This window comes from Rhamphochromis longiceps, linkage group LG2 (assembly GCF_057381845.1).
Source record: "Rhamphochromis longiceps isolate RC_006_pf linkage group LG2, R_longiceps_female_GT1.1, whole genome shotgun sequence".
NCBI classification, from domain to species: Eukaryota; Metazoa; Chordata; class Actinopteri; order Cichliformes; family Cichlidae; genus Rhamphochromis; species Rhamphochromis longiceps.
The window spans coordinates 2,598,476-2,670,564 of record NC_140558.1 but is presented as its reverse complement, the minus strand read 5'-3'; the positions used below and the strand labels follow the sequence as shown (position 1 = coordinate 2,670,564).

General features: G+C 42.7%; 1 protein-coding gene across 1 annotated transcript; it reads left to right on the top strand.

The window, feature by feature from the left end:
- The first annotated feature begins 37,629 nt into the window (after positions 1-37,629).
- Positions 37,630-49,379, top strand: dnd1 (DND microRNA-mediated repression inhibitor 1). The gene is made up of 5 exons (XM_085414615.1): positions 37,630-37,767; positions 40,900-41,005; positions 41,497-41,822; positions 43,291-43,423; positions 48,662-49,379. The coding sequence occupies exons 1-5, from the start codon at positions 37,747-37,749 to the stop codon at positions 49,216-49,218; spliced, it is 1,143 nt and encodes a 380-aa protein (XP_085270741.1). The 5' UTR covers positions 37,630-37,746; the 3' UTR covers positions 49,219-49,379.
- The last annotated feature ends 22,710 nt before the right edge of the window (positions 49,380-72,089 follow it).

Here is a 72,089-nt window from a genome sequence, read left to right as displayed (position 1 = left end):
TTCAGATAGGTTTAATTCAATTCAGTTGTATTTATATATTGCCAAATCACAACCACAGTTGCTTCAAGGTACTTTATATTGGTAGGTAAAAACCCTACAATAATACAAGGCAAACAGAGCAAACCCCATCAATCCCCCAACAATCATATGACCCCTTTTGAGCAAGTGCTCTGGTGACAGTGGGAAGGAAAAACTCCCTTTTAACAGGAAGAAATCTCCAGCAAACCCTGGTTCAGGTCCATCTGGTCCAGCCCTAACTGTATGCTTTAGGGAAAAGGAACATTTTAAGCCTAATCTCAAACGTAGAGAGGGTGTCTGTCTCCTAAATCCAAACTGGCAGCTGGTTATGGAGACCAGTGTTTCCCAACCTTTTGGAGCCACATCATATATTTAACATTAGAAAAATTACACGGCACACAACCAAACAAAAATGTTACAAAAAGAATATTGATCATTTTCCCCACACACCAGGTATAGTGGAATTGGCTCAATTTGATTTCTCACAGCACACCTGATCATATCTCATGGCACACCGAGGCACAGTGGTTGGGAAACACTGTTGTAGAAGACAAGCCGGAAAGCTGAAGGCTCTGCCTCCCATTCTACTTTTAAATACTCTAGGAAGAACAAGTAAGCCCACAGTCTGAGAGCGAAGTGCTCTAATGGGGTGATATGGTGCTATAAGGTCATTAAGACAAGATGGGGGCTGATCATTCAAGACCTTGCATGTGAGGAGCAGGATTTTAAATTTGATTCTGGATTTAACCAAATTACGGGAAACCATTCTGGGAGAAATCTGCTCTCTCTTTCTAGTCCCTGTCAGTACTTTTGCAGCATCGCTCTGTTGTTTTTGATGTTGGGATGTTTTCTAATTTTGGAGATATTATGCAAATGAAAGAAAGCTGTAATACAAATTGTTTAATATGTGCACTGAAGGACATATCCTGGTCAAAAATGACTTGAAGCTTTCTCAGAATTTTACTGCAGGACAAGGTGATTTCATCCAGAGTAAGCTTTTGGATAAAAACCATATTTCTACGATTTTTTAGGTATGAGTACAGTAACTTATCTGAATTTAGAAGTAGAAAATTAGAGGTCATCCAGGTCTTTAAGTCCTGGTCGGAGAGTGCCAGGTGCAACCTTCTGGCAGCAAAGACGGGTCTGCAGTTTAACTAACTGGTGTGTGTTACCTGGCTTCATGGACAAATAAAGTTGGGTAGACAGGGCATATCAGTGAAAATGTATGCTATGTCTACCCACACTGCATAATCAATGCATACCCTGTTTATATTATACATACCCTGCATGTATAATATAAAGAGAATTGGTCCTAGCGTGGAAACCTGTGGATCTCCATAAATGACTCTAACTGTCACGGCTCAGGGCAGCGGCCGTGTGAAGAGTGGAAAGGAGGACTCAAACGCAGCGCTTCCTTAGATGTGAAGGTGATTTATTGACAATACTGAACATAAAGTGGAGATGGCAAACAGAACTAAGGACGAACTAAACTGGGATAAACTACACAAAGGAGTGGCAAACCTGAACATGAAGGGAGAACAGCAGAGAGAGCACGCAGGGGATTTCACAGGGTATGAACACAGACGACGCGACGAGGAGCAGAGGAAATCACACACTATAAGTACACAGAGAGACACTGGGAAATCACACACAGGTGGGGGAAACAGCTGGACCTGATTAACCTGACGAGACAGGGGAACACTAACACCAGGGACCAATAGAGGGAGCACAAACCCAGAACCCAGTATCTAAAATCCCAAACACAAACCATCCCAAAACAGCCACGAATAATAATGAAAGTAATAACAATAAAGAACATAAACACAAAGTCACTCAGTCATGGCCACAGGACCATGACACTAACGTAAATGGAGACACCTCCTAACACACTAACTGGAGTCTATTTAGATAGATACATTTCAAACCACTGCAGTGCAGTACCTTCAATACTTCAATACGGGTTGATGTAGCTCAGGTGGTAGAGCAGGTCGCTTACTACTGCTTGGGCAAGATGCTAAGGTGGCTCTCATATCTAACCATAGGAGTATGAATACCGCTTAGATAGAAAGCACTTACATAGAAAGAGCATAGAAAGAAGTGCTTGTCCAAATAGGTGTGAAAGGGTGTGAAAGAAATCTCCGTCCCGGGTTTCTCCGTGGATCGGGTTTCCTCCGAGGCGTGGAAACAAAACAAGGAGCCAAAACAAAAAAAGAAAGAAACAACGGAGCCTGGAAAGCAACAGAAGAAAACACAGGAACAAAGTCCAAAACAACAGCACCAAGGCCCAGGCATAGTCCAAAAGCAAACAAACAAAAGAGCTCACGAAAAGCGCAGAGGCCCAGGCAATAGTCTCAAAAAAGTTCAGGGGGGCCGGCCCGGAGGCTAACGGCACAACAGTCCAAACCCGGGCAGGTCAGGGGGGCAGCCCGGAGGCTGATGGTCCAAGAGCCCAGAAAACAGGTCAGGAGGCCGGCCGGGTGGGAGGCACCGACGGCGACGTAGTTCAGGGGGCCGTCCATGACAGCAATGACGTCCAGTCATCGGCCGGACAGGACGTGCAGGACGAGCAGGCCGGACGGGACGAGCAGGACGTGCAGGCCGGACAGGACGTGCAGGACGAGCAGGCCGGACGGGACGAGCAGGACGTGCAGGACGAGCAGGCCGGACAAGATGTGCAGGACGTGCAGGCCGGACAGGACGTGCAGGCCGGACAGGACGTGCAGGAACAGACAGCATGGAGACCTCAGGAGCAGACGAAGCTGAACACTCGGAGGCCGGACCAGGCGGAGCTGCAGAGGCTGAGGCCGGACCAGGCGGTGGAGCCGGTGGTGGCTGAACGGGCTCCTCGGGCCCTCCAGCTGACGAGGCATGAGGCTGAACGGGCTCCTCGGGCCCCCCAGCTGACGAGGCGTGAGGCTGAACGGGCTCCTCGGGCCCTCCAGCGGAGACAGGTGGCTGACCGGGCCCCTCGGACCCTCCAGCGGAGACAGGTGGCTGACCGGGCCCCTCGGACCCTCCAGCAGAGACAGGTGGCTGAACTGGCCCCTCGGATCTTCCAGCAGGAAGAGACGGCTGAAGCGGTTCCTCGGAGCTTCCAGCGGAAACAGGTGGCTGAGCAAACAACTGAGGCGGTAACTGAGCAGGTGACTGAGCCGATAGGTGAGCTAATGTCTGAGCTATGTATCGACTGTTGTAAAGATGGTAGTAATGGTGGGTGAGGTGGTGGATGAGCACTAAGCTGAGCTATGTCTTCCGAGCCTACGGAAAACTGCTGGACGGGCTCACCTGAGCCTCCAGCGAGGTCAGAAACATGTGCAGGTACCTGCCGGACACCAGCCACTCCCACCCGAGGAGAAGGTACGGGTGCAGGAGCTAACTGGTTCCCGGTCATCCTCACCCTGGGAGCCGGGACAGGCACAGTCAACGGCTGGGCAGCTGCAGTCCCCACCCGAGGAGCTGGTACGGGTGCAGCGACAGGCAGAGGCTCAGCCAGCCTAGACACCTGAGCAGGGACCAGCTGGACCTCAGCCTCCCTCACCTGAAGCACTGAAACAGGTGCAGGGGAATGCTGGGCCTGAGCTGCCCTGGGAGCAGGAACACAATGGTGTGAAGGAGCAGGCTCAGCAAACACAGACTCCTCTAAAACGTTTTTTAACTTCCTACCACCACCACGTCTAACAGTCTTAATAGTCTCAGTCTTAGCAGTGTTCATATGATTGTTTTTTTTCCGGCTCCGAGGAACGACAGCAATCACAACTCACCACCGGGCGTTGCTCCGCAGAAAAAGAGTGGTGACGGTGTGAGCGTCGCCTCCTCCGGGAAGTGGGAGGTGGCGAACTGGGCTGCAAATCCTCCAAAGGACCGGGCTGCGATGAGGAAGCAGAGAGTTTGTGAAGCTCAGAACGTGGCAGACCCAAAAACAGAGCGAAGGACTGCAGCGGAGTGAGTCTAACGTCCGGTGTCACATAATCTCTCTTCCTCCGCCGCTTAACTCTCTTGTCGGACTGGTAATCCAGGGGTGAAGGCGGAGGTGTAGCGACTGGAGAGAAGGAGCACGTGCTCAACCTGATCGCCCGAGGCATAGACGCTGGCTCGGCCGTAGCCATGGCAGTTTGGAGGCTGCGGGGCCCTCCCAAAGCCAAACGTGACCCATAAAAGGGTGACTGGAGCTCCTGGGCATGCTCAGCTTCCTCCCTCACGATCTCCTTGAGGAAGGCAGAAACTGCGGGTCGCTGATACCACACGGAGTCTGCTAGGTCCATGTTCTGGTCGCGATCTTCTGTTAGGTGTGGCTGTGTGCAGACAGGAATAGGACCCAAGGTGCAGACTCCGGAGACAGAACTTAAACCAAAACAGCTTTAATGCTGAACTCAAACATAACATAACTGGGGAAAAAAGGTCCAAAATAAACTAACACCGGCAGATTGATAAAACACACAGCAAAATAAACGGTAGATCGCGACACAGACACTAAGAAACACAGGGCTTAAATACACAGAGGGAGCAATCAGGAAATGAGTAACAGGAGGGAAACACAGCTGGGGCAAATCAGAACTGACGAGACCAAAGAAGCGTAAACTGAACACACTGAGAAAAGACGGAGACCTTCAAAGTAAAACAGGAAACACATAACACAGACTGAACAAAGACACAGACTCACATGCAGGCACTACAAAGGGAACAGAGACGTGGGAACAGGGCAGACACAAACACTGACTGAACACGGGGATATAGGAACTTAAGATACACATAGACGCGAACTAGACAAGGGGATGCAGGTGATAGGGGAGACAGAGCAACTAAAGAAGACAGAGACCTAAGCCATAAGACAGAACTCAAAGAAACCAAAAACTAGACAGTATAAATAATATCATAAACTCAAAAACCCTGGGTCGACGACCCAGGCATCCTAACAGTCTTTACCCTATAAGATTCAAAATTATTCAAAGTAACACTCAAGTATGCCGTTCAGCAGGTTAGTTACAGCGTCGGGAGTAGCTTGGGAGAACAAGGAAACACAGACTGCTTCAGGTTGCTTTCCCAAAATCAACTCAAAGGTTTATTCATCAGACAACAGTTTATATAGAGGAAAAAGGTTCGTGTGTCAGCAGATTCTCAGTTCAAACCAGTACAGACCAAATAAGGAAACGTCTTCCTGCCCTCTGAGCAAAGAAGTATCCTTTGTATAGTTTATCAGTTCAGCTACAATTTATGATTATCCCAGCAAAATACACTCCTAGACATAGAATACAGAGTTCTTTCATTAGTGAATTCTGAAACAAACCACCTGGCCTTTAACGAGCCTTTTTCTAAGAGATAAAGAAAAAGGGAGGATGGGAATAAGGAAGTGATCTCTGTGGTATTTTCGACCTTGGTACCAGCCTGTGATTCTTACACATTAATTCTTGGGTCACAGAGAAAGAGAAAAACAACTATTAAATGGGCCTTATTGAGTAACAGTTTTCCTGTATAATATCACAATAAAACAATATCCTGTAAATGCTACCATGGTATCAAAATATCACAACAGGGTGAATGAGGCAAATTGCATTAAACAGCTTTGAGTTCTCCGATAGAGTAGAAAAGCTCTATATAAGAACCAGTTTATTTACCATTTCAACAGTCAACAGTATCGAACGCTGGACAAGCACAGAGATGAGTCCACGACCAGAGGACATTAGAAGATCATTTGATCACGGAGCTGGACTCTCTTAGGGTGGTGTCAGAGAGGCGAATGTTGTCCAGGATAAAGACAGTGTTGGATAATACCTCCCACCCACTCCATCACGTGCTGGCTAGCCATGGAGATGACCAAAAAGCACCACTGTACTGTACGGCCATCTCCCTGTACAACTCATCCACCTAACACACTGTAAACTGTAATTCTTTCATATTCAGACATTTATTAGTAAGTGACTTATATGTATATATTGTTCTATTTCATACTTCTTGTATTGTCTGATTTTCTTACTGTTTGTATTGGAGCACTGTAACCAACATAATTTCCCCTGGGGATCAATAAAGTATCTGATTCTGATTATTTAAGTGATGGTTTAATTAATGCCAGCTTGAAGGCCTGTGGTACATGGCTGTAACAGAACACGATGTCAGTGTGTGATACCCCAGGAAGGCTTCCAGTCCAGACGGAGTACCTAGCAAGCTACTAAGAGCATGCACACACCAGCTCACCCTCATCTTCAACCTCTCACTGGATCAGGCAGCCATCCCATCCTGTCTAAAATCAGCCACAATCATCCCAGTGCCGAAGACGTCTCCCATCAGTAGCCTGAATGATTACCGCCCTGTGGCCCTCACACCAGTAATCATGAAATGCTTCGAGAGACTATTCCTCCAGCACATCAAGGACTACCTCCCCCGAGACCTTGACCCCCACCAGTTTGTATATCGCATGAACAGATCCACACAAGACGCCATCGCCATAGCCCTCCACTCTGTGCTGAGCCATCTGGAATAGTGGCAAAGCTACGTCCGAATGCTCTTTGTGGACTACAGCTCAGCCATCAGCACAATCATTCCGGGCATCCTCATCACCAAACTGGTCACTTTTGGCCTCCCCCCTCTCACATGTGCCTGGATAAAGGACTTTCTCACAAACCAGCCCCAGACTGTAAGACTCGGCCCTCATCTCTCCTCCACTTGCACACTGTGCACGGCTCCCCACACGGCTGTGTGCTGAGCTCCTCCTGTATCCTCTCTACACCCACGACTGCAGTTCGACCCACAACAATAATCTCATCATCAAGTTTACTCATGATACCACGGTACTCGGACTCATCTCAAAGGGAGACGAGGAAGACTACAGAGAGGAGGTCCTGAAGTTGGCAGCCTGGTGTTCAGAGAACAACCTGGTGCTGAACACTAACAAAACCGAAGAGGTGATTGTTGACTTCAGGAGGCACAGCAGAATCAAGAACACTTTCTTCCCAAAAGCCATGACCACCCTGAACTCATACACATATGATACATATATTTTTTCTGTTTGTTCATATGTATATAGTGATACAGAAGCACTGTGAAGAGATTACTACTCAAGGTTAAAGGAATGTTTGGCTCAACGGAGCTCTGACCTTTTCTTAAGCTGTCTACAGTGCTGAAGAGAGTTGTTCTTGTTTTCTTCAATCAGAGATGAATAGTAAGATAATAATAAGTAACCTTTGATTGTGTTATGGCCAATGGTGACAAGTCCAAACACAGGGTTAAATAAACGTGGCCCTGCTAAGATGCACCTGGGAGCCTCTCCGCCCGTCTTTGCTGCCAGAAGGTTGCACCTGGCGCTCTCCGTTGCCCAAAGTTGTGAAAAACCCTTCCTTGACGGATACAGTAGCCGACCGCTGAGAGCAAACCTGACAAAGTTGGCAGGGGGATTAAATGTTTTTGCTCTGCAGTCGGTTTGATGTCTGTAGTTTTGCGGACTCTTGGAGTTGCTCTGACCATAAAACTGTGAAAGGGACCCAATTAAAATGATGGATGCTGGGAATAGCGCCTGGAAAGTTATGGAGTAGTAGCACAAGTGTTGGAGATTAAGAAAGGATCAAAGCGCAAGCAGGATTGATAACTGATTGGGGAAAGTATTGACAAACATATTGCATGGATAATTGAGATAATATTGACATTTGTAGAGTTGAGAAAATACTTATTAGTTTAAAATTAATACCGTCCAAGTAAAAAACAAGGAATGGAAAGTTACCCAGCAGCAGGAGGAGGGTCAGATATGCCCCGACCGGCACTTTCCTGTCTGTCATTTTGTGTGTCTCTGCTGTTTGTGCTTAAAGGCTCTACACCCCGGGGTTCACTTTGCTATGCTTGCTTGCTATGTGTTGTCTCACTGTGTTTGTACTGTTTTTGCTGTTCATATGACACCAGGCACCTGCAGAGGAGCTTGAGCACCCGCCCGTTTAAACGTCTCTGCAAGGCCCTGTATGACACTGTATAATAAACTCTGTTTTAAGAATCCTACTCTTTTCCAGGATCTCTTTGAGTGATTTGATTTGGATTGGATCTGAAAAGCTGGACCTCCACATAAGGTTATCATATTGGCTTCTTGACAGAAGCTCATATCAAGAAACCCCTGAGTAAATGTGGTGATCCCAGCTGAACATTTGTCAAAGCTGGGAAGGCTCCTAAAAAAAGCTCTGCACGATCCAGGAGAGAAGGACAACTGCTGCCCAAGTGAAAACCTTGAGAGAAAATCAGTCTCAGCTCTTCCGATACTCCTGACACATGAGGAAACACTAAACATGGTGTCTCTGTGACTTTCAAACCCCAAAACACGCTGTGCCAAAAACTGGTACAGCTCAAGGATCAAGTCCCCTGTCATTGTTTATTTACAATGAGGGAATGGAAAGTGACTAGTGGGTAAGCAAAGGCGAGGTTATGCAGACATAGGAGCGCTGCCAAAGAAGAAACAGAATTAACAGATGTCCAGTAGAGATACTGTGCTGGCAAAGAGAGATGGAATTTACAAAGTCAGTCGTACTTGATTTGCATGCAACAGAAGGGGTGGAGGGAGTGTGTGGCTGGCTGGTGGCGCACTAAAAATCCATGAGAGTTCCAAGAAGAGAGTGTGCAGGCTGGTGAGGAGGGGAAATCCTTCCTTTGACAAGCTGGATGAAGAAAGAAGCAGCCTTGGTTGGGAGTTGCCAGATGCTCCTGATGAGGGATTTTCCAATTGCCATGATTTCATTGCCAACAATGATCTGACAAAGAACCACTGCAGCCCAGCACTCAACTGTAAAAAGCAGGTTTAGAAAGGATGAAATCATGGGGGACACCACCTGAGGCGAGCCCAGTAAGGGAAGCCAGCCAACCATTCCACCTGAGACTATAGAAAAACCAAAGAATATCAGACCGTAACCCAACCCGCTGCACCACAAGCAGAGATGCATCTCTGTTATAAGTAACACGGTAGAAGATCTGCTAGAGGGTTTGTGTGTGTGAGCACCCGTGTGTACACCTGTGAGCATGAGCACGCTTGTATTTAAAAAAGGTTCCTTCATGTAATGATCTGCTAGAGGGTGTGCGAGCCATAGCCTGTCCATGAAGCAGCTATGAAGGAGATTAGGCTCCAGACATCCAGAGACCCCCAGAGCACAAGAGTCCAAGGAAGACCAGCGGAGGGGCAGCTGTGCCACCCTCCCGGAAAGAGCTGAGGAGAGCCCCAGATGAGGGTCACCAAGCAGCCACGGAGCAGAAGCCAGAGGAGGTTGCAGTAACGTGCCCGTGAGCTCCGCCGGTAGCCAGATGTGCCAGAGTGGACCGAACCCCAGGCCCAGAGGTTGAGGGCACCCCCCCCCCCCCGAAGGGGCCCGATGGAGCCACATGCTGGATTGAGTAAACATGACAAGCATAAACCATAAAAACAGAAATATCAGTACATACCCACATAAAACAAAATTCTGGAGTTTCCAGATGGTTCTTCAATTATAACTTGGAAACTTCCAACAACTGAGTCTATCCACCTTAAATCAGAAAATCATAAGAAAACATTTTTCTGCTCATTAATATTTTGTGGTCCAAATTTTGAACATAGAATATATGATAATTACTGTTAATTTAAGTTTCATATATCAAACGTGGTTTTAGATATTCAGTTTTTTCTACACAGTTCATCCACTTTCATGCCATTCTTCCTTACACACTGTTTGAACATGACTATCACAAAAACTGTTAAAGATAATATTTGCTTGGAATTTTCACCAGACTTTCTTTCTTGTGAAAATTAATCGAGATGTGTAATTTGGGACAGACACATCCAAAACTGTGAAGTCCAGTATTTAAGCATACAATAATATAAACTTGACATTGAAAAAGAAAGCTTACACATTTACAAAAAAGAGAGAGATCAGTGATATGTGTTTAGTCTTGACCACTGTTAAGCTAAGCTCACTGGAGACTTCATACCTTCAGAGTTAGAGAGAAATCTCACCGATTGTAGGGAGACAGGACTCAATGCAGTCATACACTGCAATCCAAACAATGTGCCAAGAGGCATAAACCTGCACAAAACCACACACCTGGATCCACCATTTAAAATGCATGGATCTGATGTAATGCTCTTAATATCAAACTACTGCTTAAATATTTTTAATAGAGCATTAGTAATAGTGTTTCACACTATTATGTCCACTTTGGTAGAACGTGGTAAAGTTGTGATCCACACAGGGTCTCAGGGCTTCATGGAAGTTGTGGAACTACATAAAAACTACAGCTGATGTAGGGGAGACCGGGGATAGTTGTAACGTGGGTCAGTTGTAACACTTCCAATTTCTCCAATCAGGGCTAAGTTTCAAACGATGTGACTCATCCTGTGCATGCCCAATTCAGTTCTGCTATCACATGTGAAAAATCAGCACATTTCGTCAAACACAGACAATTTAACACGAAAAAAAGTAAGTTTTTCTACTTTATTTCAATTTCTAATAGCATTATCTGCTTTGCACTTAAACTCATCAAACTTAAATTATGTTATTTGTATGCCTATGGGGATATATTCTGTGTAGGTCTTTAGTGCTAATGTTTAGCCGTTGGCTGTAATGTTAGCTAGTTCATGGCTATAGGAGTCTGGGTTAGTTGTAACAATAATGCAGATGTTACAACTTACCACACTATTACTTTAACTTATATTAAACAAGTTGGGGCAACGACATCAGCAGAGAGAGGTTCACTGGTCACCTTTGTATATGCGGTTAATGCCATTGGCAACACAATTCCTCCACTGTTTGTGTTCTCACACATACACATTCTCACACTGTGTCAGAGATGGACCAGTAGGAAGTACTGGTAGTGGAAATAAATCAGGATGGGTGCAAGAAACAGATTTCCTCATCTTTCTGAAGCACTCTGCAAACCACACCAAGGTAAGCCAGGATAAAAAGTAATGGAATTGCGGTGCTGGTGAACAACTAAATTTTTTCAGCTTCATTGTTATGTTTAAAATCGGTGCAAGAGTTGTAGGTTATAATGCCCACTGAGCCAATGAGGCCAAACTCAAGGAAGACCAACCAAAATTAATGAAATATTCAGTTGCAGAAAATTCCATAATTTGTCTTCTTTGGGGGGTTGGAATATGTTCAAAAGCTAGATTTCTGCATTCTGTCACACACACACATAACTACATAAATGGCTCTAAGTGCATTCATGTGTTGAATAAACAAAGATTACATGTTAATGTTTTGTTAGTACCCTTATTTCATTGTGTTACATTTCACCCCAGGATATGTTACAACTAACCCAGACTATGGGGTTAATTGTAACATTTCACTCTTTGTTTGAGACCATACCATGCAATGGGTAATTGTGCTGCAGAGAAAATAGCTGCACTATTTAATAGCCGAGACATGTAAATACTTTACATTACATTTTGAATCCACTACCTTAAAAGAGCTTCAATTTAAAGACAGAAATGTCAAAAATGTTACAACTACCCCCGGTCTCCCCTACTGAAGCAAACACTAAGTGGTCAGTGTTCATTTCAACACACCTGCTCTATCTGTTTTCTATTGCTGCTGTGGTAAGAGAAAGGGACAAAATGATCAGAATAATATCTGGCTGTTTCATGCTGATATTGCTACTAAATCTCAGAAAACAATTTAACAGATTTCTCCTCCTCCCTCCCTCCCACTCCCACTCAGCCACGTCTTATATCTCACACCTACACATCTAATTTTCTCTCATATTTTTTGGTTCTACCCAGCCATCCACCAGTGTCAGCTCCACCAGTGTCTCCCTCTGATTCCCAGGTTGCCCCCCCCCCCCCCCCCACCCCTTTCCATCTTCCTCTTGTTACCGTTTTATGGGCTTGTTAGTTCCACTTGAGATGTCAAATGGCAAACAATCTAAAGCCAGCGAGCTGCTACTTTGCTGCCCTTGTAGAACTGCACAAACAGGATATGAGCTGAAACACTCACCCAGCCCACCCCTTCCAGCTTCCTAAATTCTCATATGAAATTTGTTTTCTTAATGCACACATTATAACAACAAACACACATGTATGACAGAGAGAGAGACAGTTGACTCCAACACTACTTTTCTTTTGTCAAACATCTGCTGCTACTGTGTTTTATTGCTTCCACAGGTGTTGTGAGTGACTGTTTCAACGCTACTATCAGAACCCTCACCACCATGTGTATTTGTTTTCTGTGGTGGTGGGGGTGGGGAGGGGGGTGTAGGGTGAACAAACATGTCCTTGTGAGTCAGCGACTGCAGAGCTAATATTGACCAGCAGCACTCATGGCAACATGCAGGAGGTCAGATTATGCACGGTAGCAACGGCCATGGAGCACAAAAACCCAATGACATGTCTTATCACCTGGTGAATTAGCCACCGTCTGTCAGACTGATCACCCACACAACACCCCAGAGGGAGGTGGAGACTGGGGTGAATACAAGTTTTAAATATAGATGCTGCAGCTGGCAGGAGAGACATATATGTGGCTTCTGTTGTGTGTCAAACGTTGTTTATTTCCATTTGGGGAGGGTCAGAGATAGCAAGACTTAGAAAAGAGGACTTTCATGTCATATGACATCATCATCTAGCCATTCAAGATAAAAAAATAAGTAAATAAATAACCATTTCTACATTGAAGCTCCCTGCACCTGGGACACAACTTTCTGCCATTTTAAATGGTTAATAAGTGGGCCACACTTAATGAGCAGTAGCACCAAATTCTGTATTTGCTCCTTGGTGAATGCCATCACATGTGCAAAAGTGCTCTGACGTTTTCAGAGACGTCGGCTGCCCCACCAGCTCGATAGCAGACCGGGAGGTAAAGGCTCGCTAGAGTGAAAACAGGGGCCTCCCGGCACTAGTGATGGGAAGTTTAGCTCTTGGCACTTTGGGAGCTAGTGCCACGGCTCCCAAAGAAGAGCTTGCTCTTTTGACTCCCAAATGGCTCTTAATTTATTATCATTTATCGTCTCATATTTTAGCTTTACTTGGCAAATATGAATGCTGTGTGTGTTGATAAACCCTTTTTATGAGAAGCCTTATAACTGCCTGTGTATTTGTTCTGTTACAAAAGCAGGCATTCTTGCTTTTATTTAATTTTTTAATCAAACTTTTAATTTTAATTCAACACAAAAACAAAAAACACTCATCGGAGGAATCAGGGGAGGAGAGCTGGTTTTCTTGAACTGCTTTATTGGCTTCAGAGAGAAACAGATCTGCAGGAGCTTCATTCCTGGGCTGCTGGCGGGTAGATTCGCCTGAGACTGATCTCCATGTCCGCTTGTGTTTACCACCCGGGCTGTCATCTGAAAGTCTGTAAAGCCAGTGCTCATCCCAGCAGGAACTCTGATTTGCTGTGCAACCTGCTCCTCAGTCTGGGTTCTGTTCTAGGCCCTTCACATTGAGACACCTTTCCCAGTGGGTCTCAACGTTAAAATGGTGATAATTAATGCTCACTCAATTGCAAACAAGTCTTATATATTTGAAATGACTTGTTCTGTACAGAGAAGCTGGATTTTGCAGACTGTTCTTTTCTCTCAACACCTCAGATTTCTGGAGGAGAAGACAAGTTGGGCAAGATCATCACTGTTGGGGACGTCAACATTCATGCAGAGGACCGTTCTGATTATGTTGAGCTCCTTGTCTTTTTATGACCACTGTCTCAATCGGTTGCTCCGTACGAAACATTGCTCTGTCTGTTATAGCTCTTTACTGTCATTGCACAGTCATAGTACAATGAAATTAGAAACTGTCCCGCGTCGGCACTACATACAGCACAGCACAACACAACACACACAAAATACACGCACACACACAAAATGAGCACAAGTGAAACCCTGAAAATAAGTAGGTTGGAAATAGTAGTTTCATGTATCGACATGGACATTGTTACATTTTCTACATCATTTCATCTTTCCAGTGGAACAGAAGCATTTAAATCTAACATCCAACCCACTTTCATAACTACTTATCTAGTTTAGGGTCATGGTTAGAGCCTTTGTCAGGAGTATCAGCGATCACTGGCATGATAAGGTAAACAGCTAGTGGAACACCTATACTCCTTTATTGTAGGTGGAGTTAAAAACAACTGGCAAATCATCCCTAAACAGAATTTGCACTGTCCCATAGCATGATGTAGTAAAAAGTAATTGTCCCCACAGTTTGATGTTGATGTGGTTGAAGAAGAACTTCATTCACATCAAAATGCAGAGTGTGTTAAAGGTTTTGTTATTCACAACGAGTCCCTTCAGTGGATTTACTGAGTTCATTAATGTTGCTAATGGAATAGAGCAAGACGTGTCTCAGTAAGAGACAAATAACTCGGTGCACGGATGACTAAACGAAGGAAGGAAGATCTCTGAAATCAAGCAGGCAAAGGCGAAGATGAGAATGAAGAAATATGAAACAAATATAGTTTGTTATGGTGAAACCATAAAGACACATTCTTACAATATACCATATGTTTACCTTTACTGATTAATAAGCTTAAGTAAAACACAAGGGGAGCAGGTATATGTTTTTGTTCAAATGACAGCAGAAGAAATTGATAAATCATTAACGAGGAGGAACACTGAGGTGTGCACATGGCTCCTGATGCTTAATTGTATTTTAAAAGATTTAACATAACAGTACATTACAAAGAAACAAAAGTGGAGTGGAGGACTGGTTGTGTAAAGCGCTTTGGGGTCCTTAGGGACTAGAAAAGCGTTATATAAATACAGGCCATTTACCATTTATATTTACCATTTAATAAACTCAACGTTTGATTGCACTTTTCTGGGGCTTCCGTGGTTTGCTCTACACTGTTTTGGATGCCCTCACATAATATTTTAAAATGTAAAATTAAAGCAGTGGTGTTTTTGTTTGTTTGTCTTTATTTTATTTTTTTTTCACAGGCCTGTGTATTCCTCAGGCCAGTAAAATTCTGACCCGTTAAGAATTTAAATGTCCAGCAGGAATAACCACATTTACTCAGGGTCTTTTGATGTGATGTTCTTCTCCTTCCCTGGCTGCTGTGCCTGTGGGGATGGTGTTTTAGTGCTCCAGTGGATGATGAGCGTCAAACCTTAAATACTGATCCATATGGGTTGGTTTACAGTACACATCAACTTTTAAATGTACCCGATTACTGATGGAAATCTCACAGTCTATAAAGGCTAGTCACTATTTATATCCTCCCTGGTGAACTTGATGTGTTTGTCTACTAAGTTAATGTGATCAGTGAATTACGGTCCATCCTGAGAATTAATTTTCATCTAGGTGTCATCCACATACATGGTGGTCTTCTAGGGTAGGATAACAGAGCCCTGTTTTCCACCTCTTCCGTGTGCAAACTGGGCACAGTGGGTGAAACTGGGGAGCCCGTGGCACACTCATGTTTCTGCCTGCAGTACTGACCCTTGTATGTGAAATATCTGGAATGAAGACGCAGTTCCAAGAGCAAACACACTTGGGTTGGGCTGAGAGTGGGCCTGTTGCTGAGGTCGGGGTCATCCTGTAACCTCTTACAAGCTACCTTCAATGCTTCAGTGACTGGAAGACAGGCAAAGAGAGATGTGACATCGTACAAGACCATGGTTTCATCTGCCTCCATGATGTCTCTCACCTTCTCCACAAAATCCAAAGTGTTCTGGATGTGGTGTTCAGAGCTGCTGAGCCTGATTCTGCTAGAGATTTCTTGCTGTTTTATGATTACTGGGGTGTTTTGTCTTTGTTTCCTTTGTATTATTGTAGGGTATTTATAAAGCAGCTTGAGGCAACTCTTGTTGTGATTTGGCACAATATAAACAAAATCAAACTGAACTAAATTAAATTATTCTGAAACATGTCGTGTTAGGTAGGCTAAGGAGTTTTGCAGTAGAAACATTTTCCTATTAAAAACAAAAAGGGAGAAGTAATTACAAAATAAAGTAAGGGGCAATAAAGATGAAAAACATGCAAGGTATCCTTACATCAACATCCATTCGTTATGGAGCAGGTGTTGAACTGCAGTCTGATGACTTTAAAGTCTTTAAAGAGTTGGCGCAGCCTGGCTTGGTTTGTGTGTATCAGAGGGGAATGAGGATTGAAAAGTGATAGGGAGTGACAGCCAACAGCTTGCTGGCGCTTGCAGCTCACCCTCAGGTAAAACTACAGAAGACAGATCACCCCCACTGATGTTTAGCTGAAGGAAGCAAAGAGCACAGCTGTGTGTGGAGGGGGTGTGGCAGAGTATAAGCATACCGTGCAAACATGTACACACAGATGTTATGCACGCCACATTCTGTGTGTTTCTTACAGTTTTGGCCTGTGAGTGTGTGTGTGTCAAACAAGGCCCTGCGGCCGAGGATCTGCTGTCAGCAAGCAGCTTTCACTTCTTAGTGACAGACTGACAGATTTTTTACAAACTAATTTGACTCTGAGGGGGAAAAAACCAAGATGCTCATAGATGTTTTCATATCCTGTACAAATATATGTACTTGAAAATGATGATAAAGAATTCATCTGAAAGACTTGATAAACACAAAGACAGAATGTGGGAGATGCTTACATACATGTGTGACAGAGGAGAAAACAGGACAGCTCTCTAACCACCTGGTGCACATATCTACAAGCAGTGCAGTCTGAGGAGAAGCAGATTATTTAGATGACAAAGACACGTCAGTTTCTTTGAATGAAACACCGCTGTGTTTGGCCATTCAGTTGAGTACACTAAGAATCCCTGAAAACCTGAGCTGTGGTGTGAAACCAAATGGTGGGACCATTTGCCTTATAACATAAAATATTAGACATAATATTATCCATGTCATGGTCCCCGTACCTCTCCGGTGTCTCTCGGACACGTCAGTGTTTGTTTTTGTTTCTGCTCTCTCTCTCCTGCTGAGGCGGACCTCACTGCAGTTTCCTGCCTCTGGCCGGCACGCCTGCAAATCATCACTCACCTGCGGCTCATTATCTTGGCGTTCTGGAGTCCATTTAAGATGTGATTGATAGATTTCGCAAAAAGATGTAAACACAAAGCTTGACCCTCGAGTCACGTACATGGATATGCCCTTGGGTGCTGACACTAGACATCTCACAGATTCTGAAGCTGCAGGTTTCGTCACTCCAACAAAAAATTCACTGAAACAGCAGCAGAAGAAGATCGAAACGACGCTTCACGTTTGAAAAACGTTATGAATTTTGTCTCACCTTCACTGTTTTGCTTCTATCACAATAAAATCACACTTTCTGCACAGCTCTCTCTCACTGTACTTCAAGACCAGTTTACCATGAAAGATCTCTATTTTCTGCATTATTTGGATCTGGAGCTGTGCATGGTGGGATAACTTTGTGTGTGGGACTGCTGTGCTCGAGGAGTGGCGCGAGAACTTTAGAATGACGAGAGACTGTATCATCTGAGTGAACTGTTACAACGTTACATTCAAGGCCAGACAACACGATTAAGATCACCGGTGGACGTTGTTACAAAGTTTTCTTGCTCGCTGTACTGTTTAAGTGATGAAGGCAGACTGCGGAAAACGGCGAACGCATTTGGATTAGCCGGACAAACTGTGTCTAAAAATAATCAGAGAAGTGTGCAGGGCTATCACATTTCACCTGGGACCCACATATGTTTCCATTTACTGTAAATGCAATCTGCTTAGGCTGAAAAGTGTTAATGCAAAAAAGATTGTGACAGTCATTATACTCAAGACAAATAACTAGCAAAATCCAGTTTGGATGGCACTGAGCTTGTGTGATTAAACTACAGTTTTCTGTGAACATGAAACAATATCTCGAGTGTTATGCTACTGGAAAGTGTTAATTCAGTCCTGTTACATATCAGAACTGTATAAAGCACTACAGTGAAGAAATAAACAAACTATATGTTGCTTATAAACATTCATTTATTGTGTAATGTATTTTTTGTGAACATCAACATACGCAGCAGAAGTGTTACTGCTGAAAAATCCACTCTGTCAAACAAACAGGTGAAAATGAAATCAGTGTCAGCAGGAATTTACCAGAACGGGCTGAAACTAAAAATGTTCGAAAAGTAACTTTTCACTTTTATATGAACTTTAAATGTCTGTCAGAAAACAACATCAAAAAAGAGCCAAAGTCCATAAAACAACCTTAACACAGGGCTAATGGTGTAGCCATGGCTACAGGAAAGAATTAAACCAACAATAACAAATAAATGTTCTTTTTAACAAGCAATTTAGCTTATTAAAGACATGACTACTGTTTGTCAGAGTAAAGATACTCAGCATCTTCATGGTGCTGTGGTGGTGTCGGTGTAGTTGCTACTGAAGAGGGGGCAGAGGCAACAACTGGAGCAGAGAAGTAACCATGCTGCTGAGGTTGAGGTGTAATGTGGTGGTGGTGCAACAAATGGAGTCTGGGCCATTGATTGTCTCATTCGCTGAAATACCTCTGTAACTGAATTTGTAAGTTTTTCAATGTTTGATGTCAGTCTGCCAGTGTTTTCAGAAAACTCTCTGTTTGCAGCCTCCGTTCTCTCAAAAGTCTGCCTCCTCAGCTTGAGATCTTCCTGTGCAAGTGTAATAACCTGTCCTTCATTTGATAATTTTCTTTTAAGCCTCTCTTGCCTGTATGATGACAACGTTGCATTCAGCCTGTCACGTCTGTGTTGAGTCTCTGTAGACTAGTCCTGACTGGCTATAGCAGGAGATTGGAGCAAAAACTACAGGGCGAAGGAGAAGTGCAAGGTTCAAAATACAGGCATGCTACTCTTCCATCTGGAGTCTACCGCGTGTCTGTACTTAAGCCTTATAGCCTTTAATTTTGTTGCAATTATGAGTTTTGTGAGGTCGTTCTTACTGTGGGGGTAAGCAGTGTCATCTGCAGTGTGGATGAACAACTCTTTGGAAACGACTGAAAACGGTAGTGTGGACGCAGAGCATTTTTAGATGAAAACTCCATTTTTAAATGTATCCAGTTACTTTGACACAAAGGCATCTGCTTTGATGCTTACACCTCTGATGAAGTCTCACAAGTGTCAGCTTTGTTTTATATAAAATATGGATATGTACTGATAAATGATCATAATTACAAGACTTCTGAGTCCAAATTGAAGTCAATCAAATCGGGACTTTTCGAACCAGAATCAAATCAGTGATGATACCCGGCACCTCATCCCTGATGTAAACTGACTATGTTAAAAGAAATCATGCTAATTTCTTTGATTGAGAAAACTGCATTAACTGCATGGGTTGGTTCTGAAATCTAAAAAGTTAAATCAGAAGACAGTTTGTTTTTTCCATCAAGCAACATAATGTCCTCCAGCAGAGCTTTAAATTGGTCCTGATACAGATACAGCCACTTAGAATTGCTGTCACGGCTGCGGCAGCAAACGTGTGGAGTAATGAGTGAAGGACCCAACATGCAGGGACTGGCTGTGATGCGAGTGAGCTTTATTTGCAAGGTGAGGATACAAACAGAAACGGAGATGGCATGGACAGAAACTAAAACCTAAACTGGGAAATCTAAGAAACGAGGAACCAGAAGCAACAAACCTGAAATGTGAGCTGACTTAGAGCAGAGGTAACACGGGGGGTTGACAAGATGGGAGAGAAGCATGGAGGTAGCACAGACAGACCAGTGACGAGCAAGAGAAAACACACACTGTATAAGCACAACGGGAAACAAGGAAACTGCACACAGAAGGGAGAGACAGCTGAACCTAATAAGCATGATGAGACAGGGAGAACGCAACCTGAATACCCTGACATAACACACAGACTTTCAAAGTAAAACAGGAAACTCAACACACATGCACATGTGCATCTACAATCACGCCTCGCCAGCTTATAACCTGTGCTCTGCATGTGTTGTTGTTGTTGTAGTTGGTGATGTGTGTGGCTGAGAGCTGCAAAGCTGCAACCGGGCATTGTTAAAACAGCAACCATGAATAAAGTCTGCTGGAAAGCATGAAAATGCCATCGGGTCTGCCGTGGTGATTTACAGACCCCAAATGCAGACTCGCAGGGGCAAAGATAACTAAAAGCAAAGACACCAGCGAGGGATGGGGGGGAACGCAATGCTGGACGGAAGAAAACAAAGGGCTTAAATACACAAGGAAACAGGAAACACACCACAGCAGCTGGGGCTGACAACACACAATGACACAGACGATGCAAAGCTGAACATAACCAGTGTTGTTCAAGTTACTTTACAAAAGTAATTGGTTACTATTTACTGATTACTTCTCCAAAAACTTATCCCATTACTTTACTAATTACTTTACTTTCTTACTTAGTTACTTTTTGAAAACATGATGCACAACCTGAATAGACCTTTCAGCCCAATTCTATTTTCTCTGCATGTTTTCTGTATATTAAATGTAACTGGGGGAACGTGAAATACAAAACTAAATAGTGGAAACACTAAATCACAGAATATAGATAATCCATAACCAGACCCAGGTACCCTAACACTAAAAATGAACACACAACTTAAAAAAAAGTAAATATACTCAGTGGAATATTTATTTTTATACTTTTTTTTATTATTATTTTATTTTACAAAGTTTAGTTGTTACTTGTGACAATAAATGTTTATAATTATGCTTTATGGTGCAGTACTTCACATAGAACAACATAAACATGCTGATAGGTGTTGTTTTAATAAAATATTCTTAGAAATAAAAACTTGTTAACACATGTAAATGTTGAGTTTTGGATTATTTTATTGTTTTCAGCTAAATATAGAAAGACTAATAAAACAAGTATTATTGATAAACACCATTTCCAAGGATGTTGTAGATTTTCCATGAAAACACTTGTTCCTCAAGGACAGAGCAGACGTGAACAGGACCTATTTAAAAAAAATAAAATAAAGTAGCATCAAGAATAAATGTGCGTTCATAGTGTACTTCTTGTTTCTGCTTTTGCTTTCAGCTGGTCCATTTAGGAAACACGTCCATCTCACGCCTCCACTAGCAGACTCTTGGCCTGGTCCTTCGTATATGAACTTCCTCTGTGGTCTTTCTCTTTTGCTCCTGCCTGGTGGGAACACAGCTGGAGCTAATACAGACTAAAGAAGGACTGGGAGCAAAAAGTGCACACTGGGTTAGGGTTAGCAAACCTTAAACAAAACAAGCTAGTGTACTACAGTGAGACCACGGAGAAGGAAAACAAGGCCAGGAGTACTGGAGATGGATTAAGATTGTTCTATGTTGGAGATAGAAAAGGAAACAAGGAGTAAGTTGGATAAAGTGGTGGACAGTGTCGCTAGAGGTGGAGAATGGGTCATGCCCTTCTAAAGCTGAACATGAGAGCTGCTGTCCAAGCCTGATCCAAGCAGTTATGAGCAAGGAAAGCTACTCATTAATATGACTGTCCGTCGCTCTGCTGGAAAAAATCTACTTGATAAAAATGTTACCTTTATCAAGCAGAGCAGTAACTGCTTGTAGTGTGTGTGTTTAGATTTAGTTGTTTCCAGTTTCTGTGCAGCCATAGTCATATCTCGGTTCTTGCTTGGTGAGAGAACGTGTCTGTGATTGGGTGAATGGACGGGAAGAGTTCAGAGTACTCAAACTGAGCAGGCATGACCAGTAACCGTCCATTAACCATGGTGATTGGAGCAAACTTTAGTGGATATGTAGGTAAAGGGAACAAATGTTGAGTAGATACGGTCTAGAATGATGGTAGTGGATTTTGCAAAAAGGATGGAAATTGCTGTGGAAATTTGTATTTGTCTTTATAATCAGTTGTATCCTGATTTTAGTGTGTATATTTTTTGTTTGTTTGTTTGTTTTTTGCATGATTTGTATTTTAAATATTTGTATTGCATTGTTTTGGCTGGACAATGGACAAAGTGGCTAATAGCAGCCACCTGCTGAGGTGTGGGTGTGCCCTCAGGTGACTTATCAGCTGCAGAAAGGACCTGTTAGAAAAGCTGGCTGAGCACCCAAACGAGGAGGAAGGAGCGCGTAGGAGCCAGAGAGAGAGAGAGGACATGCTGTCTGATCGCTTGTGTGCAGATGGACAGCATCCCATTTTGGGTGTGATTGCCAGCAGGGCAGGGGCCAACCTCTGCCTGCATCCATAGGTACTGTTTTCCACTGTCATTCGCCAGGTGCAGCCCTGTTAGGGGGAGGGTCGCAGTGGAGATTAGCTAGGCCAGCTTCTCAACAACGTTTCTGGCCTGTGTCTGTTTGTTCACAGCACAGTGCCACGAGTTAGGCCGTGGTTGCAGCGAGCCAGGGACTTGCGCTCTGGGTTGTAGTGCGATGAACCCAATGGAGAGACAGAGCAGAGAGAAGAGGTTCATCGTCATCCTGGATTTAGGCTGGCACGGCTTCAACATCAGAACAGGAATCGTTTCTCTTCCTCTTAAAATGTTCTTCTTGGTGGGTATTTTGGATAACTTAATGGGGATTTGTTTGGGATTTTAGTTATAAAAGAACATTTTTGTCATTATTTGTTTTGTTTTTAAATTGTGTTTATTTATTCCTGTTTTCATCCTCTGGGAATAAATTTGTTTATACCTGCCCGGTCTCTGTTTGCTGGGTTCTGATTCACTCGCTTTCCCTTGTTATTAAAGGAGCTTCTGGTGTGACTTCCTGGCACACTCCAGGAAGAGGGAGGAACATAGAGTGACGTATTAAGAGGAAAGGAAGGTGCATACAGGTGGACAACATCTATAGTAGTAAACAGGAGTACTACGAATAAGAAGTAGACTGAAGCAAAACAGGAAGAAGTACCTGCTGAAGTAGTCTACATAAAAACCATGAAAATTTAACATCTTAAACACGAGGCTGTTTTTACATAGCAATCTGAAAAAGTTGGGAGCAGCATGAAAGGTTAGAGTTCAGTGAGTGAATATAACCTCAGCAATGACTCAACACACCCTGCACAACTTCATGATAGTGCACTATTGTAACCTTTGCCATAATGTTGCAGCAAACTGCCAATGATTTCCACACAGCCTTTGAATATCACAGAATTATTATATTTACATTTGTTTTACAAGTTTCACCACATTAAAAAAACTGATTCAACAACACACGTGTATACATCTAATACTCATTTTAAACCTTGTGAAATGTTACACTTCTGGACAGCCTCAGACCTTTGACCATATCAAATATGGACAAAACAAAAATATAACCACCTCCTCACGCCACATTTTGACACTTCTACAGCAGGATTTTGGCTACTGGCATGGAGTGGAAAACTAAATTGTCTGCTAAAGTCAGATAGTCTTTTCAGCAAGGTGCATAAACTACAACACTTACCTCAATGAATGCATCCCTAACTTTTGAGCAGCAGCAAAAACAAACCAGTAAAAGCCTAAAATTTTTAGCCTCTTTCCTTTCAGCGTTTGCAGTCAGAATTATGATCTGAATGTACTGTTGTAAACACAAACTCTATAAACCAGGGGTGGGCAAGCTCAGTCCACGAGGGCCGGTGTCCTGCAGGTTTTAGATCTCACCCTGGGTCAACACGCCTGAATCACATGATTAGTTCGTTACCAGGCCTCTGGAGAACTTCAGGACATGTTGAGGAGCTAATTTAGCCGTTTAAATCAGTGGCTAACTACAAACTAAACAACATCTGAAAGAGAAAAATAAGATAAGCACTGACACAAAATTCTCCTAAGAGGTGTAGCAGGTTTATCAGAGACGATTTTCTCCAAGCATGATGGTGCATTTAGGACCCAGCCACACCCTCAGACAAAGACTGATTCATCCTGAGGACAAAACTCCTGAAAACAAGCTAAACAAGTAGATTAGATAAAACTTTATTAATCCCTCAGGTGGGTTTCTCCGGGAAATTCGGTTTCCAATAGCAGAGCACCGACAGAAGTTACAGAATGTGAGCAGAAATATACCATATATACACATATATAAATACAGAGTATATAAAAGGGATAAATAGAATAAATAAGAATAAGAATACAAGGGAATTGCACATTTCAAGTGTTGTGAGTCTATTGCACCGTTGGATATTAACAAAAGTATTGCACAGTGAAAAGGCACTACAGCTTAGTTGTTCCCCCCTCCCTTGTCCTCCTGTCTCCCCTCCCTCTCCCCTCCAGAGAGGAGTTTGATGGCGTGTGGGACAAAGGAGTTTTTAAGTCTGTTGGTTCTTGTCTTTGGGAGAAGCAACCTGTCCCTGAACAGACTCCTCTGGTTGTTTATGGCTTATGTTTACTTAGTATCTGATATGCAGTGCAGTAAACACATGGCACAAGGCTGTATATCTGCATCTAAAGGTTAAAGGTCACTCTTTCGCTGGGTCCAATGTTCACATTGTGGACAGAGAAGACAGGTGATTTGAAAGAAAAGAGAAAGAGTCCACGTCCACTGTGAATGACCATCTTTGAACAGAGGGGATAGCTTACGACACCCACTGTCTGCCCTACAGTGCAGTTTTGAGATCCCTTCCCAGCCCCCTCAACCCCCACCTCTTCTGTCAGGTGGTCTCAACAGGTTCAAACGAAACCTCTTCTGATGGTGACCCATGCCTTTTTCACGCCTTGGCTCACGTAGTGAGACACATGATCAATAATAGGTCAACAACCTTCTTCAGGGACACTCACCAACATTTGGTTTTAGAACTGAAGAAGCTTCTTGGGTCTGAGGGGAAACATCTTTAGGAAACTTAAAGAAGTCCCGTTGCTTTCTTTCCAAACTCCTTAGACCTCGTGATCTCTGAGCACACTACAAACCATACCTAAGAGTCAGTCACAATAACTTATTATTGGTTATTACATTATTAGTTATTAAATAACTTAGCAAAGACCTAAAAAGAGCAGGAATCAACTAGCACACACACAGAGCAACATAAACTCCACAGGTACCCTCAAATGGTCAATAAAAATGTCCCAAGACCTTGATGGGGATCTGATTGTCCTGAAAGCAGGCCAGGTCTGCTTATCTACTGCGTGGAGATAGCCTACAGTAATTCACTTAGATCCCAGATACTTCAGATAAACTCCTCTGCTGGAAACACAACAACAACAAGGGCCAATAGGAGGAAACACCATATCCCAGCTCAGTGGCCCCCCTCTTTTCCATTTTCTTCTCGTCTATCTTTCCATCTGTGTCGTTGTACATGTCCAGTCACAATGAAGGGCTGTTCTAGTCTGCTCTAAGGTCGTCCTCATGAATTTTCTAAAATAATCTTTCTTCTCATCTGCAACTTGTTTTTGGTACAATGATCTCAAACTGCAGCAGAGACATTATTATAAAAAAATTAAAAATTCATAAGTATTTTTTATGTTTTTGTTGCGCTACAACCTCACTAACACACGTGCACACTAATGGCACTCGGCTCTTGGATCTAAGTACAGTCAGTGGCTTAGGTATTTTTTATTGTCATTCCTTTCCAAAAACAACCTTGTCAATAGCAGTTTAATGTGCTGCTTTGCACACGTTGTACTCTCTGTATTTGTAAGGTCTTCACTGATGGCAGTAGCATCAGGCCATTGATTTAAGTTAAAGAACAAATGCATTAATTCAAATTAAAGATAAAGAATAACAATACTGAACAAGTTAAAGTTACAATATTAAAAAATATAGTATATTACAAAGTATTAGAAGATAGCTTTAGTAATACAAATAGCACTAATCAATAAATATCCTGATATACATGTTAGAGATTGAGATGCCCTTCTTATCATACTGACTTTGTTATTTTCTCTGCAGATGATCTGATTCAGGGTGTACTTGTGCTTTCAGATGTCCAGAGAGATTATCCACAGACAGGAATGATTCACTGTGTCTCCCACTCAACGTGTCACTGACCAGCACACAAGTGGATGGGAGATATTGTCCAGTATTGTCCTTATCTTGGAGAACAACCACCTCTCCACCTTTACAGAGTTCGGGCCCATCCCCACAACATTATTGGCCTCGCTTCAGTTTATGGAGTCTGTCAGCATCTGCGACACTCAGCCTGCTGCCCCAGCATGAAAGTATGAGTATGGCACTGGCCACAACAGAAAATCCTGATCGTTGTCTGACAGATGTTAACAGACCTCAGCCGAGTCCGAAAATATAGACGGCTCAAGCCTTTCCTGTTCATCACAGTTGTAATTATGGTCAATGTATACTCCACACTGAATTTTCGGGGTCCCCCCACCCCCCCTTTTTTTTTCTCTCGTGAGTGATCAACCAGTTTGTTGCTTTGACCAGGCTGAGGCTCAACTTGCACCACTGGTCCAGATTCCAATGGTCTCCTTCTCTTCTATCCAATCAAGTTGAGGAGCCAATTTGTCAGATTCATTGTATGAAAGTTCTCTTTATGCCCAAAGTGCATTTTCTTAAATTTATTGAGTAGTTAAAGGTTCGAGTTAAAAGTGGCATGTCTCTTTCCTCACTCAGGAGACCCAAACGAACAACAAACGAACTCGTGATGATACTCTCTGCTCAGCATTTGACCAGGTGATAAAACTTGATGGTCAAATGGTACACACTGACTTAGTGCTGACCTACCTGCATTTTATGTAGACTAAAGATAGGCTGTATCAAAGGAGGTGGGACACTTGAAGGGAGACAGCCAGTTGCTGGTGCCAAAAAGCCACCAGGAAATTATTTTCCAGGTGGCTCATTACAACCCCGTGAAACGGCATATTGGAAATGACAAAAGTCCGGAATGAATAATGGTCTGATTTTATTGGCTGGGCATTCAGGTGGATGTGTGCTGATGGTGTGCAGCCTCTAAGCGACATCCCAAAGCAGTCGTCCCAAAGCGACATCCCAAAGGTCATCTTCCGAGTTGGCAGTATGAAGAGATACTGACTGACCAAGGCACATCATTAATATCTTGCACACTAAAAGAGCTCTACAAATTACTGGGCTTTAAGTCTGTCCGGACCAGACTGATGGGCTGGTGGAGGGGCTATTTGTCAATGCACATTGATTATTTAATTTGATAGAGTACTCATGCTGTCATGATCCTGGGTCCCAGCGTTTTGTGTTTTCTATTATTGTGACTTAGGTTCTGTTCTTCCTCAGTTTAGTGTTTTTATCTGTGAAGGTTCTCAGTCATCCAGGTCATCGTAGACTAAGGAGCTTGCAAAGAAAAGCGTCTGGACTTCTTTAAGTTGCTTGAAGACGTTTCACCTCTCATTCGAGAAGCTTCTTCAGTTCTAAGGTCAATTGGTGGTTGGCAGTCCATCTGCATCTAAAGGTCAAAGGTCACTCTTTCGAGGATGGCAATGTTCACATTTTGGACAGAGAGGACAGATGGTTTGAAAGAGGAGTGAAAGAAGCCATTTACGTCCACTGTGAGCGACCATCTTTGAACAGAGGCGGGGGTTTACGACACCAACTCTCTGCCATCTATAATCTAGTTTTGAGTTCCTTCCCAGACGCCATAACGCCCACTCACATCCTGGGCCAAAACTAAACTGGGAGGTACAGGAAACTACACTAAGAGACTGAACACACAGCCTGAGGATGTGGGAGGTCGCGGCACAGGACAGAGGGAGATACAGACATGAATACACACAAGGGCAAATGAGGGAACAAACCACAGGAGGGAATCACAGCTAAGAGAGACGTGCACAGCTGAACACAATCTAACAGACGAAACAGGGGAAACAAAACATGCTGCACACAAGACAAGTGACTATCAAAGTAAAACAGGAAGTATGCAAAACACACACAGTAAATGCTAGGCTGAATAAAGGCAAGAGCAGGAGCGACTTACAGTTCTTGGGTCTCAGGTCTCTGGGCCAGGAGCTCGGTCTGCTATGGTGCAGCCAGCTGTCAGCTCGTCGGGTGCTCGTCGCTGCACCCGACGAGCCTGCAGGATCAACTGGTCCCGTAACAGAACTGACACCTTCCTGGGCTCGGGAGAGCCCGACCGTCCTGCGGAGACTTGTGCTGCCGGATACTCGATGGTCGGTTGCGTCGTGTGTCTGGCGACACTCTCGTTGGAGGGACATTGAATGACAGCTACCAATTCATGACAACAGAGTTCTGGCTGATTGGAGCTGGCTCGGACCTGGCTTATCGAAGTACAAGAAGCAGCTACAGCTGTTCAAAATCCCACAAGGCTGGCCGACATGATAGACGATTGGCAGGGCTGTGAGTACTCAGACTGTGTTTTGAATAAGATCTTGGAGAAGAACAACAGGAATTGAGAGAATTGGTGACAAGTGATGGACATTAGACCAACTGTAAAAATTGGATGCAGCTGTTCGCACTAAACCCAAACATTCACATACTTTGTTACTCCCCACCTCTGTGCAGGAAGGTCAGCAGCACCCGTACAACAGAGGGGCCAAGCTCTGGTAATTTTCACCGGCAAATAAAGTGCTTGTATTATTCCCTTCTTTGTGTTTAAAGGTACACACCAAATTTCAAGGACACTTCATGGTCACACAGCGAGTGGGGGACGTCGACTATGAGCTAATGCGGACAGAGAAGGGAGCAGCCACACAGGGATATCACCTCAAACTCCTATAAGCATGGAAAGAAGCTGAAGCCGCTCCTCTGGTGAGCCCGGTGAAGGTTGGGGTGCCAAATCCCCCCTCCCTCCACTGTGATGACCATCTTACACAGGCCCAGAGAGTGCATGTTAATGCATTAAAACAGCATTTTGCAGATGTTCTCTCCCCTGCCCGGCTGTACCTCGCTGATTGAGCACCATTTTGAAACACGTCCAAGCGTGACAGTGCTTTCACCTCCCTACCTGAATACAAAAGACAAATTGTTCAGAGGGAATGATTAGAAATGCTCGAAATGGGTGTAATAGCATATTCCTACAGCACATGGTGTAGCCCCACAGTTCTTGTGATGAAGAAAGATGAGCCACAGTTCGATGTTGGTTTAAAATGGAGCACTGTAACAAAAAATAATTTCCCCCAGGGATCAATAAAGTATTCTGATTCTGATTCTGATTCTGATGCTTATCCCATGCACCGGGTCCACAGGGACTGGTTGGATTTGTTTATTCATGACACTGGATTTAACAGAGGCAGATTCTCTTGTCTGCAGAGTCCAAGGAGAAAGTGGCAGAGTGCGGTTTGTGTCTCAGCTGGGGAGCACCAAGGAAGGGGTGGAGCAGTGGGTTCAGGGTGTGGTGTCAGGGGAGGCTGACGAGAACAGCGGATCATCTAATCATGCCTCCCCTACGTAAGCAGGATGCTGGGACCTGATGGGAGAGCTGTGTGTGGTGTTACACAAGGGAGTCAAGTACTGCTGATGTGAGGCTTTCTTTTTCAGAGGAGCTACAGTATCCAGAGTTGTACACAGGAAGTAACACGATTAACAAGAAAAGCAACCTGTGTGGGAGTAGAATTTAGCTCTGCACTGAGTTGGAACACGGCATTAAAGAAGATAACAGTGGAGGAATTATATCCTTAAACTTAGTTACAGCGCTTTCTGAAAGACATCTGCTCTGATGAAGAGTATTTCTCACTGCTTAGTGCCAGAATATGATTAAAGATAAATTATTTTATCTAAACTAAGCGCTAAATCGAATAAAAAACCTGAGAACTCATATAGAAACTCTGAATAAGTGCCAGTTTGACAAAAGACACCAAAAAATAAAACTGTTTTTTGTGTTTTCCAACTAGGGTGGACAAGACAAAGAGTCCAGCTTTCAAATGAGTTGAGCTGGAAGATTGCTCCTCCTCCTCACCCTGTGCTTTGAGGATTCCCAGTATAGTATAACTGGGATGTGTTGATTCATGTAAACTAATATAACCTCCTGCTGTAAACAGCTTTCTGTAAGGCAGATTGTAATCAAGTGTCATTACTGCTGACATGAATTATAGATTTACCAAATCTACATTTACCAGCAGTTTCAGGGTTCCTTCAGTGTCGCTCGCTCTGGGCCCTGGAAGAATGTCCACGTATGGGTCGGTGATGTATCGGGGGCTTCTTTTTAGAATTACGCTTCCTCCTCACCAGTGCGCAGCCAACCTGTTTTCCCAGCTGCTCAAGACAATCTGCTGGGGGAGAGCTAATGGGGTCTATGTTACATTGGCCAGCACCAACTACAGGGGCCAGGCTAGGTACAGTTTTTTCAAGGGTGCAGAGTCAGGGTCTCCGATTCAGTGATTCAGTGACAGTACGTTTTTTAATAAAATTGGCTTCACTGTGCCTTGTAATTACAACAGGAAGTGAATGAATGAACATGAATTTTTAAAATATATTTTAAACATTTATAGAAAATGTTTAAAATGTCTATTCTCTCCATCTCATAGCTGATTGCTGGCTCTTCTTCCTCTTCTTCCTCACACACTGTGGCTTATAAGTACCTTAGCGATTTTAAGCTTTTTAAAAGATTTTTGTAAACAACACAGAATTATGACATTTTTTAACAAAGATTTCGAGTATATGAAGTTTCCCCCAAAGTAGCAAAAATATAGAATAAAATAAAATTGTGCGCGAGAAAAGAATTAGTCTTTTTAAGTCCAAATGGTGGGGCCCATGACAAAACAGATGTATTGCAACAGAGTCCGTCCGATGAGAAGTGTGTGTGATAGTCTGTCTTGAACATAAAGATGGCTTACTGAAACAATGTAGTGTTTCTTACTACATTTTTTTCAATAGGCCAATTTATGTTTAAGAAAAAAAATTACAGCAGCAAAAGGATTAATCTGGAACAAATGAAAAAAAGTTGTTTTTTTATAAGTGTTAATGGGTTCTTTATACATAAAGCTTGTGTTCTGTTAAAAAGCATGATGCTTTAAACACTAACACTTTCTTGTTTTACATCCTCACTCTAGACGTGATATGCTTTTTACCTTTGCATACAGTTAAATGTGCTGTTTTAATGCCTTTTTTTATTGTTTCAACCACTTTGTTTGATAATAATAAATCAAACCCATTCTTACCTAACCCTAAATTCTGATCATTCAGCTATCCAACTAGATCTAATACTGAACTAATCCCTTTCAGAAATGAGGAATATCCCAAGTCTTTTTCAACTTGTTCTCAGGATAGAAAAACTGGAACACATACACAAACTGTCAAGCACAGACGGCTGTTACTAAATTAAACATTTGAGACATGACTTAACTGACTTTTTTACCAGCTGAAACCCAGCTGTGGGAGCAGCATGAGCCTTGATGTGCAGATGTGATGGGGAGTTGAAGGAACAGTGAAAGACTTGCCTCTCTCAGTACAGACACTCAGACAGCACTGCCTTCTCCTCACACTTGGCGAAGACGTGATAGTAGAGACAGACAGACCACAGTTAGCATACCAGTTAAGTCAGGTATCTGATATAGTATTTGTGTGAGTGCAGCAGCGGACAGATCTTGGAGGACAAGACGTACAAGGAAACAAGATTATACACAGCGAATAAACCATGGAAGCAAGACTCTTGGGAGGCCTAGTTAACACCGAGAGGTAACAGACGAGGAGAGGAGGAAACTCAGGTGAGACAATCGGGACTCAGCCCAAGAGTGCGAACACTCAACACTTCCAGACAGTAGATGCTCTTCACGAGGCCGTCTTCACCACTTGGAGAAATGTTCCCACTGACCTCATGGAAGCGTTTGCATCATGTATGGCGCAATGAATTTTTGAAGTGATCAACAATAATGGTGGAGCTGCTCATTATCAATAAATTACAGGCTCAAAAAATGTTTTGTCTCACTCATTTCTTCTTGTTCTATGTTGAAGCTCTACTTGGAACCTTGTTAAGATCCAACCATGCAAAATAGGATCTTCTGCCATTTTGCAAGCGGTCTTAAACTTATGATTGGGACTAGATAGGATGGATAATGAATAAATGGTCGGTCGGTCGGTCGGTTTATGTAAACAATCATCATTATAAAGCGTTACCATAGTTTTTTAATTATCTCTTTCTTTCCTGTTAGTTCAGGAAAAAAGTTACAGTTTTAATGTTTTCCTATTTTAGACGCCAAGCTGCCGTCAACACACACAAGCAAAAGGTCTTGTGTAATTGAAAGTGATATTTATGTTTTTCTGTTCATTTATACGTTTTTGAGTGAAGACTCGTTGTTTTGCATCTGTTTTTGCAACGTCATTCAGCGTCCATTTCTAACAAACTCAAGCGTCTCCATGTTTAATGCATTAAAATCTGGAAAGGAAATATCTTTTTATTCTCAGCAAAAAGTACTTTCACTCTGTTGTGTGCTGATAAACTTAAAAATGTAAGTGTTTGTTTTACTAATTGTTTCACAGGATCACTTCAGTGAAGGCTGTGCGGTGCAGTGAGCGAGGTGGTCCTGCAAGGGTTCCTAGTTACTCCTCACCATTTCCGAGACTTCCATAATGTCACAAACATCGGTGATCTGCCAGGACATGGTTACACTGAGAGTCAGTTTCTGATTTCCTGTCACCTTGGCGCGGACACTTTTAGTTGAACATCATCATGTTTCTATTTGGAGCTACTTTGTCTCTGAGAAATGTGGTTTTATGAACTGTGTTGAACAAGTTACTTGTTGAAATTAATGCAATTAAACTCTTGATTTGAAAGAGATCTCCAGGTATTTTCGTGTGTATTATGTTTAGGATAGATTCATTCACTGTGACATTATAGCAGCTTTATAGGTATGTTCTTGTTTTAGTAAGTTCTGGAAAAGGTCACATAATCTAAACGATGCTTGGTAGTGTAGGTTAAGTAATATTTTATGTGGAGCCAGTTTGTTTCACATTTGAAAAAACTTGATAAACTCGGTTCAACTGCCGTGTTTTAAGTTTTTAACTTTATCTTATCTTTTTTAATCCAAATTATATTATATAAGTAATTAAGTCATTTAAGTGTAATTTGAAGCTACACTAGCTATAACTTAATTCAGTCAAAGCAACAAGATCCATGTTTACAGTGCTGTCATGTACAAGCTTCAGGCAACTGAAGCACAAATGGAAAGAGAAACCACTGAAACAGGTGACGCAAGGGAAGGTAAACACGTCCATCCTTCTTCTTCTGCTTATCCAGAGCCTGGATGTGATTGCAGCATCCTGAGAAGAGAACCCCAGACCTCCATCTTCTCTAGCCACCTCCTCTATCCAGGGGAGTGCAAGGAAGAGGACTCTTTTACTGGTATTACTGGTATTATAAATTGTACAGCACTTTGGGTGCACCTTTGCACTTTATTAAAAGCATTTTACTTGCACTTTATTTAGCACTGCACTTTAAGAATAGATTTGCACATCAATAACTATTTGCACACAAGAGGTTTAATTATTTATTGAGTATTTTAATAATTAGAAGGTAGGCACAGCTGCTCCTCATCAGGAAGTGTGGTGGTTGTCTGTGAGGAGGAAACAACTGTTACTGGGAGAAAATGAGGTCTACTATTAAGGAAAACCTAATAGGCAAATGTGTGTGCAAAGTCTAGAGGTAAAGGTGATGCAAAGAAGTTGCTGTTGAAATGTGATTACTCACCTGTCTTTTCTGTGTCCTCTCCAGGGTGTCTGGGCAAATGTTTCCCCGGGGGTCTGGACACCATTTAAAGGTTCCAGCAGAGGCTGTGGGTTAAGGGAGTGTGGGGAATCTCTGTTCATGGGCTTTTGGTGTTTTTGTAATGATTTTAAGGTGTAAGGGTAAAGTGTAAAAATGTTTAATCATATGAAAATGGTAAAATGTATGTCTATATTTATTTATTAAAATGGTTTATTGTTGGTGGAAGGTTGGAAGTTGGAAAACTCACCAGGAAAATAAACGCTTTAGTCCTTAACAGCTGAGAGTATTTCAGGCTGCCAGTCGTCATTAGCAGAGGGATTGTTTGTGCTGTGAGAGGGCTGATTGTCATGGCCTCAGAGCTATATAGGCAAATAAATGCATCTTGCTTCCACCATCTTGGTCTTCCTCACTGTAAATCCAGCCACAAAAGGCCACCCTGCTACGAGTGGTGTCAGAAGTTACAGGGAGGCATTCCCTAGGTAGCTAAGAGATATATCTCTGGCGTGTCCTGGGTCTGCACCCAGAACATCTCACCCAGATGGTCCCCAGGAAGCATCCTTGTCAGATGCCCAAAGCACCTCAACTGCCTTCTTTCAATGTAGAGTAGCGGTGCCTCTGGATGGCTGAGCTCCTCACCCTATCTCTGAGGGAGAAGCCAGCCACCCTTCGGGTAAAGCTCATTTCCAGCACTTGTATCTGCAATCTCATTCAAAAGAGCTGTGATCGAACGATAGGTGAGCTTTTACGCTGAGCTCTCTTTACTGTAGGCCACCACTTGATGTCAGAGCGTGTGTCTGAATGTTATGTAAGAATGCTTGGATGTAGATGAAATCACCTTATGAAAGTGTGTGTGACTGGATGGAGAGAGTGCTCAAATTGAGTAGAAAGGCTCTACATACGTACCGGTCCATTTACCATATATTTGGTGTGTGTAGCAGTAATATGAGGAAGCCAGGCGACACACACACACACACTCATAGGACACCTGCTCGTTTAACTAAAACAGATAGCTCAGCTGAAAATCAAAGTCAGCAGTTTGGCAGCATTTTGCTTCTGTATAATGCAGAAATTCTCTTTCTGAAAATAATGTTGGTGTTGCTGACAATGCAACAGTTCTGCTATATTTTCTCCTGCAATAGGCAGTAAAGAAAAACTCCTCTTTGTGGGTGAAGCAGACATCCTCAACTTTCAGATCTCAGCTCAGTGACCAGACAGCTTTTCATAGTGAAGGATTTTTCTATGGCTTACACTTTAAACTTGCTCTTTCACTGATCACTGTGCCTGCAGAAACACTGACTGGCTGTGTCTCTGTCATTGTCAGAACTCTACATTTGAACAGAACTGTACGATTTCATAATGTTTATCAATGTCAAACCTAAATGGATAACAGCTGTTATTCAGCCCATAGAAACGACACAGAGTGGTCTCCTGCTGCAGGCGAGAACAGACTTTATCCAACACTGACATCTTGTGGAATACTTCAAACATATATGTGTGTGATGATTTCAAATCACAAAAGTTATTATGATTTGTTATGATTACTTTTATTCATGGAATGTGTGTATGTGGAAATATGTCTGTATACGACATTAAATAGGTCAATTGTATTTGAACGGGCGCCATCATGTGCGTATGAAAACAAAGGCACTGCGCATGCGCGTTTTACCCATATTCTATCGCCATATTTCACGGTATTACCATGAACAGTATGGTAATACCAGCCCTACTCCCACCCTCCCCTCTTTAAGTTTTTATGTTTGTGAACCAGGCTCAGCGGGCCCAACACGTTAAAGTCAACTCCAGAAATTCCATAAATTGCAAAAAAAACGTATATTTCCTAGTTCATGCCTAGATAATACAGACAAGAAAAGAAAGACACCACAACTGAGGATAGTCAAGAAAAATGGGTGAAGAAACCACCTAGCTTACAATACAAGAAATGAAGGTCATTAGGGAAGTGACAGCCAAAACATCCCTATATTACCGTCTGACAGGGGGAGGTGCACTGTTGTTCTAAAGACAACGGATTATCACACACAAATTCCTACACTCCTCAGTGACAGCAATGCCAACGAAGCCCTAAAATGGGACCCCACAAGCAACAACAAAAAGAAAGTTATCAGTTGACCGCCTTTCATATCCCATCAGTACCCAGGGGATGCTATACCCTCTAGTTACGGACTTCCAAACATTCACAAAGAAGGAATCCCACTCAGACCCATTGTCAGCAGTATAAACTCTGCCACCTACAACATTTCCAATCACCTTGCCATCATCCTTGCTCCCCTTGTGGGTAACACCCTGCATCACATCAAAAGAAACATAACTTTCACCAGCGAAGATACAAAGGATAATAGTTTGCTATTTCTGGACTGTGCTGTGCACATTGAGGAGAATGGAAACCTGAATATATACCACATACAAATACCGGTACCTCCTCTTTGACTCCCACCACCCTCTGGAGCATAAACTTTCAGGACCCTGTAACACCAGGCAGAAAATGTTCCCCCCAAAGGAAGAAGGGAAAGAAAAGGAACACGCATGTAAAGAAATGTCTTTAAACATGTGGTTATCACGATTGGGCTTTCATCAAATCAGCAAAGATGCACAGAAAAGGTCAGACATCAACTAAGGAGAATCAGAAGGACAACCGGAATAATATTGTCATCCTTTATGTAGCAGGTATATCAGAGGAACTCAGGAAAGTCTTCTCCAAAGATGACACCCCAGTGTACTTCAGACCCAGCCATACAAAAGTAACTATTACATTGCTTTTAAAAAAAAACCCTCTGGGGTCCAGGGTACAATTGGCCATTTTTAACTACTTCTGATGTTTCCTCCACATTTCACCTTTAAAAACTATTTATTTGCCTTGTTTGGTCTCATCAGCACAACCTCACATGTCTGAATTTACAGTCATGTTTTCATTTTGACAAACTGTGTTAACACAACTGATCTAAAATCAGACAAAAAACATAAAATCCGAGTAGAAAAAGTTTTATTTTTTACTGTAACAACCACAAAGATGTTTAATGAATCATATTTTATAACTTTACATGTAAATATAAATGGTCAATTTTAAAATCCTGTGCACAAGTTTTGCAAACAGCAAAGATATTTGCAGCCATTTACCTTTTACCTTGATTTTTTAAAATAAACTATTTACAGAACAATCAGCTGTTCTTCAATAAGATGCCACACAAGTTATTTGTGCCACTCCAAATATTTCTGTCCACTATAAAGGAAACATCACAGCCTGATACCTGCAGGTCTGACAGCAGCAGGTGTGTCACTGCTGTTTCTACCTGGAGACAGCAGTCGCCTCATTGTTCTGACACACAACACAAAACTATCCACAACACTACACGCTAACTACACAAGACAACACATGAACTACACACTCCAAACACGCTAAACGTCACAAATCTCTCACATCTCAAAACTCTCTCTCTCTCTCTCTTCCTAAACAACCAAACGTCATGTTGCCATATGATTTTTGATTGGTCGACATGGTGCATTTTTTCACGAGCGGGCAGGGATTTTTTGGGGGGTTTTTTTGTTGTTGTTTTGCTCATAAGCAGAGAGCGCTCGCTGCGCTTCCTTAGACGTTAAACGTGACGAAACTATCCAGGAAAAAACACGCGTACATATTGTTTATCATGACTCTGGTTTTACTGGCCCATCAACACAATTTAAAACCTGGTATATATCACATTGTTGCTTTGTCATCTTGAAGTGCTCATGTGATCGGCTTACCACGACTACTTTATTCTTCGTCAGTCAAGCAGCATCACTCATGTGATTGTTTTGCCCCCTAGCTCGAGGTGTTGTGCCAAAGCGTTAGTAACGCCGTTACTTGTAACGGCGTTATTCCCATCACTGGTGGCCACAGACCTGACATACCATGTACACCGCCTCCTTGTGGCAACAGAGCTCAGTGCAGGCAAACGGGCCATCCCATAAAAACCACTTTATGCAGCATTTTTGCCAGCTTTCTTTCCAAGCTTTAAATAGACCAGACTTTATTAATGTGGGAGCTCTTTTCCAGTCTTACTGACAAAAGCACTTTCCTTTTTCCTTTTTACACAGTCAGTTGACTTGAAGATTACAAAAAACAATATTGTGGAAATGATGTATATGTTGATAACAATTAACATATATAATAAGAGTGGCACAGATAAATGATAAAGAGAGACAATGCACAATAGGTTACAAAGAAGTTTAGAAGCAGTCCTCCATACAGCCGTTTCTTGCTATTTGTCACAAAATTTCATTCCACACCTTAGCGACGGGCTATGCTAGGCCCCGCCCACGGGTCAGTGGGCACTAAAGCCACAGCGTCGAGTGGAAGCTGCTGGCCAATAGAAGGACTTCTGCAGTTGGAAACGGGCTACAAAGTTGCGTCGCTGTGCGCACAACCACGCAGAGACGATGGAAAACAAGCAAAGCCAGGTAATTCTGGAATATCCTTTTCCTCTCAAGTTTTTCTTTTTTTTCTGTTTGTTTGATTTTAGACTTTTTAAATATGTCGTTTAGCTAGGAAATAAGTGGAAGCAGGCACGTGAAAAGGAAAAAAAGTTTTGTCATCTAAGCAGAAATGAAGGCGCAAGTCTGTTTTGGTTAAAATAAAAAGTCGCTGGCAGAGTTGGCTACAGCGCTTGAAGCGTTTTCCTGTGCTTTACGCGATTCGTTTAGCTTGTGTTTCCAGCGGTGACGCTCTGCTGTTTTCCCCGATGAGGGCCCACCTGCAGCTAATTATAGAAATAAAGCCTCAGTCAGTGTTTTGTTCAGCTGTAGTGAAAACTACCAACATTCTTTCCCTTTTTTTTCTTCAAGTACTGGCTGGGAATGCCAAACTTGTGCCTGATTTTGGTTCATGGTTTTCCATTCCAATAGAAATGAACAAAAATGTATCAAAGTGGGCACAGTATCTATATAGTTCAATTTCATTGTCTTTAAACATATTAAATGCCAACATATGGTTTAAATAAACAATTGAGTTTGGCGCAAGTAAATCAACAATACATTTATCAAAGAAAAAGACAGGTTTGACATTGATGTTTGCAAGTCATCAAGCAGCATTTTCTGTTCACCTGTAGAGCCCACTATTCACATCACTTGATTCATTCGTTGGGTTTTGCGTAAATGGCTCTACACTACAGTTATTATTACTGTATTTGTCATAAAGAAATGACAAGTCACCCATGCAAATATGATACATTTGCTTTCCCAGCGTTTCAGACCATTTCAATTTAGTGTATAAAGGTCAACGTGCACACTTGCTGGGCAGGCACAGAGGACTGCAGATAGCTGGCGTAAAAAGAGAGTTAAGGTAGAAAAAGTCTGGCATGTGCTAGCAAAGAGCATATCAAACACACAATACTAAAACAAGACCAGACATGTCTGACAGCAAGAGCTTGTGTCAGCCTCAGGTGATCATTTATTAAAAACACTGACTCAACTAAGCGTGGCTGGAGCACTCCAGATGATCCTCATGTTGTCATCTCAAACACACCAGAGGAGCAGATGAGCATCATCAGCCTATTGTTAAAATTGTTTGTTTGCAAGATGCTGCCAATGGGAAAAAGGTTATTTTAAAGTGAGCCAAACAGCTTATTTCAGACACAGAATGAACTCGAGAGCTGCTATAATAACTCTTGGGATCTGAGAGAATAACGTCCCTTTATTTATTATTTTTTTCAAAGAATGCAAGTCTATAAATTAGATGGAACAAACCAAGAATCACCTCATAAATAAGAATATACCAGTGGTTGAATCTACAACATGACAAAGAAGACCAGTTACCCACACATGTGATGTAGAGTGGTGAGTAAGAGCTTTAAAACTCTTATAAATAATAAATCTTAGTGCTCCATGATGGACAGAATCCAGCCTGTAGGCATTCTGAGCATGCGTGCATATAAATCACATCATTGTAATTAAGTACAGACATGAAAAAAGGGAGAACGAGTGTTATTCTTGGCTCACAGGACAAACAGGACTTTATTCTAAAGTTGCCTGAACTGTACATAAAAGGTTTAGTTTTCCTTTGAGAAGATCGTCAGTTTGATGTTGTCAATATTCAAAACGCGTTTCTGCACAGGTTATGCTGTAGTGTAGTGAAAGCTGAAATAGAGCCTGGCTATGAGTAGGTACAAAGTAGTACATCAGCATATCACCAGCATAAAATGAGAATGTGCTGTAGCGATATTATTACTACGATTGTTTTATATATATTTTTTTTTTTTTTTTTTTCTAAATGACATCAGAAACAGCAGTATGCAACATTACGTGATGGCAGAGCTTCAGTTCATCCTTTGTCATTTATTTATTTATTTTTTTTTAAATAAATAGGACAGGGGGAATGAATGAGAGAAAGAGGGGGAGAGAAAGAAAGAAAACCAAAGGGGAGAAGAGACGGTGAGAAGGGGGGGGAAGAGAGAGAGAGAAAAAAAAAAAAAAACAAACAAACAGAAGAGACAGCAAACAACAAAGAGTAACATAATAATAGAGAAAACAAAGCACCATCACAATAAACTAGCTAGTCATAGATATCAATATTTACTAAATAATAAACGATATTGTGCAGCACGCAAGATAGACAGCGCACAGTGTGCTTTGAGGTAGCAGCCAAGAAAGCTTTAGTCCGCGTCTGTGAATACCCATGTGTGCATACCTGTGTGGATCAGCATGCTTGCATTCCAAAGGTTTCTCCATGTAATGATCTGCTAGGGAGTGTGGGGGGGCCACAGCCCCGTCCTCCAGGGTGTGAAGCGGGTATGGAGGAGATCAAAACTCTAGACATCCAGAGGCCCCCAGAACACAAGAGACCATGGAAGACCAACAGATTGTTTTATATATAAAATGAATAACAGTGATCCAAGAACAGAACCCTGGATAACTCCTGTTGTGACATAAACCAAGCTAGAACAAAGTCCTTCTACCCATACACCCCGACCTGCCTCTCAGACCTGCCTGAGAGAGACGTTTAGAACCATTCAGCTGTCTTTAAGACTTTTTATGATCAACTGTATCAAATGTCAAGGCTGCACAGCATTGTTTTCAACTGAATTTATGAAATCATTTATTGCTTTTAAGGCTGCTTTAGTTGTACATTAATTTGCCCTGAAGCATCACTGAAAGTCACCTAAAGTCTTATTTACAGTCAGGAAGTCTTTCAGCTGTTCACTAGTTTCCACAACTTTAACAGGAGTAAAGCAGATTTTCATATGGTTAGAATTAAATTGGTATTCAAAAGATTAGAAAAGTAACTGCTGGTGCAATTAAAATCAGCAGCCAGCTTTTAAAGGAGGGGCTCCAAACTGTCTGGGTCTGCTGGTTTTCTAGCATTTGAAAGCGAGGCCTTGCTGCTGGTATAATAATCAGTGTGATTGGTCAGATGCTGCCAACAATACCTCATTCATGTGAACACACTCAAACCTATATCAGGGAAACTTGGCAAATGGATGAGCAGCTTTATGTGACTGCATATCATAAATCGAAAAAACAAAGTATTTTGGACTCACTTGGTAGTACACATGAAGATGATGGACTTGTGCTGGTTCTATTTTGTTTCCACATCAGGTGCTGAACCTTGAACGGGTGCAGGCCCTGGAAATCTGGTTGAAAGCAACCAACACAACGCTGACTCAAGTTAATGGCCAGAGGAAATATGGAGGACCACCTGAGGGTGAGAGAATCTGCGTCTCCATATTTCTTTGCCTAATTTAATATAATAGAATTTGTTCTCGAATCTTCACCGCAGTAGTACCAACACTGCCTGTTCTCTTGAGCATTAAGAAATATTGAGTTTTTGGCTCAGATTTTCAACATTTCACCACTGCCACCAAGTGCCAATAATGATATAGATTTCTCAAAGGTAAAAATGAATCAGCTGCTTTTGTTTGTAAAATGCAGCTGTGAAAAGACTCGGTTGATATATAAAAAAAATCTCTAAAAGCTAAATGTGGAAATACTTGATGGCCACGGACTTAAAAGTCAGTTTGATCTTATTTCCAGCTGAAACAAGAAAAGCCCGGCTTGCTCACATCTCACTCTATTGTAAAGACACGGACTTGCTTTGTAAAGTGCACTAAGGATTTGTTGTACATTTTGCATTGCATGAGCTTGAATTTTAAAATTGCATAATCAGCCATACCATTTCCTCTGTTTCATGGTCAGTGTGGGAAGGTCCCACGCCAGGACCGCGCTGTGAAGTCTTCATCAGCCAGATCCCACGGGACGCGTACGAGGACATCCTGATTCCCCTGTTCAGCTCCATTGGACCACTCTGGGAGTTCCGGCTGATGATGAACTTCAGTGGGCAGAACCGCGGCTTTGCGTATGCCAAATATGGCTCAGCTGCTGTAGTTGCTGAAGCCATACGGCAGCTGCACGGTCACATGTTGGAGCCTGGCTACCGCATCAGTGTACGGCGGAGCACAGAGAAGCGACACCTTTGTATTGGAGGTTTGCCTGCGTCCACTAGGCAAGAAGACATACTGCAGGTATAGCTGAACTGTGGAGTGTTTTGAGTGTGTTGACGAGGGAAAGGGGTGAAATTCATTCTGTGTCACCCAGTAAGAAATGGCACACATCATCTATCACCCACATCTCTATGCACCAATACATTAGTGAATGAGCAGGAGGTTGTCAGTGTTTCCAAGTTAAAGGCAGTGCTAGTTAACCCATAACAGCTGGTACTTCTGTGTTCGTGTCTTAAGTCACTCAAAGTCCACTCTGATGCAGGGTTGGTTAGTGTGTATGCCTCTCGACTGGATTGGATCTTTTTTTTTTATCCAACAGATGCTTGGTTAGATTGACATCAGAAGAATTTGGAGGCCAGGTCAATGCCTCAAACTCAGTGTTGTGCTCCTCAAACCATTCCTGAACCATTTTTGCATTGTGACACGGCACCATCAGGGAAAGCTGTACATGGTCTGCAACAATGTTTGGTGGTACATGTCAAAGTAACATCCACATGGGTGCCAGGACCCAAGGATTCTCAACAAACACTGGCCAAACTATTACACTGCCTCGGACTGGCTTGCCTTCTTCTCATAATATATCCTAGCCAGGTGTTTCCCATGTTCACAACTTGCACACACACCCAGCCATCCAGGTGGGGAGGTGGGGTGGGGTAATTGAAGAAAAGCAAATCAACTATGAAGATTGACCAGTTTCCCCTGTGTATGATAAGAGTTTGATGGGCAAAATAGTTTTTCCAACAGCAAGGTGATTTCCAAAGACTTGTCAGCTACCCATGGAATACCTGGACATGATGTGCAGTGTGTGCATGCAAGGAAACGAGTGCAAAACAAAAGAAGGCCAAAAAAAACCTCTCTGCAGTACATGTACTGTATTTGAAAGGGTTATAGATGATATACCGTATTTTCTGCACTATAAGGCGCACTTAAAATCCTTTAATTTTCTCAAAAATCGACAGTGCGCCTTATGTCTGAATTCTGGTTCTGCTTACTGACCTCAAACCGATTTTATGTGCTACACGGCGCTCAAAAACCTGTCAAAACTTGTTTTAGCACGACTTTGGTTGCTACGAAGCCGCACCGCTTGATGGATTGTTGGAGCATTACAGCTACTGTAGGCAGGAGCCTCGCAGAGTAATCTGGGTCCTAAACTCCATCAGGTTCAGGTCCAAAGTCAAACGAACACTGCAGCATCACTGAGAGTTAAAAATTGTCGAAATTCTTTCATCTGTAATAAAATGATCAGTGTTGCTGCTTTACCAGGTGTAACAATTAAGTTTAACATCCAGGCATCCATGAAAACAGAATTTATTACATTTAACGGAGTTAGAAGTTAGCAGGAAGTTAGCTCGCTAGCTTCCACCTAAACATGAAAATACAGTAGGTGTTTATAGATGTCTGGCCCTTCAGTCACATCTGGTATTGAGGTTGTCATTTAACTGCTGTGTGGATGAATGTTGTCTTCTGAGTGACCATGCTTTGCTTCTAGGTGCTGCGTGTGCTGGTAGAGGGTGTGGAGAGAGTTTCCCTGAAGGCTGGACCTGGTATCGAGGGGTTATCTGCTACTGTTGCGTTCTCATCTCACCATGCAGCTTCTATGGCTAAGAAAGTGCTGGTGGAAGGTATGGGAGCTCTTGTTCATATAGATGAGTGACTTAATATTGATCATGGTCCCATTTCTATGCCAGCCTGGGTGTCACTTGGTTACAAACCAGTTTCTGGTTGTGCACTGTTACTCCACTCTCATAATCACTTGGTATGGAGAGCAGAAAACTAGGTCTTAAGTCAGAAGTCATTTTATTCACAAGTCAGTTCAGTTTTCAATTAAAATACAAATTGTAGCATGAAAATAAGTAAAATGGTTATTTGTGAAGTGGAGCTCCCCAAAAGCTAATCAGCTGGTAAACACTAGAAAATGTCCTACAAATGCATAATTCTCACATTGCAAGAATAATGGCATTAAAAGTAACAGTGTTCATAATGTAATTACTATTTTTATCGTTACGACGCCGTTACCGTTACTAACAAGAGAATGCGATGCGGACACGTTATGATTTTTCAGCAGACAGATGGTTGAAGCTGTCTTCAGCCTACTTGGAGCTGGGGGGAGAAACAATCACACAAGTTCTGCTGATTGGCTGAGGAAGAATAACGTAGTCATGGTAAACGAATCATTTGACCAATTTAAGATGACATGGCAACAAGATGCTATGTAAGCCCAAGACAAGAAAGTGGGGACTTCAGATCATATAGCAGTCTTTAAATTGTGTTGCTCGGCCACGTAAAACCAGAGTTATTATAAAAAATATATGCAATATTTTTATTTTCCTGAATACTGTTGTTTACTGCAGGAAGAAACCTTAGAAATGACATTTTCTAAGGAAAGCGCTTGCAAGCACTCTCTGCTTGTGACCAAAAAAAGAGAAGGAAAAAACACCCCTTTCCTATTGGTGGAAAAATGTAACATGTCGACCAATCAAAAAATTATATGCAACATGGCGTTTGGTTGTTTAGGAAGAGGGGGAAGTAGGGAGAGAGATTTCTGATGTTCAGCGTGTTTGGAGTGTGTAGTTAGTGTGTAGTGTAAGTTGTTTTGTTTTGTGTCAGATCGATGAGGCCGCTGCTCCAGACAGACTGCAGTGTAAATGCTGTCTCCAGGTAGAAAACAGGAGTGATACACCTCCTGCTGTCAGGCCTGCAGGTATCAGGCTGGGATGTGCTCCACTGTCTTATAGTGGACAGAAATTATTCTTATTGGAGTGGCACAAATAATTTCTCGTATCTTATTTGATGCAGAACACCTGATTGTTCTGTGTGTTTGTAATGTTGAAAAAAAGAAAACCACCACATTTTTAGGTAAATACCTGCATACAACTCTGTTGTTTGCATAACTTGTGCATAAGTTTAAAAATGTACATTTTAAGTTGTGAAAATGATCCAATAAACATGTTTGTGGTCGTTACAGTAAAATAACTTCTACGCTGATTTTGTTTTATAGTCTGATTTTTAGATAAATTGTGTTAATACAGTTTGTCAAAATGGGGGGAAAATAACTGGTTGTGCAGAAAAGGATGATACCAAACAAGGCGAAGTAAACAGTTTTTAAAGGTGAAATGTAGAGGTCAAATCAAAAGTACTCAGAAACAGCCAATTATACCCTGGACCCCAGAGGGTTCAACTTATTATTAAACTTATTTATTTTAAAGTAACACAATAGTTACTTTTCCTAGTAATTACTTTTATAGTATTGTAACTCAGTTTTTAACTCAGTTACGTGTATGAAGTAACTATAACTACCTTTTCAAAGTAACTTGCCCAACACTGCTTATTACATTATATTCTAAATCACTAAATATCCATATCCATGCAAGTCCATATGAAGCGGTGTCCAAACATAACTCAGTTGTATAAAATGCTTTGAGAGCTCAGAGTTGTGAGTCCTTCAAAGCTAAATCTAAATTTGTGGACCTCTACAGTAAATCTTAAGTCTAAATCCTGCATTATACATAACACAAGCTTTTTGAAATGAAAAAACGTAACAATGACAGAGCAGAGCAGAGGGAGTATCTAGGTCCCTATATCTTTATGTTCACTGTCAGTATGCATCTTGAATTTCAGAAATTCATCAGTATGAAGCATCAAAAATAATAATTTATGATACATTGCTCAACTATGGCGTCAGGAAGAACAACAGTTTTATGACCCTTATGAAAGACCTGATTGAATACCTTTGAATATTGTTTCTGAGCACCCCGAGAAGTTTCAACAAATTCGCTCGTATAATGTGATTCAGCTTATTTTTATGCTTTTATCATTCTTTGTTTCATCACTTGGAGTTTTAATATTTTTAATATGTCTGTGAAGGTTCTCAGTCATCCAGGTCATCGTAGCCAAAGGAGCTTGCAAAGAAAAGCGTCTGGACTTCTTTAAGTTGCTTGAAGACGTTTCACCTCTCATCCGAGAAGCTTCTTCAGTTCTAAGGTCAAATGGGAGTCAAGTGGGAGATAACCCCCACAGAGGGACAAAAGGACAAAAGAGGATCATCAGGGGGTCCTTAAAGAAGTCCAGATGCTTTTCTTTGCAAGCTCCTTTGAATATTTTTAATAAGAACATACAGCAGAAATATATTTTTAAGATGCTTCCTAGTAAGTGCTCTTTTTCTTTTTTTTCAAATTATAAACTGAATCTCATGTTTTTAGCTTTAAGTTTTCTAATTGGTGTCAATAAATTTGTTTCATTTTCACTTTCATCTTTTAAGATCAGTGAATAGTACTAGAGCTTAACCTCCTAAGACCCAAACTCTTCCACGACATGCATTTTGAATTTCTCTTTGATATTTGGGCTGATTGGGGCCCGATGAATGTAAAAACAAAGAATTACTAGATTTTTTTTTTTTTTTACCTTATTTTTGTTTCTAAGAAAAATCAGAGCCACATATGAGGATATTCATTTAAAATTTTGATAGAACAGTAGCAGCATAATGTCCTCGTAAGTGGATATCAGGCCCTCATAGAGCAAAATTGAGTATTTTACTCTAAATAACCCAAAATGTGATGTCCACATATGTGGACGCAGGTCCTAGGAGGTTAAAGGTCTGTAATGTCAAAAAGAATTAGACCACTATTGAAACAAGCATGATGAATATTTGTGATGTTAACACAACTATAGTGTATGCATTTATAGTATACACTGCTGTATGCCAGGAGTGAACAAGACGTCAACTCACTGATCCATAACACTAGGATCTATAATGAAGACTGGAGAAGTGTAGAAGGTAACCATGCACACATTGAGGACAGCTACAAGTATCTGGCCAAAAGAGGAGATGGAAGCTAAAAGACAAAGAAGCTCCTCCAATCCAGCGCTCCAAGACTGCGTGCTAAGTGAAACAAAGGTGGCTGAGGACTAGTGCGTGTCAGAACCACTATCCAGAATGGAAAAAACAAAGATCCATAAGTTACATCAGGAAGATGTTCAGAACTAAATACCTCGGGTAGCAGAAACCCAAGAAAGAAGAGGAACCACCATGAGAGGACAGGTGGAAGACGTGGTTGATGTATGGAGAAGTCCTACCAGCGCTGGACAAAGCTGGACTGAAAGACGCCATAGAGGCACAAATCATGGCAGCACTGGAACAAGTTCTAATCACAAGTTTGATCTGCACTGGGGTCTACCACACCAGGCAAACCCCAGGTGCAGGATATGCAGACTATCACATAAGCACATAACAGCAGGCTGCAAAATGCTAGCAGGGCAGACATGGAACGCCATAACCAAGTGTCTATACAGAAACGTCTGTGCTGAGTACAACCTGGAAGTCCTGAGGTCAAAATGGGAGATGCAGCCAGGGTGGTGAAGGATGACCGAGCTAAGATCCTGTGAGACTTCCAGATACGGACGGACAAACTGGTGGTTGCTAACCAACAGGACACCGTAGTGTTGGACAAGCAAAAGGAAGACGGCATTAATAATAGATCGGCAAGTGATAACAACACAGTGTCTGTGTATGCGTTTAACAGAGTTGTGCAAAGAAAAGCGAACTTTGTAGCTGTTTGTTTTACATGGTGAAAATCTACAGAAGCTGCATTTAATGCAGACTTAATTTGTTCTGATGTTTAATTAAATTGGCTAGTTTGCTAAAGGCTGATGGCAGTCTCACCAGTTTCTGTGACAGTGAGGACTTGAGCAAGAAGGGAGGATACTAAACCATCTTTATCTCAAGGACTTCATAACATTATTTTTCAGATTTAAAGTAAAATGGAGTATTAAAGTGTGTAGCTGTTGTTGCTCCCCCCCCCTCACAGGCTAATAAAATGTCCATGGGCCATTAAAACTCTGAGCCATTCATCTTGGGCTGTTAGGCTGGACAATGAATTATCATCATTAATTAGTAACAACTACACCAGTGTCTTGTTTTCAGCAGCAAAACCTTTTGCATCCAAGCCAAACAGTTTTCATCGTTGCAGCCACCATATAGGCTTAAAACAGTACGTACTCATGCACAAGTGATTTAAACATGCACACACAAGTGCACAGTCTACCTTATCTACGAGATAACATACTTTATGTAATTAATAAGGAGTAGTATTGGGGCCACATTAACAAAATCATACATTGATCTTTTGGAGAATAAAGTAGAAATCTATAGATTAAAGCACTTGCATAGGTGAGTTAGCAAAATCATACTTTAGAATCAGTTCTGGTTACATTGACATTTCTCTTTTAGGACATAACCTTAGTGTGGTGACACACAAGGATGTTGAAGTCATGGTGCAGAAAGCTGCAGAAGAAGGTGCAGAAGATGAAAACGCACAAACCTGGAAGAGTCGGTCAACTTGGTGCAAATGAAATGGCAGGGAGTGGACCGATGGAAGGATTACACCCTCGATCAATATGCTTATACAATAAGACAGCTGATCAACTTGTTTCACTGAAATGCACGTAGCGTAGTGGCTGCAGGAGCCACGGCAGTCGTTTGGCTTTGAGAGAAAAGTCCAAATGTGGAGATTACAGTTCAAAATACTATTTCAAGTTTAATGTTGAAATTTTGACTTTAAACTAAAAATGAACACAAATTTCTTTTTTTAATGGTTTGGCCAGTGGATCAACCAAGAGCCTGATGGGGCTTCCAGTGGAAACCACTTGGAATTCTAAGTTTGCATGTCTATCTTACTGTTAACACTTGACAGTTCTTTTCATTTGAATCCTTTAAATGTGTTAATTCTGCTGTGTTCTGTCTCATATTATAATTAATCTCTAAGATTTGATCTGTTAGGGTTTTTTTTTTAAAAACTGTATTTTTGGTAGAAGGAAACATTCTTCCTGCTAAACTCACTACTTCACTGTTTTCTTGTCTCCAGCATTTAAGAAGCAGTTTGCAATGTGTGTGTCAGTCCAGTGGCAGCCAACAGAGAAGCCAAACCCTGACGAGTCACGCTGCCCTCAGAAACGTGCAAAGAGCCTGTTGCCGTCACACCTAGGGCCCCTGCACCACAGTTCTCCACAACCCTCAGGCCCGCCTTCATTCCTGACCCTCCCTGCATCCATACCCGCAGGTTTCTGCAGAGCAGTGGGAGGGCCCACTGCTCCTCAGCTCCCTCACCCTACATGCTCTTTCCCCGATTCCTCCACCCAAGGCCATCTTGTATTTGCAGTATCCCCAGTGATGCTTCTCAGTAAGCTGTGTGAGACAGCAGGTGTTGGTCAGCCGTTTTATGAAGTGCAGTACAGCCACGCTGGGCCTGATGGATTCCTCTACTTCTCCTATAAGGTGCAGATCCTCGGGATCACTGCCACTTTCAAGGGGTTGGTCATGATATTACCGGGTCCTAATGCCAGCACCATGCTAGAGGAGGCTCAGAAGGCTGTAGCCCAGCAGGTCCTGCAGAAGATGTACAACACTGGTCTCACACCCTGAACAGCTGATGCCGTCCTGCAGTTCTGTTTCACCTCGTTTGTGTTATGTGCTTTCTTTTTCTGCATGTTTTTACTAGAGTAGCACCAAGTTTGTTTCTCTGACTAGAACTTGTGGTTTGTTTTATGCATGATTTTTACTGTACATTAGTGTTCTGTGTTACTGGATTGGTTCTCATTTTAATTAAATGAGCTTTGAAAAGAAAGTGTTGGTATTTCTTTCAAATGAATGAAAGATTTAAATTAACTTAGGAAAATGGTAAAGCAGTTATTACTTGTCTCACTTCATGCTGTTATGAAGCCTAGTGACTCTCATCCAGACCTTAACGCATCTTTGAAGTTGTGGATTGAGACTAACCCCCTCACTGGTTCGGCATTTTATGTTAAACTGACAGACACGTTTACAGAGAACCTGTTTGGATAGATTCAGTCTAAACAGATCTGTTGGGATTGTGATTTATGGTTTGGGAAGTGACTTACTGTGATCTACAGGGTGGGCCATTTCTATGGATACAGCGTAATAACATGGGAATGGTTGGTGATATTAAAGTCCTGTTTGTGGCACATTAGTATATGTGAGGGGGCAAACTCCTCAAGATGGGTGGTGACCATGGTGGCCATTTAGAAGTCGGCCATCTTGGATACAACTTTTGCTTTTCCAATAGGGAGAGGGCCATGTGACACATCAGACTTATTGGTAATGTCACAAGAAAAACAATGGTGTGCTTGGTTTCAATCTAACGTAAGAGCCATTTCATTCTTACGTTATAAATAAATATATATATATCTATATATATAGATATAGATATCTATATATAGATATAGATATAGATATATAAATTTCAAGACACTTCCTGTCTGATTTCTAGGCTGTGATATCAAAAACTAGTTCCTGATGGCAGTGATTCACTCAGTGAATATGTGTTTCCTTCACCAACCTCACACACAGATCCAAAAAGATCAGGAAGTGGGCAGTATAGTACAATATGTGTTATTTTGTACTGTACTGCCCAAACTAAAGATCTGCCGAAGTGTTGGAAATGATTCATATGTTTATTTTGGACAATACAGCAAAAGCTCAGACATGAAAGTGGAGATAACACAGAAGACCTTCAGCAAAGGGTCAGAGGTCAGACTGGGCCACTGGATTCAACAATGAGCCAATGATCATCTTGTCAAGTAGTGACTAAACCGGAGCCCTGATGTTCTGACATTTATCACACAGTTAGAACAAATGTCTACTGATGACTTCATCTCATGAAATGACTGATAGATGTCAATTCATTGATCAGCTGAGCTGCTGCTGCTGCTGATCTTCATCGTGCACAGAAACATTCAGCTTGTTTAAATCAGTAAATAACTCAGACTACTGTGGCGATCGTGGCTCAAGAGTTGGCTGTTTGCCTTGTAATCGGAAGGTTGCCGGTTTGAGCCCCAGCTCGTTGTGTCCTTGGGCAAGACACTTCACCTGCCGCCTACTGGTGATGGCCAGAGAGGCCGATGGCGCGATATGGCAGCCTCGCTTCTGTCAGTCTGTCCCAGGGCAGCTGTGGCTACACCTGTAGCTGCCTCCACCAGTGTGTGAATGTGAGAGTGAATGAATAGTGGAATTGTAAAGCACTTTGAGAGCTTCGAAAAGTGCTATATAAATGCAATCTATTATTATTACTCTCAGTTTGAACTGTTCCCACTCAAAATGCTGTTAGAACAATGATGAACAATGATGACTGTAGAACTTCATAAACATCACGTGTTGTTTTCCACATGTAAGATAGTCATCAGCAAACAAACAGAAACTTCCTGTTGCCACACACGGCCTCTAAAATCTTTCCTACGGTTTCTGTCTGAAGTCCACTCTCTGTGTCGGATCCACAGGAAACACAAAACAACAAGATCTTATTAACATGGTTTTCAATATGTCTCCTTACAAAAAGTAAGTAATTAAAATTTTATTTGTATAGCACCTTTCAAGACAAGAATCACAAAGTGCTTCACAGAAAAACTAAAACAGAAAAACAGAAATCAACCAAAAGCAAGTTTTTAAAAAATGTTTTGTGTCTTTGTCCAACCAATGAACAAATGTGTATATGTGTGGAGGCCTAACAAAAGCATGACACATTTCTCTGTTTCTATAAACTGGAGTCAAACACAAATATGAGGAGTTTCACTGACAGACTCCAACATCAACACATCCACAATGTTGGATCCAGTTCTACCTCACAGAGTTACTAAGACACACCCTCTGCCAGCATTACAACAGCTCCACCTGCTTCACCTGCCTCCTCAGCATCTGTACACCTGAAGAGAAAAGAAAGGCTCCAAAAGCTCAAATCTACAAAGGATTCATGAAGTTTCATCCAACAATAACATGTTTGCCTTCCACAGTGTGCTGTTAGACACCACTGTACCTCTGCCATTTCAAAAAGAGCAGCTTGGTAACATTTTGGCTCCAAACACTTTGTGTTTAAGTTCCTAATCTTTGTTTTCTTTGTGAAGCCGACAACATCTGGAGCTTTTTGACTCACAGAAACATCATTTTGTTCTTTAAATGACAGCAGATTGGGACTGAAGAATCAATCACTATCAAACCCATAAAGACAAAAATGCTGATTTTACAGGAACTTTGTTGGAGAAGCTGCAAAGACATGAAACTGGTGGAGATCCCAAACCAGTGGATAGTGCTGGTTATTCCAAATAAAGCTGTTTCCATTTGAGATGAAACGACTTTCTGTCCTGATATATAATAAAGATGTTGTTGTTTTTGAGCCCCTGTATTAAAAGTCAATCCAGTTTAAAGTCAGCTTGAGTTTGATGTCTTTATGTCAAAGCTGCTCATGATGTTGAGCTGCTGATGGAATAAAAACAGTGAAAAATCTCCCTCAATATAAAAGCATGTAGTCCAGACTTAAATGTAGCACGAGGTGGAGAGCAGCTGGCCTGGCTTTGATTCTGACCCGGGCCACGCCCCCTTTCTCTCTCCCTCTGCTTTGCTGTCACTTATCTTCACTGCTCTGTCCAATAAAGCTAAAAAAGGCCCCGAATCAAAGAAATCTGCTGCAGCCTCTGAAATGTCTTCTGTTTCCTTCCAGAGGCTGACGGCTTTTTCACCGTCAGCCCATCAGACAGTCCAGCAGCATTTATGATGATGTCATGATTTTGAAGAGACTGCTATGGTGGCCTCCCATGACCCCCAGCCTCATCACAGCTGAGAGGCAGACATTTGAAACCATTCAGCAGACAACTGAATAACAGTCCAACACAACAGTCTGTGTGCAGACACACACTGACCTTTCATATAGTCAAATGAGTCAAACAAACACAGCTAGTTTAGTAATTTCTTTTGTGAGTCTAAAGTGAATCTAGTATTTGAAAGTCCACTTCCTGTATTTGTTGTTGAAGACTTCTTCAGCTTCTTCTCAGCTGCTTGTTTGGATGCAGAGGCAGTTAAGAAGCTTCCTGAAAAACACTGAACAGTGAGTTCACTGTGGCATATGACAAATTCAGCTTTCTATGTGCAAATGTGTCTGTGTCTCCTTGGCTGCTTACTTCATGCACTTCTGTCTGTGTGACAGTCCAATGACATCACAGCTGTTTCCACCCCCAGTGTCTCAGGACTGGACACCTTTAAACATGTCGAGGATCAAACAGCGTCCAGCTAAACATACATGAAACTATCAAAGCTGACAATCATTCCAATAACATCTAATGGTTCATATATATAGTGTTAAGGTTCAAAATATTGGGGATGGAGACAAGAGAAAAACCACAATAACAACACTGGTCCGGCCGGGTTGAGTCAAACGATGATTTAATGATCACACACGTGGGAGATGGACACTGATGCAGACAGCCTCAAAATCTCAAAATGGTGGAGCATTGCTCAAACTTTTATAGCCTCTGGTGCCTCCACCTTATCATAAAAAGCCTAAACATTCACATGCTCTCTCTCACACAGCGCCTGAGCTACGACCTTGGCTCCCTGTTTATCTGCTCCTGCTGAAATGGGGCAGAAAACTCCAGCACACTCTGTTCTCTTCTACTCAGACAAATTAGACAATAACCTTCTGCGAACAGTATTTCTTATAACTCAGCAATATAATGCATCATAAAACAATATCATTCATTCACAACAAGTCAGCAATTTAATGTAATGCAAATCAGTTTAACTAATGCAATAGTTATCAGCTTCTTCTAATTCAGGAGAATAATGCAAACTAAAACTACATAATAATTCACAATCTTTAATTAGGGGTATAACATGGCATAAAATAATATCATAATTTTACAATTCCCCCTGATGAGGTCATTAGAATAATGACCTCACAAACACCCTGTAGCCCAGTGTGGCCGGGTTCATCTCTTCTCACTCCTGAGGTCCTTTGTCCCCCTGAGGGGCGAACCATATGTGGGATGACCTCTGTGTTTGCGCAATTCAGATGCAAGAAAAACTAGGATTCCAACAGTAGCAGGTCCAGATGACAACCTCCTTGTCTCCCACTGCTTTCAGCCCTTATTCTATTGCTGCAGCTACCAGTGTCGTCCAGTTGGGTGATCCTCTGCTCTTAATTCTTCAACCTTAGGGGTTAGACAACCCTTCAGTCGTAACACAGACCAGGGGATTATTCTGTCTCGATTTCAAACAACGATCTGTGTATTCTCCAGAAAAAGGAACAGGAAGGTGTCCCCTTTTTGCCCAAAAGCCTCTCGAACTTCGTTGGTCTGGTGTTCCCGGATTTCCGCCAACCCCTTCATGGTTATTGCTGTGTTTATGGGATCCATCCTTTTGTGGTGACTAGCTGGAGCCCAAACGCCATGACCCTTGGACCCAGTTGATGTCTCGGCAGTCACTGTGTCTGTCTCTGCTACGGAGGATCCTCGCATCTCTGTGACCTCGTCTGGTGTCTGTTCCTTTCTCTGTAAGAGACAGAAAACCAAAACACCTCTCTTCCTAACCCTAATAATCTAATGTTGTTATCTACTGACCTTCTAGTGATTCAGAATTGGTCTAAACATTCAGAATGTCCCAGGGACTTATTCTAATCATATCTTGTGTGTGTGTAAGCGTGTTTGCATTTAGCCCTCCGCACTCAAGGCATTTCTTACACTTTATCAGTCCGGACAGTCACGCCGAACGAAGCTTCTGACCTTCAAAAGGCCGAGTGCCAACTCGTTATAAGCACATTTGCAAGGTGTGTCTGAAAATTATTGAAACCCCTCTTTTTAACAAAAGACAAAAAATTAACAAATCTTCTAAACGCTATTCAGTTCATTTCAATGAGTAATGATTAAACATGAAAATGATAGTTTATGCTTTTTCACTGATTCTCTAAAAGGTCCGTCTTCTCGGACCGCTATTAGCTTAAGCTTTACCATTCCTAAATTATTAAAGACACAAATGAAGTTATAAAATGTTCAAATAATCCTTGTTTGATGTTAAAGCTCAACCTTCCCCCCCTTTTTTGACACATTCCAATGTGTCAAATCAACGGAGCTAGAACATTCAAAAAAAAGTTAGGCAGCTACAAAGTTTCCCAGACTCTTAAGGTGATCCGCGTGTAACGTTCTGACTCAGGTATTTAATATTTTAATAAATGTCGTTTAATTAACTGCCACTATTTAAACTAACCTTAAAGACATAATTTAAGAAAAGATCACAAAGAATAACATGATATCAGTGTTTTGTAAGCGCGTGTGGCCTTCTATGCTCGAAGCCTTTTCCCTCAATAGATCAGTCAGACATTCGCGCTGACTGTAGCTTTTAACCCTTATTAACTTGAGCACAACTCTACAATGAGCAACAAGTTGCAATATGTATAAAAACGATCATGGTTACACCTGCAATGAAAAATTATATCATTATCCTAACACCTGTAAATAGAAGATTCATCAGAGGTTATAACAATCACAGGAACACAGATGTTAGTATAAGGTCAAAAGCTTCAATAAATGATCATCGATGCAATGCTTGTTGCATGATTCTCATACAATAATAATGCTGACATTGAAAATAACAGTAAAACACCCCCTTTTGTCCCGTTTCACTTGACACCTAAACGTTTATAAATGCCTCTTTAATTCTTGATTTTATTTCCCCCTTTTCTCCCCTTACTGACCACAGCAGGGGGATCTTAGTTTTGAATCAGCCATGAATCCAGCTCACCTGATTCATCAGTGAGCTCCACCATCACTGGCGTCTGACAGGGTGGCGTTGCATACTCTTCCTTTAATATCACTATTTTCAACCTGTTAATGAGAGTGTTTAAACCTGAAGTCGACTACGTCCACAACAAGTCAATACAGCTGTAAATGTGGCCAATTATCAATCTATTACCAATCAATAACAACAGATAACTTCTATTTTATGCATGCTTTTAATCAACCACTCACCCAGAGGATCTCCAATCCCAGCAAGTTCCTTCTTCTCCTTTAATGAGTCTGTCCTCCTTCCATGCCCTGGTAACTGGTCCATCCAGAGCCATATGATCTCAAATATACATACGACAAGCCAAACCACACCTTGGTCACACCAACCCCTTCCCACCCCCAAGATGTCCAATGCCATCCTAGTATGGACTGTCAAAAGTGGCTTTAACGCTGACTGTCCTGACAATCCATCTCATACTTTTCCTGGTCAGATTTGCCAATCTCTGCACCAGGGTTTTAAACGTTTCGCCATTTTCATTAGGTTTTATTTTTTATTTAGTTTCGACTCCAGATTTTCAATTTTTTGCCAGTTGTAATTAGTTTTTACCAATTCTTTGCTAGTTTAGTCTAGTTTTTATTTTTCTGAAAGTCCTTAGTTTCAATTTAGTTTTATTTGTGTTTTGCAAAAGTTAAGTGTAACAAAATCTCAGTTCCATCATATCAGTCATGCTCTTCTAATTATCCTTGGGTGTTGAGACTAATAACTATTAACTCTTGCCGCACCGAATGGTCCTAATTTTGGTTAAAGTTAATTGATAACCTTTTGAAGGCGATTGTTTCACACCTTTATTTAGATGTCCCAGTCCTGTTATCTCGGGATACATCACGCTGCCTTATCTGGGGTTAGCTGTTTTCTTGGGATGCGAGTTAAGTGGGTGAGCTCTTCAACGAGGGGGAGCGTGCTCCCCCTGATGAGGTCTTCTAGGTAAGCTAGGTTAACCTTCTTGTGTGAGCTTTTCAAGTGCACTTTTAAGGTTTGTGGGACTTTTTGTTTTATAAATGTCCCTCAAGACCCCCTGATGACCCAGTAATTCATTTTTGCGCACTGTAGTACACATTTAGTTTTTTGCTTGTAGCTCTCATACTCTACTTGCCACTCTAAGTCCTGATGTTTCTTAGAGAGGACAACAGTACCTTTAAAATTATGTCACATGTGTGGGGGTGTGGCCTTGCCAATTGTTTTTCCCACCTTTTCAAAATGGCTGGCGTGCCCACAAGCACATTTTATGGAAGAAAGAAAGATAAGCTTGATATTTACAATTAAAATGTTTTGTTAAACTCAGATTTCTATTTTATTCAAAAAATAAACATCTGGTAAATAATTTCAGGGGTCTTTAAGAATTAGGCTCATTTACTTTCACAGGGAACATGACTAATTTATTAATGTGTGCTCTACACATTGGGACTTTATATTTATATTTATTTCACTTTTTCCTAATACCCAACTTTTGACAAAGGCGGAGAGAATTCTTAACACAATTATTAAGGGAGATTCAAACATAGATTTTTCAAAATATGAGAGGGTCAGGACCCACTAAAAGCCACAGAGAAGATTATCGAGATGCAGTGGCAGATGTAATAGAGAAAGACACAGGGCCACCTGAAATCTGTCGTCCTATCTGGTGCAAAACCAACATGTAGTAGAATCTGGAATTTTGATTTTGAGTTAAAAATAAAATATGGGTAAAATGCAGAAATCTTTTCCAGTAAAGTAAAAAAAAAAAAAAAAAAAAAAAAAATAAGTGTCGCAATTATAGTTGAATCCATAACACCTAATTGTTTCTACGAGATCACGTCGTTGCTGAAAGTTATCAGTGATCTCAATGTGTGAAAAGAACTCACAGTATCTGGGGTTTAAGCTCCTCTTGGCTGAGAAACCTGGGACAAACATGTGAACAAGACCTGAATAATACCAGTAATGAAGACTTCTCTCCAAAGATCAATAAAAGGAAGCCCCCATCTGATGAGAGTCTAGCAAAATATGGTTCACTCCACTTGCCTGAAATGGTTAGCAGTCCAAGGCATTTCAGTTGTAGAATGATTGGGTACAACAATGAAACAGATGTGAGATGAGGGAAGTGCCAAATGTTCTTTTGTGTCTCCAAATAAAATCAGTACTTCCTCAGATATCCTAAATAAATTGACTTTTGTGAAATAGAAAGTTCAGTGCCATCACTTATTCCTAAACCAATAGTTTACAGCTAGTGAAGTGTCAGTGACTTCTGGGTTGGTCCCTGATCTTCATCTTATGAGATTGATTCATTTAAAAGAAAAAAGAAAAAAAAAGAAAAAAGAAAAAACGAAAATATTTTCTCCCTATTTTTTCTTATTCTCTGGGTCTCAGGAGGACTTTACGTCCCTCTCCACTACAAGACTCTTGTTATGTCTACAAAACAGTCATATTAAAATCATCCTCAATTCTATTCTGGCGCTGTCTCCCGACTTTTCCTGACCTGATTCTGCGCGTGAACGGAGCAGCAACACAGACGACTCGACTAACGTACTACCTTAATTTCACTATAGCAGGGCACGCACACATCAATGCAACCAAACACATTTTGCTATAAATCTAGTTAATTTTAGTCAGTTTTGTGAACATTCAGTACAGTTTTAGTTAGTATTTCTTTTTTTTTTGATTTTATTACCGTTAACGCAAATTTCCCACTTCTACTTTTCGTTATTTCATTTGTTGTCTTTAATAATAATAATCTTCTCTGCACCCTTGAATAAACACCATTAACATGATCAACCTTTTGCTGCTTGTTATTTCACTATGTTATTGAATCAAATACTTCATGCTTATGTGGTTTACGACATTATATTTATCTAAATCTCCACTTTGTGTCTAAATGTTTGAAGAATTTTTGAGGGTCAAATTTTGAGAATTTGACCATAGTGAAAGTTATGGCGTTATCACCCCCTTTGGGGATTACCTGTTTCCAGTTTTGATGATATTCCTCCCCGTTCTTTATTTTTGCAAGTACCCCTCTTCAGTGGCGAGAAACTGTTGGTGTGATCAAGCGGGTGCTGTAAAAACAAAAGCTCAGGACAGAACAGTCACCAGTCATGTACTTCATTCAAAATTAACAAATATCAAGCTTCATATTGATCCTCTGAGTGTAATGGTACATTTTAATTTGCACTTCTAAAAACAATATTCTCTTTATTTTACTCTTGTTCTTGTGCAGCACCACCCCTCAGCACATGCCCCTGTTATTTTATCTTACTTTTAAATTGTTGACTACTTCAAGAGAGCGCCCAAAAGACGGGGACCAGTGTTTATCATTACATATCTCCATTTTGAGTGTGGCTGTCTATCATTCCCCTCTTATTCATAGACCTCGGTGGAGGGTTTTTTGTTTGTTTGTTTTTTTTCTAAAATTAATTGACTCTCTATAGTGACCCACTATGGTTAATAATAACATGCTCAGTCATGAGTGGGATCAAACCTTTTCTTCACTTTAGCATTTAATATTCCCAACAATATAATGTAATACCTTAATTAAAACACAGCTACTAAAACACAATTTTCTTAATGCAAACATCAGTAGCTCAAAATTAGCAACCAAAGGGTTCAGTCTGCAGTTCACACTGCTGTGAAGCTACAGCTCTTTGGTCTCTGTCATTCTTCTGTTCTTGCAGACAAAACAAAGCAAAACAAAACATCCACCCTTCTTTTACAGGCTGGGTGAATTGTCTGTGGACATTCAATAATCCTAAAGTCAGCACCGTTTTTGTCTCAGTATCAAGTCAGTTAAACTTTTAGTCGTCAGTCCATGACTTTTAGTCGTCAGTCATATGCATACATCCACACACATTCATACCAAAAGTTGCTGATAATGGAGTCTCACGCGCAGCCTATTCGAGGCTCCATCACCAGCAAGATGACGTCATCATTTTAAAGGAAACAGCTCCTTGTTTGTTTTTCCTTCTTTGGACTGGATTGACTCGCTGCAATCCTTTTAGGCTTCAGGATCAGTGTCCCATATAAGTGAATTTTCTCCCAAGCTCATTATAATCATGGAGAAAAAATACTTTGCGACTGTTTTCAATAAGAATATTTTATAGCGCTTTAAAGTTCAATCTCTCAGGCCTGGATTAAAGAGCTGATTTGTTAAATCAGGAACTCACAAAATACCAAAATATCACCACCGGTGGATCACACCTCTCAGATGTTCTTATCTCAGTGCACTGTAACGAAAGCAAAAACAAACGTAAACAATAAAACACTCATATAATAACAGATACTGGGGCCCATTGCAAACATGTCCAAAGTTCAAACCATCTTTCTCTCTCTTAGAGAAAGAGAACAATCCAAACCTCACTGATAGAATCAACCTAGTGTCAAACAAAACCCAAAGATCAACCAAAACTCCTTTTTGCACCAACAAAACATGTTGGATTTACTTGACTCAATAGTGGACACTAGTTACACACCAACTCTTTACCTTGGCAAAAACGTAAACAACTAAGTTGAATCAACACAACCTTTTCATAATCTCTTCGAAATAAAACTCACACCATTCATTCATCATTTTCGCTCTGTACCACTGCTCCTTGTTAGACTGTGTGAAGCACAGTAAACAATTCAGTGGAGGCTTTGAGCCATAAACAGACATCACGCACAGACATTGTTTTCATTATCAAAGTGCTTCAGACCATGTCCTCTAAATCTACACAAATGCCCTCTGCGTGGCATGAAATACATTTAAGCAATAAATAATCAATCAGTTCTTGCTGTTGTAACCAACTCCGTATTTGGATGTTTGTGTGCAGCATTTGTTAGTAAAGCATTCTTCATTGCATCAGCGTGTGTGTGTGTGGATCACTTCTCAGTTCATTGAATCAACATTTTAATTTGTGTGTGTGTGTGTGTGTCATTTCTCCCTCAATCAACGAGTGCATATGTTCATATGTATGTTTCTTTTCACTCTGAGTCGGTGCATGTAGATGTGTGTGTTTGTGTGGGTGTTTGTGTTCATCACTTTCCTGTTGTAGTGTTCTGGGTAAACCACGGCCTGAAGCGTGCCCTGGGTCCTGCCCTCCTCCTTTTCAGTCTGTTTGCATCCATTGGTGCTGCTGCTCAGAGTTCTGTCCATACTGGTTCTGGCCCCAATTGAGGCAGTCCTTTTCTCCAGTGTCCAGCATCTTCTCCTTATTTCGCTCCTCCTTAACTTGACCCTTTTGCTTCGGTCTTCCTTCAGGGTTTTGATACGCAGCTCAATTGTCTGGATGTCCGTTTGTTGCTTGCAGAAGTGCGACTGCTGTCCGTTTGTTTGCAGGTGGAACGGCTGACATCCAGAAGGTGTATAGGAGAGTCTGCAGCTTCCACCTCCCCAGTGGAAGACCTCAACCTTTGTTCTGTTAGTTTAACACAGGCCTCAAGGCTCTCTGGGATCCCTGCTTGCACTCTCAAGCCCACGGCTGAGGTCGTAGTCGTGGTCCCATTCCAGGGGAATGGAGTCCATGGTTGTTTGGGTGTCTCGGCCCGAGCGTTCAGTCCAGAGCTGGGCAGCCCAGGACGCTGAGCGATCGGAGGACGGCAGAGGTGACAGGAAGCCATCCCCCTAACGTTCGCTCCATAGCAGACCGGACAAATCACACTGCTCATCTAGCTCCAGGATGCTCCGGCCTGATTTCAAGTCCGGTGTCTTGGACTCCAAGCCTGATGGGTTCGATTTTCAGCTAGCTCCTCCTGGGCCATGCTCAGTTTCTGCTCTGATGCCTCGAGGTCTTATTGAGGGCAGAAACCTCAGAGTCTTTTCCGTAGAAATCAGATTTAAGTCCATTGATGTTTTCCTTGCTTTGCTCCACGGCCTTTTGCGGCTCTGCTGTTCGGCTCTTCTCAGAGGTCAGCTCCTGGCCGAGCCCCGACCCCTGTGCCTTCAGCTTATTTTCTCCTGGTGTTTTGTCCATTCTGAGGTGACCTCAGTTACTCCTCCTGTCCCTGGCACGCCCTTTTTGCTGCCCGATGGTCATTGTTGGTCCGTCACTGTCCTGCACAGTTTTAATGCAGAGTGGTTAAGGTCAGCATGGTTTTGCTCGGCCTCACTTTTCATCTGGGCTTGATGGGCGTCTCGTCACAGCTCTGTCAGCTGAAGCTGTCTTTTTCCATATGGCAAGAATGTAAAGAGTGTGTGAGAGGGGTGTGTCCAATCAGGCACAATGCTGGTGGCTTTGCGAGTGCCTCGTTTTCCAAATCCAGATGTTTCTTTGTCACGTACACAGCAACAGAGAGAACAGTCTGTTGTTGGGATGGCTGAGGTCCTTCACGATCTTCCTGGTCTTGGTCCAGCACCGCCTGCTGTAGATTGAGTGCAGGTCAGGGTGCTCGGAGCGGATGGTGCGCTCAGCTGATTGCACAACCCTCTGTAGTGCTTGTCTGTCCGGCATGGTGCTGTTCCCGAACCAGACAGTGATATAGCTGCTCAGGATGCTCTCAATAATTCCTTTATATAAGGTGGTCAGAATCGGTGGTGGGAGCCGGGCCTTTCTCAGTCTTCTCGGAAAGAAAAGACGCTGACAGAAATCTCCCCGTGTAGTGAAACGGGCCTTGGATTACCGCTCTCCGTCTCTGCTGCATGAGATCATTTTCCTGCAGCACTGTTGACATTTTCAAGTTGTTGTTGCGGGTTCAGCTGCTTTAGCATTTAGTCAGGGTCACATCAAAGATGGTAGAGGAGAGAGCAAAGATGGTAGAGGGGAGAGCAGGAGTCCAGGGTCAGCCTCGGCTTTTCCGGGCCGACAAAGCAGCCTGTAATCAAGCATAAAGAGAAAAAACAAAACAAAACAAAAACAAAAACAAACGAACAGGAAAATCATGTTGTGTTGGCTGTGTTACTCAGAGAGGGGAAAAACAACGGGACCAGGCCCTGTGTCAGCCTTCTCTCCCCCTTTTTTTGTTTTTTCTCACCATATAATCCTCTCATAACTCACCAAGCTGACAGGACAACACAGGTACATGTTAAAATTCTTAAGATCATGTTTAAAGCACAAAAATGGAATTTTCTTTCATTCAGTAATCACTTGTATTAATCAATCAGAAGAAAACATGTCACAGTTTGACTTTTATTAACCACTAAATTTGTCGTGTTATCACTGGTTGTGATTTTTTTTTTTTTTTTTTTTTTGAAGTTAAGTTGTTGTCCTGCAACCCAGAGGGTTTATTTGTTAGTAGTGGATAAACTTTATTGTGTAACGGCGGGTGTATGTTAAGTTTCACTGCTTTAAACTTGCTGGAAAATCTTCACATGTTCATGGGTGTAAGCTGTTTCTTCATTGCGTGTGTGTGCATTTGTAGATGGGCTAATTTAACGTTTTTTTCTCAAACGAGGCATTCCTCTTGCACGTGCCTCTCTCTCACATTTCTCTGCTTGTGTGTGTTTTTGTTTCACCTTCTTGTTGTGATGCTCCAGGCGCCTTCCCAACCTCCACAAGTCTGTTGGCCGCAATTTTATGTGTAAAACTTCTCTTAATTTCTCCTTTAATTCTCTGCTAGCTGCTGTCTTCTCCACAGCTGCTGATTCTTGCTGATTTTGTGTCCATTACTATAATTTTGCTTCGGCCGCCGTGCTTGTGGGGGCAGTTGGTCCAGGCCCGTAGCCACCTGTATCAACACACTGAGAGATTTATTTAATATCATTTTCATCACTGTTAAATAGACTAGCAGGCAAGACGCCCACCTTTGCACTGCAGACTACATGCCAGTCTCCCAACACACTCCTCTCTGAGTTTCCGCTTTAAACTCCAACATCATTCACACCCTAGTCATTCAACACCTTATTTGTAGTATCATAATCAGCAAAATCAGCGTTTTACTTACAGGCATGTATCATTGTTTGCAAATCAAAATTATAAAACTCAAAAACATGCTAAACAGGAAGCAAAGTCCTCTGTGCGCGTCACAGCTCATTTGCATGTTCACACACCGTCTAAAAATAGCTCGCAGCGCTGCAGTGCGCTGTCGTCACACACAGGGTCACACAAAGCTCAGACAAAACTCTTTTATTTTATATTACAAAGACGTCTTATATTTACAATCACTGACAGGCCTGACAGATTCAGCACCTAACAAATTTCGACAAATTTAAAATAACGGGTCTCACCGAAGAAAGTCCAACTTTTTTGTAGTCAATCAAACAGTATCTGTTACTTCTGGGAACAGTTTCTGACCTAACTTCTAAATCCCTAACTCAATTTAACTTTGTCCAAACAAGCACATGACACCATTTAAAACGGTGAGGAGATTCTAACTCCTAGCTTATTTCGGGATGCCCTGTACCCCACAGTTAAAGCCAAACTGAACTACCCCTGTTCGCCGACAGGTCAAGACCGCGCGTCCACGGCCAGGAGGGGGCGTAACCCCCGGGCTATGTGCTTCTTAGCAGACTTCTGGGCTGCCGTCCTATAATAATTTTCACCTAACCGATTTTGAGAAATTTTACCATAACGGGTCTCACCGAAGAAAGATAACTTTTTTACGACCAATTAAACAGTCTCTGTTACTTCTGGGAACAGTTTCTGTCCTAATTTCCCTACCAAACTACCTGAGCCTTCAGCTCAATATCCAGGGACTCAAACCCAACATTCTATCTGTTACCTCCAGAACAGTTTCATATTTCTTCAACTTCATTAAACATTCTTAAGCAACTTTAACTGCATAACACACGGTGATTCTCATCAAAATCAAAACAGACACTGTACCAGTAATTTCAGTGAGTAGACTTTAATTTAGTCATATCCAATTTGGCACATTTTGGAAATAATTCAACAGGTAGTGCCTTACCTTTAGATAAGCCGGCTTTTGTCCACTCAAATCAGACCACTGGCTCGTGCCTGTCCGTTCGACAACCTCGGACCGTCCAAACTTTTAAATTCCACCCCAATACCACAGGACGAGCCCCCAAAATGTTAAGGTTCAAAATATTGGGGATGGAGACAAGAGAAAAACCACAATAACAACACTGGTCCGGCCGGGTTGAGTCAAACGATGATTTAATGATCACACACGTGGGAGATGGACACTGATGCAGACAGCCTCAAAATCTCAAAATGGTGGAGCATTGCTCAAACTTTTATAGCCTCTGGTGCCTCCACCTTATCATAAAAAGCCTAAACATTCACATGCTCTCTCTCACACAGCGCCTGAGCTACGACCTTGGCTCCCTGTTTATCTGCTCCTGCTGAAATGGGGCAGAAAACTCCAGCACACTCTGTTCTCTTCTACTCAGACAAATTAGACAATAACCTTCTGCGAACAGTATTTCTTATAACTCAGCAATATAATGCATCATAAAACAATATCATTCATTCACAACAAGTCAGCAATTTAATGTAATGCAAATCAGTTTAACTAATGCAATAGTTATCAGCTTCTTCTAATTCAGGAGAATAATGCAAACTAAAACTACATAATAATTCACAATCTTTAATTAGGGGTATAACATGGCATAAAATAATATCATAATTTTACAATAGACACAGGACTACAAGGAAATGGCTCTCAGCATCTGGCTGTGGTAACAAATGAGTCCCTGTTTGTGTTCAGATTGTGTGCATGAATTCAGTAATTAAGGGCATAAAATGCAAGAACGTGGAACATAAAATCAGCCTTTATGCGGATGATGTGTTACTCTTTCTCCAAAATTCACAAACCAATATCTCTGGGGTGATTGAATTGATAAACTCTTTTGCAAGAATATCAGATTACTCAATTAACTGGTCAAAATCTACAGTCCTACCGATTAATTGCTCCTTCCATAATTCCTCTTCTACACCACTGCAATCGGGAAATATAAAATATTTAGGTATTAATGTTTCTCCCAAGCTTGCAGATCTAACTAAATTAAACCATATCCCACTTTTAAAGAAGGTAGAAGATGATCTGGCTAGATGGAAATGTCTACCCATATCACTCATGGGAAGGGTTGCCGCTATAAAAATGATGGTCTTACCAAAAATAAATTATTTATTCTCAATGATCCCAACTAAACCGCCACAAGATTGGTTCAGATCTCTAGATTCATGTATGTCCAAATTCTTTTGGAAAAATAAACCCGCACGTATAAGCTTAAAAACACTACAAAAGACCAAGGATAAAGGAGGACTAGAACTGCCTAACTTTCAGCACTACTTCTTAGCCAACAGGCTTCAGTTTATCTCAGGATGGCTAAAACACACCCTCTTAGATGAACCTTGGCTAGATGTAGAACAAGCACTCTGCAATAATCTAGAGATCTCAGACCTACCATTTATCAGCTCAAACATCCAACGACATGAATGCTTTAAAAGCATCAACATCAGCTCTTCTCTGACAGCATGGTGGGAGTTTCTAAAATTGACGGCGTCTTCATTAATCCCATGCAAACGTACACCTATCTGGAACAACCCTGACATATTACAAAACAATAATATGATAAACTTTTCAGATTGGAGTGATAAAGGAATCAAATATTTAGAACATATACTAGAAGGAACAGAATTTATTTCATTTGACGGACTAGTTACACAATATGGGATCAACAAGAAAAGATTTTTAGAATATCAACAAATTAAATCCATAGTAAAAAAGAAATTTAAACCGGGTCAAGTTGAACTACAAACACCACCAAGTGTGGTTCAATTTCTTACTCTTAAACCCCCCAAATTACTATCCAAAATATACAGAATGCTTTCTAAAACAGATGAATCAATATCACTTCCTATTGCAAAATGGGAAGCGGATTTATCAGTTAACTTAGACCTAAACTTCTGGTCTCAGACTTGCTTAAAAACCTTTCATCTAATTAGAAATCCCAGTCTTCAATTAATTCAATACAAAATATTACATAGAGTGCACTATACAGGTCATCGGATGTTCAAGATGGGCTTTACGTCTACCAACAACTGCTCACACTGCCAAACCAATTCACCGGACAATTATATCCACGCTCTTTGGTTCTGTCCACCAGTGCAGAAGTTTTGGCGCGAGATATGTGAAGACTTATCAAAGTGTCTGAAATGTAACATTCCAACTTCCCCCTTAGTGTGTTTGTTGGGCAGCTTAGATAATGTCACTTCAGAAAAGAATATGGCCCATATGGTTTTCACTGCCCTATGCATAGCCAAGAAAACAGTCCTCATGAACTGGAAAAATAAAAATAATCTTAATTCTAACCAATATAGAAATTATCTATTAGATTACATTAGTCTTGATACAGCCTCTGCCACCACATCAGATCAATTGCTCTGGGCTCCTTTGATCAGCTCCATCACCTAGTGGGGGTGGGGGGTCATAGTTTGGTCCCGCCTTCACTGTTGTGATTGGTGTGGGGGTAGGGACAGGCTTAGGGCGTCGGGGGGTTCCCCGGAGGCATCTTCCTTGGGGGGCTCAACCCGGGGTAGCGGTCATGTCCGGTTAGGGGCTCTGTTGGCTCTCAGGTGACTGTTTCCTCGCGGCTGCGTGCAGCGGGGCTAGGGGAGGGTCTGTGCTGACGGACGTGGTTACTGACCTGGTAGCCTGGCTGCCCCTGGGTGGGTCCGGGATGGGCGTGAGGTTCTGGGGGCGCTCCGTCTCTGGGCTGGGACCCGGACCGGGCCTCGGGGGCTTGGGTCCTGGTTGGTGTGTTGCCGGGGTTGTGGGCGGGTGGGTGCATGGGGGCCCAGCCCTGGAGCAGGGTGCCGCCGGTGCGTCGAGCCACCTAGGGGGCTCTTCAACTGGTGGGGGAGATTGTCACATCTTGCAGGAGCTTTCCTCTCCTCAGGAGCTCCCTCTGCAGGAGGGGGAGATACAGGAGAGGTGGAGGAAGATCTCAGCCTGGGTGTTTATTGTCTTATGTAGTCTGGAAGATGAGTGGATGGTGGGGTGGGTGCAGTTTTCTCTGTGGTGGGGTTGGGTGGACTGTCCCGGGCTCTGTGGGGCCGGGCGGCGCTGCTGCACTGGGCCCGGTCTGATGGGCCTGGGCCCCCTTTCCCTGGCGGGTCGCGGAGTATGGGGGTGCTTACTGGGGTCAGCGGGGGAGCTGGCCCCAGGGAGGGGTCACTTGCCCCTCCCTTCCTTCCCTCCCCATCTCCAGCTGCCTCCCTCTTCCCGCTCCACCACAACCACCCACACATGCAGGGCCTTGGAGTAGGGGTATGTCACCAGGGTGCAGAGGAGGCTACCCCCCCTCTGTCCCCTTCTGGCTGCCTCTGCCTCAATTTTATCCCACAACTTAGACATTCACATTACTCACACTCTCATTACACATACATATAGGATCTTGGGGGTGGGCACGATACACGGAGCCCAAAGTACCATCAGGGTGTACACCCCACCCCTGGCATCGTTGCCCACCTCTCAATTTTAAATACACGTAGACATTGAGGGCTAGCAGGAGGGGCCATGCGCTTACCTGCTGCTCTCTGGCAGGTAGCTCCAAGCCCTCCTGGGTTTTAAATGCACCTTAGAACACACATGCATCAACATTACAATGAGCGGGTGGAGGGAGGTTCGGAGTCTTCTCTCACCCCCGTTCTCTGCGACCTGCTGGAGCAGGGGGGCTAGGACTAGGAGGAGGAGTTGGCCATCCGAGGTTATGTTACAAAGTCCAATCTGGGAATCAATGGGAAAATTTATGTTTCATTGATGGGATAAAGAAATTATTAATCTATTTCTTTCACATTGTATTCTGCACCATAATGCTCAGTTACGCGTACTTCGAGAATTAAAGGCACACTGCTTGCTTGATCAGCAGCTCATTCTCTAAACTCGATTTATGACTCAAACATATTTCAGATAAGTTAAAAACTGAACTATGTTGGTGGACTGAATCAGTGCTTTTTCCACAAATCCTACAGATGCTAATATGAAAACATGTTCAGCAGCTCTGTTTTCTCTGACATAGAGAACACACTTCAAGATCTAACTTGTGTTAAATCTGATTTAAGCTTTCAGATAAAAACTAACAGATGTGATCTGTTTATGGATCTCGGAGCTGAGCCTCATGTTTCTAGGATTTAAGCACAGCAAAGCAACACTGTGTTGGAAAATGAGGAATCACATGCAGACTGTCACGGTTTGCCGGGGCAAGCTGTGTGGAATATGAAATAGGACCCAAAATGCGGCAGCTCTGGTGCAGGTGAGTGTTTATTTACAGGGGTGTAAGTACAAACAGCGGTGGCGACAAAACATGAAACCGGAAACCTAAACTGGGTAAACTAATAAGACAAACCAGAATGAGGATGCAGGGAGGTCCGGAGAAATACATACGGCGAGACGCAGGGAGACCGAGGGGAAACAACACAGACGAACCAGCGATTACCAAGACAGAAAATACAACTTAAATACACTCAGAGAACACAGGGAGATTACACACAGGTGGGAGACACAGCTGGGAGTGATTAACATGACGAGACCAGGGAGGCAAACTGAAAACACTCACATAAGACGCAGACCTTCACAATAAAACAGGAACACACGGGGGGGAACAGGGTAAACACCAATTAGAGAACAGAACCAAAATCGCGAAGAGAAAACACAAAACGCTGGGTCAAAAGGACCCAGGATCATGACAGTACCCCCCCCCCCCTCAAAGGCTGGCCCCAGACAGCCCAACAAGAAACAAAACAGCCAGAAAAAACAGAAAACAACCCGACCAGGGCGGGCGGCGGGGGCCCAGGAAGGAGGGCTCGAAGCAAAACAAAACCGGAGCACCAGAAGGCCAAAAGACAAAAACAAAAAACGAGTCCAAAACCAAAAGAAACGAAGCACACCAGAACACAGGAAAAAACAGAGTCCAAAACAGAAGAGTTCAGGGGGCTGACAGCACAGGAGTCCAAAACAGTTCAGGGGGCCGGCCAGGGGGCCGACAGCACAGGAGTCCAAACAGTTCAGGGGGCCGGCCAGGGGGCCGACAGCACAGGAGTCCAAACAGTTCGGGGGGCCAACCGTGCGGATGGCAACGGCGGCCACTCAGGCGATGGCGGTCCGGGGGCCGGCCGTGCGGAAGGCAACGGCGGCGACGAGGGAGACGACGGAGCAGTTCAGGGGGCCGACCGCGCGGAAGGCAACGGCGGCGACTCAGGCGATGGCGATCCGGACCAGGCGAAGCACAGGCAGAGGCCGGACCAGGCGAGGCTGAAGGCACGGAGGCTGGGCCAGGCGAGGCTGAAGGCCCTGGAGCTGCAGCAGGCGAGGATGATGATGGAGCTACAGCAGGCGGCTGGACGGGCTGAACGGGCCCCTCGGACCCTCCAGCGGAGGCAGGAGGCTGAACGGGCCCCTCGGACCCTCCAGCGGAGACAGGAGACGAAGGCCGGAGCGGTCTCTCGGACCCTCCAGTGGAGACAGGTGACGAAGGCCGGAGCGGTCCTACGGACCCTCCAGCAGAAGTCACCACTAAGCCAGCAGTCATGGAGTCCTCTGGCAAACACGAAGGCAACTGGCGATGCACTGAGCACTGGCTCTGCCCAGGCAACGCTGACATGGTGCAGTTCTCAGGTGGCTGCATAAACTTCAGGGGTCCAGAATCAGCCGGGGACTGAGACCTAGCCTCTGGGGAAGCCCTGGAGCGGCAAACTGTGCCAATGGCGGCTGAACCATTAAAAGCACCTTGAGGTGAAATTAGACTTTCTCCCCGCATGGAGTGAATGAGTGAAACCGGTGATACTGGAGCCAGAGCTACGGGTAGCGGGGGCACTGGAGCTACTGGGGCCTGCGCTACAGGCGGCACTGGAGCTACTGGAGACTGAACCGAGGGGGACACTGGAGACTGAACCGAGGGGGACACTGGAGACTGAACCGAGGGGGACACTGGAGACTGAACCGAGGGGGACACTGGAGACTGAACCGAGGGGGACACTGGAGACTGAACTGAAGGAGGCACAGGAGACTGAGCTGAGAGGAGCACTGGCTGCGGGGGAGCTAACCGAGCTGAGAGTGGCTGCGGGGGAGCTAACTTAGCTGCCGGTAGCTGCACAGGCGATAAGCAGCTCGCGTTGACATCCGCCACACAAAACGCAGCCCCTGAATGAACAGTCATGCAGTCCGAAAATGAAAAAGAGTCCTCACTCACCACAGCCGGCGATTTAGAAGCCCGAACGTCCGGCTGTGGGGTGGCGCGCTTGCGGCGCGATCGCCGTTTCCTCCCCGCAGACGGCTCCGACGGGCCGGGCAAGATCACATCCGGCGAGTCGGGCAGCGAGGCAGGAGTGGCTGAGAGAAGGTGCGGTGTGAGCCGGAGAAAAGCCTGCATGGTTGGAGGAAGCGACTGCAGAAGCCATGGCAGGCCAGAAAAGAGCCATTGTAGCCGACTTTCCACGGAACGACGAAGCTCCTCTGGAGGGTTCTCCAGCCATAGCCCGAGGAGAAACTCCACATTGTACGCAATGTCGTCCTGGAGCTCCTCGGACGGATTCACTGCCGCTGGGTCCATGGTGGCTGGTTCGTACTGTCACGGTTTGCCGGGGCAAGCCGTGTGGAATATGAAATAGGACCCAAAATGCGGCAGCTCTGGTGCAGATGAGTGTTTATTTACAGGGGTGTGAGTACAAACAGCAGTGGCGACAAAACATGAAACCGGAAACCTAAACTGGGTAAACTAATAAGACAAACCAGAATGAGGATGCAGGGAGGTCCGGAGAAATACATACAGGGAGACCGAGGGGAAACAACACAGACGAACCAGCGATTACCAAGACAGAAAATACAACTTAAATACACTCAGAGAACACAGGGAGATTACACACAGGTGGGAGACACAGCTGGGAGTGATTAACATGACGAGACCAGGGAGGCAAACTGAAAACACTCACATAAGACGCAGACCTTCACAATAAAACAGGAACACACGGGGGGGAACAGGGTAAACACCAATTAGAGAACAGAACCAAAATCACGAAGAGAAAACACAAAATGCTGGGTCAAAAGGACCCAGGATCATGACACAGACATTAGATACAGAAGGACTGAGACCATAAAGATAGGTGTTGGGAACCCAAGAAAGTAGAACACAAAGAAGAACACAAGAAGCTCATATTTTTGAGGAACAAAGCTGCCTTATATGATGTTTGGTGTTTTTAGCAAAGGAAGGATTCTTTAAGGAAGTTCCAACTAGAAAAACTAGTACCTGCACGCAGTATAGCTTTAGTTTGCAGCACAGCTGACCTTTGTGAAGCATCAACAGTAACAACTTGTTATGTAATACAGCTGTAAAACAATATAAATAAATATAATATAATATATATATAATATATATATAATAATAATATATATAATATAATATAATAAATAAAACAATATCACATGTCAGGAATTTGTTTCATTACACTCAAATTCAGATCATATATCTGATTTGTTTAATGTTACGTAAATAAAAATGTCTCACTTCACATTGTGGTCCTAAAGTTCCAAAGGACAAACTGTTAAAGGAGGAAACAAAGCAAACTTACAGTTTCTTCACACACCACCAACAAGCTCCACTCCACACCTGGACACTAAACACAGACACACAGGTGAGCTGCTTCCTGGAAGGAGGCGGGACTCCACCTGAAATGCAGCACAGGTGGGAGGGTGGAGGAAGCAGATTTTCACATTAAGAGCACTTTGTTTTTGAATGAATGTGATTTCACACTGTTGGTCAGAAACCATCAGAAACTTTACATTTCACCATTTCTCTTTCTTAGCAGATTCAGGTATCATTAAATAATAAAGTC

Excerpts from the sequence above, each read along its gene's own strand:
- dnd1 (XM_085414615.1), top strand. The coding sequence starts at position 37,747 with ATGGAAAACAAGCAAAGCCAG. Across the intron at positions 41,823-43,290 it reads GGCAAGAAGACATACTGCAG|GTGCTGCGTGTGCTGGTAGA; the intron begins GTATAGCTGAAC and ends CTTTGCTTCTAG. Across the intron at positions 43,424-48,661 it reads TAAGAAAGTGCTGGTGGAAG|CATTTAAGAAGCAGTTTGCA; the intron begins GTATGGGAGCTC and ends TCTTGTCTCCAG.